At 49.6% G+C, this 55,000-nt stretch overlaps 2 protein-coding genes across 4 annotated transcripts in view; both read left to right on the top strand.

Moving 5' to 3' along the window:
* The first annotated feature begins 2,400 nt into the window (after positions 1 to 2,400).
* LOC146233670 (phospholipid-transporting ATPase IH-like) lies at positions 2,401 to 31,701 on the top strand. Of its 3 annotated transcripts, XM_084688902.1 has the most exons (31): positions 2,401 to 2,896; positions 10,583 to 10,705; positions 10,906 to 10,995; positions 11,133 to 11,213; positions 11,388 to 11,495; positions 13,360 to 13,488; positions 13,913 to 14,016; positions 14,174 to 14,224; positions 14,366 to 14,430; positions 14,600 to 14,681; positions 14,975 to 15,125; positions 15,336 to 15,533; positions 15,753 to 15,926; positions 16,421 to 16,575; positions 17,258 to 17,329; positions 18,323 to 18,396; positions 18,578 to 18,681; positions 18,831 to 19,012; positions 19,432 to 19,665; positions 19,924 to 20,101; positions 20,293 to 20,395; positions 20,525 to 20,670; positions 21,043 to 21,102; positions 21,369 to 21,496; positions 22,409 to 22,544; positions 23,211 to 23,234; positions 24,282 to 24,347; positions 24,665 to 24,768; positions 24,968 to 25,133; positions 25,978 to 26,091; positions 28,254 to 28,357. In XM_084688902.1, the coding sequence occupies exons 1-30, from the start codon at positions 2,858 to 2,860 to the stop codon at positions 26,053 to 26,055; spliced, it is 3,405 nt and encodes a 1,134-aa protein (XP_084545028.1). In that variant the 5' UTR covers positions 2,401 to 2,857; the 3' UTR covers positions 26,056 to 26,091; positions 28,254 to 28,357. The 3 variants fall into 3 exon arrangements, with proteins under 3 accessions (XP_084545028.1, XP_084545026.1, XP_084545027.1); XM_084688900.1 differs by lacking the exon at positions 25,978 to 26,091 and having other exon boundaries at positions 28,254 to 31,701; XM_084688901.1 differs by lacking the exons at positions 23,211 to 23,234; positions 25,978 to 26,091 and having other exon boundaries at positions 28,254 to 31,701.
* A 14,568-nt stretch (positions 31,702 to 46,269) lies between these two features.
* mcf2lb (mcf.2 cell line derived transforming sequence-like b) overlaps positions 46,270 to 55,000 on the top strand; it is a 24,784-nt gene continuing 16,053 nt past the window's right edge. Inside the window, exons 1-4 of the mRNA XM_084688455.1 lie at positions 46,270 to 46,322; positions 46,533 to 47,482; positions 49,051 to 49,134; positions 50,738 to 50,852. Coding sequence (XP_084544581.1) covers positions 46,270 to 46,322; positions 46,533 to 47,482; positions 49,051 to 49,134; positions 50,738 to 50,852 — 1,202 coding nt within the window. The remainder of the gene's footprint in view (positions 46,323 to 46,532; positions 47,483 to 49,050; positions 49,135 to 50,737; positions 50,853 to 55,000) is intronic.

Here is a 55,000-nt window from a genome sequence, read left to right as displayed (position 1 = left end):
ACTTAAACGTGATGCTGTGGCACACACCATGTAGCGTTAAGATCCAGCAGTTACATAAGTTGCGAGCAAGAAAGAGAGTGAAAAACAGAGAGAGCAAGAGAGACATAAATATAGAAAGAATAGGGATGTAGAGAAAGAGAGGGATAGAGCAAAGCAATGAGAAAAAATATTGTTGTCTTTACATACATGAACGATTCCCCCTTCAGTAACGGGCTTAGTACAGAATGCGGCATGTTCACAGTTGAACACTAGATGGCAGCATAGACCAACTTTTAATTCTGAGTGGCCGTAAATTTTAGACTGATAGAATAAGGACAAATGACCCCCGACTACAGACTTACAACGGGACTAATTTATTTCACAAATGTCTACCTTTGGCTGGGGGTACTATTGCACACAGTGATTTTCTTCACCGCCTTTCGTTGAAATGAAAAGGGAACATGAGCCATAATTGCATCAGTTCTCTGTCTGTAATCAGCTGGTGATAATGCCCCTACATTAGTGGTTCCACTGTGAACTGAAATCTCTCTGGGGGGAAAACAACTACTTTTATAATGTCTATCACCCAGCACTGGCCTTAAGCCTCTTGAGAGCATTTCAAATAGCTATAAATTGCAGTGAAGGGAGATGGACCACTCTACACGTGGTCTGGAGGTCTGATGCAAATTCAAGAGAAGAAAAATTATTCTAAATCCAACACTTCCTGAGTAACCCAGAGCCCCGATTTCATCTACCCTCCCTCCCTCCCTCCCTCCCTCCCTCCCTCCCTCCCTCCCTCCCTCCCTCCCTCCCTCCCTCCCTCCCTCCCTCCCTCCCTCCCTCCCTCCCTCCCTCCCTCCCTCCTTCCTTCCTTCTTTCCTTCCTTCCTTCCTTCCTTCCCTCCCTCCCTCCCTCCCTCCCTCCCTCCCTCCCTCCCTCTCTCTCTCTCTCTCTCTCTCTCTCTCTCTCACCCATGCAATTAGGCAGAGGAGAGGAATTAGCTACGACCCATTTCCTCCAGTCAGCCGAGGCCCTGATGGTCAGTCAGCTATGAGATAACCAGGAACATATCAGAGAACAAACACAGCTGAAGCTCACAGGCCATGCAGGAGGCCTGGCCATTAAGTCCTGGTTATCCTGCTAAGGCCCCGGCTCCATCTATAACCCCAGAATGCACCATCCTCTCCTCCATTGTGGTAGAGAAACCACTGATTGGAAAGCTGAATGGCATGAACATACTGTGTGCAGCTGAGAAGAATATGATTTCTAAGGGGCAGTGTGTTAGCTACCACAGTTAGCCAGTTGACAAACATGGTGGAGATTATGGTCTTGAGTCTCCATATGAGACTAGGTTTATATGAAACAAGTTTTCAACACCATCCGATTTAAATGTTTTAGTTGTTCAATCATTTTCTTGCAGGCTACCAGGTTTTTTTTGCCTTGCCATTTTGCTAACTGAAGAATTAACTGGGTCCAAAAGTTTCGAAATCCCTGTAGATTACTTTATAAGTTCCCTTGGTGAATAATTATATTGTAAGCCTGGTGCCTTGTGCTTTGTTAGTGATATAGTACAGGTTACAGTAGGTTGTTCATCATTACTCTGGGGTTTTTAAACCGTCAGTTAGAAAAGATAGGCCTACGTATTTGGTTATGCTGCTTGTATTGGTTTACCTAGCGCTATGGTGACACTAGCGCTCATCACCACACTGGTTAGAATTTGAAGTGGAGAAGACCATAAAGGCTTGCGAAGCTCAATGTGGACAAAGTCTAACCGTTCATTATCAAACATCAGTAGAAGGGGTGGGCAAGGCAAGTAAACTGCTGCTGTTAGTAAGCCTATTACTATTAGCACGTTAGCACTCTGAGTGGTAGCTCTCTATGCATTATTGATGCCGCCAGGATAAATAGACGCTGTAAATCAGCTAATGAAATGTCTGGGACAGGCGAGACGACACGCCCTTGAGATTCAGCTGTCTGAAACAATAGCCCACGACCTGTTCAGATTTGGGGGGTTGGGGGTGCATGCATAGATTGTGCGGTAGTTTTAATCTACTTATGTCGTTTGAAATGGTTTAAAAACCAAACATTTTCATAGTTTTCCTACCCGTGATTTGGAAGATTTGTAGGCTAATTTGTGAGGTGTGAGGCCAACTTATAACAGATGCTGCAATATTTGAAATGTGCCTTTTTTTATTGTGCAGGGCACCATAATCATGGCCTGGCTATTATAGAGAACAATATACTGTTTGGTCTAAATAACACGTCTGTTAAAAATTGGCGGTCTCGCAATAAAACAAAACCTTTACTAACAACAACCGTTGTATTATCACTGGGCTTTCAAATCTTTTTCTTTTTTTTCTGGTCGGTTACTGTAAATTCTAAACGGGTGAGAAAATTGGATGGCGCGTGCGCAGTGTTCTATCTGACGTACCCAGGCACCGAGCCTTTCGCATTGCCGGATTCTTGATTTCAAGACATAACGGGACCAGGAAGGCACGCTATGCGAAAGAACCGAAGATTTTACAGCAGACGGTAACGAGTTTGTTTCAAAAGTCAAACTACAGGGCGCAAGAAGACGAACGCTGCCAGAAAATAACCAAAAAATCATATCTAAACACGTTTATGCGGCGGGACTATGAAGCGAAGGATAGCCTATCCCGCTCAGTTGTATGGCTGCTTTACAAACCGTTAAAAATGCCGTGAAAATAAGAACAGACGACTGAAAGTCCGCTACTTCTCACGCTGGTAAACATACATGCATCGGCCGTGAGTGATGTATGCAGCAACAGTGATGAACATTAGGTAGCGTCGGTTAAGGTGCAAGGAGACATTAGTAGCCTATACAGTGACAAATAGTCGACGGAGAGCTGTCAAAAGGATGGATTTCAGCGTGCTACGGAATCTCATCAGCAGATACGTAAGTGGAGCCCAACGGTGACATTGTTGCAATCGTCCTTGCGACTCCAACTCTATTTGCGTAACATTTCATGCTACATTAGTGATCAGGCAGGCAGACCGCTTGTTGACTTGTTGAAATACGGTCGAGGGACTGCCAGTGTAGGCCGTGGGAGTGTGTACGTTTGTTCCAGGATAATTAGGTCTTTATCTGTGCTGATAGAACAATTGATGGGTGGGTTTTTTACAGTGGAATGGGAAGCCATTTGCGCTCTCCAACACTTTGTTTTCAATCTGAATAGCGAATGTGCCAGTGCATCCAAACGCATGTGGGTGTGTTTAAGAGAGAAACAGCCCGTGTGTGCTTGAGCGAGAGAGATTAACTTGACTGGCCCATGAAGGTTTGAGTAGTAACACACATTCCCTTGCAAAGGTTCTATGTGGTTTTCAGAAACACACGTGATGAGGTGGTGTGTGTGTGTTGGGGGAGGGGAGGGGGGGGGGCATCAGGTAGAAAGAGAGACCAGAGGCATCCGATGAGTTGGGGCAGTGGGGAGATGGGGTGGTGGGAGGGGGTGGGGGTAACAGGCAGATGAAAATGGCAACAGACAGACAAGTTATGGGCAGATACATTTTAACTGGACAGAAACTCAGTACCCAACCTCCCCCACAGAGATCAAACACAGTGAGAATCGTTTACAAAAAAGCAGCAGTAATCACAGTCAGGAAACGGCTGTGAAAATGATGATAATGATAGCGCTGTTAGTTACAATCCTATTACCGGTCAGCTTGTGTGTGGGTGTGTGTGAGGGGAGTTGTATTTGGGTGTGTGCATGCAGAGTGTATATTTGTAGTTGTGTGTGTGTGTGTGTGTGTGTGTGTGTGTGTGTGAGTGCGTAGTTGTGTGCATGTGTACTGTATCTGTGTAGATGTCTGTGTAGAGATGTGTGAAAGTTAATCACAGGTCTGGTAATCAGTCAGGGAGCAGGAAACAGTTGTAACAAACAGGCAGTCGGACGCCAAGGAGGAAGGCTGACAGGAAACAGACCAATAAAGACTAACTGTCTAACCAAGAAAAACTGTCTTCCGGTGGGCGGAAACAAGTCAGGTCTTCATCAGACCAACAACCAGGCCTTTACTGATGCTCTGAGACCAGCTCAGCTGTGATGCTCTGAGTCCAGCTCAGCTGTGATGCTCTGAGACCAGCTCAACTGTGATGTTCTGAGTCCAGCTCAGCTGTGATGCTCTGAGACCAGCTCAGCTGTGATGTTCTGAGACCAGCTCAACTGTGATGCTCTGAAACCAACAAGCTGGTGAATATATTATCTCTGGGACCAATAGATGGTTAGATCATATGGATGTTATCGTCTCTCATGATTACAGTGAACAGAGAGGATATTGGTGACTTACAGTCAACACAGAAACAGCGTGAAACTGTGCGTGTGCGAGATATGGCTGCTGCTATGTATGACAGATGCCCCCCTCACTCTAGCGGCAGGGGAAATCAGATTCTCTAGTGAGGTGGAAGAGGAGGAGGAAAAGGAAGGGGATAGGTTCATTGACCTCTCCTCATCCCTCACACTCCTATCTCCACCCATCTCCCCCTCTCTATCCCTGCATAGCTATGGGAGGGGGCACAGTCAGGATTGTATTTAGAAACATCAAAGAAAAAAGACAGCAACTACTTTTTTTAATCGCTTAGTATTCAAAACTAAGTACTTGCACAATTATACAACAGGAGTGTTCATTTTACTTGTTGTGTGATTATATAGTTCTTTTTCCTTAACTTTTAAGCTGTTGAGTCGGTGGTGTGTGTGTGTGTGTGCGTTGCTTGAGTGTGTTTGTGTGTGTGTTCCACCTAGTCCACTGAAAGGCTGTCATAATCTTACCACAGAACAAGAAGAGTTCTATGACAAAACTTTGAGTTGAACAACCCCTAATGGTTCTCACTAGAACTGTGTGTGCATGTTTGTGTGTAAGTGTGTGTGTGTCCCTTGCAGCTCCCCCTGTTGAGTGCCCTTTGTCAGCTGGTAATAATAGCAGTACATGTTCCTGTATCCTGGCTCTGGGCAGAAGAGCCCGGAGAGACACACGATGTCATGGCCAATAACCCTGTCTGTAGAAGAGTGTGTGTGTGAGGAAAAATGAGGGTGATTTCCCATGTTTTCACGCATTCTTTGTGGCCCCCTGTCAACCCTCATCCTCCTTGACCGCTTCCTCTTGCTTCACTGCGGTGGTACCTGTACCCCCTCTCCGACCTGACTGCCCTCCAGGTTGCCCCCCCCAGGATGTGAGGGCCCAGGGGGCCAGCTGGAGGGCTTTAAAGGGGCTCCTGTTAAGTTTACAGCTCTGTCGGCCTGCTGAAGGCCTGGAGTTGGCACCAGCTAGCGCTGAGAGGCAGAGCTTGTGTCAGTGCATCTGTGTTACCGCGTGGACATTCTAGCGCTAACATGGCCAAGGGCAGGCTATTCCTGTCTGAGACTGCAGGCTGTGGACTGGAGGTGGGTGTAGGAGGGAGGGGGAGGGGGAGGGGGAGGGAGACCATGTGTTCACCCGGAACAAAGTTCATTGTTTCAGCTCGTCAAATATAAACTCTTCTTTATATTCTGCTGTTCTGAACAGCAGGTTTAGTTCTGGCTTTAAGGAGATTGTCTCTGTGTGTGTGTGTGAGGATGGGAGTGACTGGGTAGAAAAGAGGGAAGAAGTGCAGCTGGATTATAGAGTTATGTAACAGCTAGATCCCATCGGGGCAGGGATGGAGGCATGGAGGGAGCACAATGTAGAAGGAGCAGATATTTTTGTCTTTTTTTTCGTGTTTTTTTTTTTTACGTAAAGGAGAGTCATCACTGCTAGTGACCTGACTGTCTCCCTGAAGAGGGTCAGCCAGTGGCCATTATGATGAACACACACACACACACACACACACACCTTGGGCCTTGGGTGGTCTGTTAACCTTTAGTCTTGCTGTCACAAACAGGTCCTCGTCTCCTCTCTGCGATTCCACACTGTTGCCATGGTGATTAATGACAGATCACTGGCTGGAGGAGCAGGATGAGCATGATGGTGTGTGTGTGTGTGTACATGTATGTGTGTGTGTGTGTGTGTGAGAGAGACACAGAGATCATAATTATGAGCTCTGTCTGACCTGACCACCTGTGTGTGTCCTCATTAACCCAGGCTCCTGTATTTACCATGGTAGTACACAGCACTCCCTGCCCTCACTCTGCATGTATGGATGGCATAAATGTATTTGGAATGTGGATGGAGTGTGTGTGTGTGTGTTTGTGTGTGGATGGAATACATATGTGTGTATTTTTTATGTGGTTGTGGATTTTGGTGTTTCTGTATGTTGTGTGTTTGTCTGCGTGTGTCAGAGAAAGAGAGAGCACTGCCAGGTTAATTGGAGTACTTCATTAAGAATCCTCCCAGTAAAGAGGATGTCGTCTCCGAGGTAACAAGCGATGCCTGCTCTACACGGCCCACATCACCGCAATGCAGCGTGGGATAGCGAGGAGGACAGCGCTGGAGGACTGGGGCGGCTACATCTTTGTTACATCTCGTGTGTGTGCGTTCCTACCTTCAAAAAATGAGTTTTCCCTTACACAGTATAGTCCGTGGAATTAAAGCTAGGTAGCTCATCCCAAGTATAAGTGAGATGGATGTGTGTGTGTGTGTGTGTGTGTGTGTGTGTGTGTGTGTGTGTGTGTGTGTGTGTGTGTGTGTGTGTGTGCATACTCACGTGCAAGTGTGTGCGCTGTCCAGGGTCTTATCTTTGTCACCCAGCACACCGCGCTGCGATAGCCAACCCACCAACCTGCTCCCTGCTCTTTCTCTGTGGTGATGTAACATCATCTTTATATAGAAACCATTTTAGGTTGATTAATCAGCAACGTAAGTCCAACATGTCCTACACAGAGCCAGGGAGAGAGAGAGAGGGAGAGAGGGGGAGAGAGAGAACGGAGGAGAGAGAGAGAGAGAACGGAGGAGAAAGAGGGAGAGGAAGAGAGAGAGAGAGAGAGACAGAACGGAGGAGAGGGAGAGGGGGAGAAAGAGACAGAACAGAGGAGAGAAAGAGAGAGAGAGGGAATGGTGGGATGGGGTTCGATATGGATCAGAGGGGATTAGTGATCTGACTGCAAATCCCTCTCTCTCTCTCTCTCTCTCTCTCTCTCTCTCTCTGTCTCTCTCTCTCTCCCTCTATCCCTCTCTCCTCCTAACCGTCACATTTTCAGAACGTGACAGTATTTCAGGAGAGTGGAAAAGGCAGAGGGGGGAGTGGTGAAAAGAAGAGAGAAGGAAGACCTGATCTCGTGGAGAGGAAGTAAGAGAGGGATGTGGAGGTGAAAACCCAGAGAAGATAACAGAAACCCAGAGTAGATAACACACAAAGACACACTGGAAAGGTGATATACACTACACACTGACGTTGACATATCTCCGATAACTAGAGGGATACACACACACACACACTCTGTGACTGGAGTGGTGGTATAGGGTGTTATTTTGGCTCGGCTCTTGTAACTTTGGAAACGCACACACACACTGTGGAGCGTTATCAACTGCCGCTGGCCAAAATGCCCCTGAATGCAATAAGATAGAATTGGATAGACACAACCAGCCGGAGCAACAGATCTTGATCTTGGTTGTTTACAAAAATGCTGACACGGCACTCCTGTCAGCGTATCAAACCATCCCCGTATCAGATATACAGTTGTGATTGGCCGACCACATTCAGGTTGGAGGGAAATCATCGTGAATGAGAGGGTGGCCAGATCCATCTGTCAGAGCAGGTAAACCATGAGTTCTGAATATCATTCCTCTGCTATGCCTGAATTGCAAATTGCTGCATCTCTCTCTGTCTCTCTCTCTCTCTCTCTCCTTCTCTCTCTCTCTCTCTCTCTCTCTCTCTCTCTCTCTCTCTCTCTCTCTCTCTCTCTCTCTCTCTCTCTCTCTCTCTGTGTCTCTCTGTGTCTCTCTCTCTCTCTCTGTCTCTCTCTCTCTCTCTCTCTCTCTCTCTCTCTCTCTGTGTGTGTGTCTCTCTCTCTCTCTCTCTCTGTCTCTCTCTCTCTCTCTCTGTGGGGGTCAGTCTGTTGCTCTGGTGTGTTGGAGGGGGTCCAGGTCAGCTGACGCCTGCTGAGCGTTGAGTCTATTTTTACTCTCCGACCATAAACCTGTTGATCATCAGGGAGACTTTGTCCTGCCCACAGAGGGGCACGCGATCGGACCGTCTCTCTCTCTCACACACACACACAGCCCCCCCCCCCTCCACACACACACACAGCCCCCCCCCCCCTCCACACACACACACAGCCCCCCCCCCCTCCACACACACACACAGCCCCCCCCCCTCCACACACACACACAGCCCCCCCCCCTCCACACACACACACAGCCCCCCTCCACACACACACACAGCCCCCCCCCCTCCACACACACACACAGCCCCCCCCCCCCTCCACACACACACACAGCCCCCCCCCCTCCACACACACACACAGCCCCCCCCCCCCCCTCCACACACACACACACCCTCCATGACACACCCCTCTCTTTAGAACTCTGCCCTCACATGGTTGGACTGCCTGTATTCTGCAGCCATGCCGTCAGGCCAGGCTGATTTCTCATTTGGCTGAGATGAGTCAAGAGAATCCAGCTCTAATTGTATCCAGTGAGATGGTGTGGTATTTTTCTATTGTTATCTGCACTAGCAGTACAGTGCCTACCAACTCAAAGTATTACTCGAACACCGTCTCCAGGACGAGAGATGGTCACCGACCATTAGGATGGTTTTTGGACCAGTTCGATCATTTCAAACTTTCACTATTGTGTGCGAGTGTTCTAGAACCGATTATAGTTCCATTCAACTGCAGTGTGAACTGGGCAGGGTGGGGAATTCTAGAACATTCCAGCGTTCTTGGCAGATGCACAGAGCTTTGTTGGTGGCAAAATATCACAGGACTGACTCTCTCTCTCTGTCGCTCGCTCTCTCTGTCTCTCTCCCTCTGTCTCTCTCTCTTTCTCTCTCTGTCTCTTTCTCTGTGTCTCTCCCTCTGTCTCTCTCTCTCTCTGTCCAGGTATCTCTGTCCAGGTCTCTCTGTCTCTCTAATTGTGTAAATTTGATAAACTAGTATGTCATGTCCTCCCACACACACAAACACACACACAAACACACACAGCACCTACCCCACAATGCATCAAATGACTCTTCAAGGATGACAGCACCATAGAAGACTCAGACACACGTTTACCTGGGTGAAAGATCCCTCTGGTGGAGGGTTGATGGTGGTTAGAGATCCCTCTGAGAGGAGGGTTGATGGTGGTTAGAGATCCCTCTGAGAGGAGGGTTGATGGTGGTTAGAGATCCCTCTGAGAGGAGGGTTGATGGTGGTTAGAGATCCCTCTGAGAGGAGGGTTGATGGTGGTTAGAGATCCCTCTGAGAGGAGGGTTGATGGTGGTTAGAGATCCCTCTGAGAGGAGGGTTGATGGTGGTTAGAGATCCCTCTGAGAGGAGGGTTGATGGTGGTTAGAGATCCCTCTGAGAGGAGGGTTGATGGTGGTTAGAGATCCCTCTGAGAGGAGGGTTGATGGTGGTTAGAGATCCCTCTGAGAGGAGGGTTGATGGTGGTTAGAGATCCCTCTGAGAGGAGGGTTGATGGTGGTTAGAGATCCCTCTGAGAGGAGGGTTGATGGTGGTTAGAGATCCCTCTGAGAGGAGGGTTGATGGTGGTTAGAGATCCCTCTGAGAGGAGGGTTGATGGTGGTTAGAGATCCCTCTGAGAGGAGGGTTGATGGTGGTTAGAGATCCCTCTGAGAGGAGGGTTGATGGTGGTTAGAGATCCCTCTGAGAGGAGGGTTGATGGTGGTTAGAGATCCCTCTGAGAGGAGGGTTGATGGTGGTTAGAGATCCCTCTGAGAGGAGGGTTGATGGTGGTTAGAGATCCCTCTGAGAGGAGGGTTGATGGTGGTTAGAGATCCCTCTGAGAGGAGGGTTGATGGTGGTTAGAGATCCCTCTGAGAGGAGGGTTGATGGTGGTTAGAGATCCCTCTGAGAGGAGGGTTGATGGTGGTTAGAGATCCCTCTGAGAGGAGGGTTGATGGTGGTTAGAGATCCCTCTGAGAGGAGGGTTGATGGTGGTTAGAGATCCCTCTGAGAGGAGGGTTGATGGTGGTTAGAGATCCCTCTGAGAGGAGGGTTGATGGTGGTTAGAGATCCCTCTGAGAGGAGGGTTGATGGTGGTTAGAGATCCCTCTGAGAGGAGGGTTGATGGTGGTTAGAGATCCCTCTGAGAGGAGGGTTGATGGTGGTTAGAGATCCCTCTGAGAGGAGGGTTGATGGTGGTTAGAGATCCCTCTGAGAGGAGGGTTGATGGTGGTTAGAGATCCCTCTGAGAGGAGGGTTGATGGTGGTTAGAGATCCCTCTGAGAGGAGGGTTGATGGTGGTTAGAGATCCCTCTGAGAGGAGGGTTGATGGTGGTTAGAGATCCCTCTGAGAGGAGGGTTGATGGTGGTTAGAGATCCCTCTGAGAGGAGGGTTGATGGTGGTTAGAGATCCCTCTGAGAGGAGGGTTGATGGTGGTTAGAGATCCCTCTGAGAGGAGGGTTGATGGTGGTTAGAGATCCCTCTGAGAGGAGGGTTGATGGTGGTTAGAGATCCCTCTGAGAGGAGGGTTGATGGTGGCGTTCCTCACGTGAGCTGTGCTCCTCAGTGTGCCGGTGAGGAGAACTGGGTGGACAGCAGGACCGTCTACATCGCCCGCAAGGAGCCCCCGCCCGGAGCCGAGGCCTACATCCCCCAGCGTTACCCCGACAACCGCATCGTATCCTCCAAGGTGAGCCAGCGTCTGCTGAGGGGACGGTAACCGTGACAACCGCATCCCGGGTGGACGAGGTGGTTGTCAACAGGGATTGTCCACCGTGGCTGAACTAGGATCTCTTTCCTGGTTGTGTGTGTGTGCGTGTGGTTGTGTGTGTGTTTGTGTATGTGTTGTGTGTTCTGTTCCTCTTATGATGTTGTTGCTCTGTACATCAGTACACCTTCTGGAACTTCATACCCAAGAACCTGTTTGAACAGTTCAGAAGAATCGCCAACTTCTACTTCCTGGTTATATTCCTGGTCCAGGTGAGAGCTGTTCTATCCAACTAAACTTTGATCCATGTAATCAGTCGAAGTCCTTGATCTTTTATAGATCCTCAACACTTACTGAAATGCATAATTATACTTCATTGTCTCTCTCCCCCCCTCTCTCTCTTTGCCAGCTTATCATCGACACGCCCACCAGTCCAGTCACCAGCGGTCTGCCTCTCTTCTTTGTCATCACTGTAACCGCCATAAAACAGGTACAGGGCCCTTGTTTTGCATGCAAGGGATGGCCACAGACACACACACAGTCTCTAATATCTCTCTGTACCTTATCTCTCCCGCCCTCCCTCTCTCTCTCTCTTTCCCTCTCTCTCTTTCCCTCTCTCCTACCTGTCTCTTCCTCCCTCTCTCCCCCGTCCCCCTCCCTCCAGGGCTATGAGGACTGGCTGAGACACAAGGCCGACTGCTCCATCAACAAGTGCGGTGTGGACGTGGTGGAGCAGGGCAGGGTGGTCCGGACGCAGAGCCACAAGCTGAGGGTGAGTCTTCCCCCCTCCGGCCCTCCTCTGTCCTCCTCCTGTCCTCCTCCTGGCCTCTTCCTGCCCCCCTCCTGCCCCCCTCGCCCCTCTGGGTGTTGGGCAGGACACACAGCACAGCCCCCAGGCTCTTTCAGCACCATATTTGGGTCGTTCATCTGCATTAACGCAGCACAGGGTAGGCCGGCTGCTGTCCCTCAGAGCCCTCCTGAGAGCCGGGTTGTGGCAGAGCTGCTGTGGAGCGTTTCAAACAGTCAAGGACATGTTCGGGTTTCATATCCAGGTCTACCTCCACAAGCTGCTTCAGTAGTCTGTGTAGCTGAGTACACTGTGTGTGGGCGTGTGTGTGTGGGTGTGCGTGTGTGCGTGTGTGTGTGCGTGTGTGTGTGTGAGACCATCCTAGACGCAAATAAAAATTATAACCATCAGATCCAGGCCTTCTTCCAGGGCTCCTCTAAGTCTCCATGGGAACCAGACACTGCAGGTGTTTACTGAGCCATCTCCACTGTCTCGCACCGCACAGCCCTCGAACAAACACACAAACACGGCTTGCAGCACACACGCACACACGTACACACAACACACACAGATTAGACATCAATGCTTTGAATGTTGATGCGCAGGCCAGTTCTCTTGTGTCGGAGACGTCCAAGGTCATAACAATGTTCTGAGGGATGGTCAGGAGAGAATTGTTATCCCATGGTCACACACACACACACACACACACACAGAGAGCTATGGCCTTGCATACAAAGGAAGTTAAGGTTTGATTCCCCAGCACAGCTCCACCTGACGCTGTCGTCCAGTTCTATGACTACATGTTCCTGGCTGGGCTGCTGGGTGCACAGTGAGTGGAGCTACGTGGAGACACTCACATGCTGCTTCTCTTCACTAACACTACTGATTTCATCGACTGATATACATTTCAAAGGGAGAAAAAAGAAGAAGATATACAGCCCTTAATTATCCGACTTCTTTATTTAATCACCATGTCCCCTGAGTCCACACACACGTGCACACACACACACGTGCACACACACGTGCACACACTCTGCACATCCCCATATGCACACACATATACATACACTCCACACACACACATTTGTAAGCAGAGTATACTGTATATGTATATAATTTATACTGCATACATATATGCACATCCATATACCCACACCTCCTGCTCTGTTGGTGTGGGGCTCTGAATCACCACACCTCCTGCTCTGCTGGTGTGGGGTTCTGAATCACCACACCTCCTGCTCTGCTGGTGTGGGGTTCTGAATCACCACACCTCCTGCTCTGTTGGTGTGGGGCTCTGAATCACCACACCTGCTCTGTTGGTGTGGGGTTCTGAATCACCACACCTCCTGCTCTGCTGGTGTGGGGTTCTGAATCACCACACCTCCTGCTCTGCTGGTGTGGGGTTCTGAATCACCACACCTCCTGCTCTGCTGGTGTGGGGTTCTGAATCACCACACCTCCTGCTCTGCTGGTGTGGGGTTCTGAATCACCACACCTCCTGCTCTGCTGGTGTGGGGTTGTGGATCAGGCATGGAGGATTAGAGTGGCAGTCAGACTGATGAATATATTAATCATGAGAAATGTGTGTGTCGAGACTTACTACTGGTTAAGCTGTTCCGCTCTCATAATCCGTTACGTAACATCTCAATTCCGAGGAAAAAGATGAGTTTGTTTATGTGTGTGTGTGTGTGTGAGTGTGTCTGCTTGTCTGCACATATTGAACAATCGGGTGGCTAAAAAACCTGTGTTTAAGCAATAACATCCTGTAAACTGAGTGTAACTTCTTACTTCCTGGTTCATGATGTCGTTACGGAGGATGTCACCGCCCAGTCTCGTCTCGCCCTATCAGGTGGGGGACGTCGTCATGGTGAGGGAGGATGAGACCTTCCCTTGTGACCTCATCCTTCTCTCGTCCAGCCGCGAGGACGGAACCTGCTATGTCACCACCGCCAGCCTGGACGGAGAGTCCAGCCACAAGGTAACGTGTACACACAACACACACACACACACACACTCATATACACAGCCTGGACTGAGAGTCCAGCCACAGGGTAACGTGTACACACAACACACACACGCTGAGCCCCGGGCCTTGCCTCCTATCTGAGTTCCTCCTCTGACTCATCCCAGACAGACCCTGCCTGAACCCTGAATACACCCAGAGCTGAGGACTCATTAATAACCATGACATCGCTCTCTCTCCCCTCCTCTCTCCTTTCCTCTCCTCTACCTTTATTAACTCATCACCGCCTCCTCTCACCCCTCTCTGCTCCTCTCACCCCTCTCTCCTGCTCTCACCCCTCTCTTCCCCTCATCCCTCTCTCCTGCTCTCACCCCTCTCTCCTCCCCTCACCCCTCTCTCCTCCTCTCATCCCTCTCTCCTCCCCTCACCCCTCTCTCAGACGTACTATGCAGTACCAGACACCATGGCCTTCAGGACAGAGCAGGAGTTGGACTCGCTACACGCCACCATTGAATGTGAACAACCCCAGCCTGACCTTTACAAGTGAGTCACACATACACACATGTGCATACACCAACACACACACATATGTGTACACGCACACACACACACACACACACAAACACAAACAAACACACCTGTACACACACAAACAAATGTGTGTACTCACAAAAACAAACACTGACTCTCTGTCTCTCAGATATGTGGGACGGATGAATATCTATAAGGACGGAGAGGAGCCTATAGCCAGGTGAGACTGTCCTTCTGTACCCCCTCCCTCCCTCCCCCTCCATCCAGAGTGATCCTTTGTGTAGAGGCCTTCTTTGGTCTGGTTTCCTGAGCACTTCAGATGAGTCACCTTGTGTGTCTCCTGCTGGTCGCTGTGTTGCAGATCCCTGGGAGCTGAGAACCTGCTCCTCAGAGGAGCGACCCTGAAGAACACACAGCACATTTATGGTAACACACACTCTCTCTCTCTCTCTCTCTCTCTCTCTCTCTCTCTCTATCTCTCTCTCTCTCACACTCACATTCACACATACAAATTATTTTGTTTGTTTGGATGGTAAATGGTGATTACATAGCAGAATATCTAATGACACGTGAATGTCGTTGTCCCCTCCTTCAGCTGTTGCCATCTACACGGGTATGGAGACCAAGATGGCGCTCAACTACCAGTCCAAGTCCCAGAAACGCTCTGCCGTCGAGAAGTAAGCCCTCCTTCATCCCCTCTGACAGGAGGGCATGTGTGTTTCCAGCTGTTTCCATCCCATCTCTCTTTCCATACATACATTTGTTTACATGATTTTGTTGATGCTGGTGACATCAATCCATACCCTCCCTCCCTCCCTCCCTCCCTCCCTCCCTCCCTCCCTCCCTCCCTCCCTCCCTCCCTCCCTCCCTCCCTCCCTCCCTCCCTCCCTCCCTCCCTCCCTCCCTCCCTCCCTCCCTCCCTCCCTCCCTCCCTCCCTCCCTCCCTCCCTCCCTCCCTCCCTCCCTGCAGGAAGATGAATGCCTTCCTCATAGTCTACCTGTGCATCCTGATCAGCAAGGCCGTCATCAACACGGTCCTCAAGTACGCGTGGCAGTGGTCACCTGACCGCGACGAGCCCTGGTACAACCACCGCACCGAGAGCGAGCGTCAGCGCCACATGGTCAGTCCCGCTAGACACTACACTACCCAGCATGCACTGCTGCTGGGGAACAGTCTTGTGTCTCTCTGCGTCTGAGAGGTGTTCCAGCTGTGGTGGTCAAGGGGATGGGTACCTGACTTCTCATCAAAGAATCCCTTTTTTTTTTTCGTTCTCTCTCTTTACCTTCTCTTCCCTCTCCCTCTCCTCCCCCTCTCCTCCCCCTCTCCCCAGCTTATCCGGGCCTTCACAGACTTCCTGGCCTTCATGGTGCTGTTCAACTACATCATCCCCGTCTCCATGTATGTTACGGTGGAGATGCAGAAGTTCCTGGGCTCCTACTTCATAGCGTGGGACGAGGAGATGTTCGACCAGGAGCTGGGGGAGGGGGCCCAGGTCAACACCTCCGACCTCAACGAGGAGCTGGGACAGGTGTGTGTCGGGGGCTGGGGGGGGGACAGGTGTGTGGTGGGGGAGGACAGGTGTGTGGTGGGGGGGTGACCTCCTTTTTTCACCCTACAAACACAGTTGTTAACACTATGAAGACTATCTCTAGTAGTGTTATTTTCAAATGGTGCCTAGCTAAACATTTTCCCCTTCTTCTTTCTTTATCCTCTCCACCTCTCTCCCTCCCTCCCTCCCCCCCCCCAGGTGGAGTATGTGTTCACTGATAAGACAGGCACGCTGACAGAGAACAACATGGAGTTCATCGAGTGCTGCGTGGACGGTAACGTGTACGTGCCTCACGCCATCTGTAACGGGCAGATCCTCAGCGCGGCCTCCAGCATCGACATGATCGACTCCTCCCCCGGGGGCTACAGGAGGGTGAGCGCTCGTCTGTGTGTGTGACTGTGTGTGTCTGTGACGGTGAGTGTATGTGTGATTGTGTGTGACTGTGTGTGTCTGTGACGGTGAGTGTATGTGTGATTGTGTGTGTGTGTGTGACGTTGTGTGACGCTGTGTTATAGTGTGTGACGGTGTGTGTGTCTGTGACGGTGAGTGTATGTGTGATTGTGTGTGTGTGTGTGACGTTGTGAGTGACGCTGTGTGTGATAGTGTGTGTGAGTGATGGTGTGTGTGTGTGAGTGACGGCGTGTGTGATGGTGTGTGTGTGTGACGTTGTGAGTGACGCTGTGTGTGATAGTGTGTGTGTGTGTGACGCTGTGTGTGACAGTGTGTGTGTGTGACGCTGTGTGTGACGGTGTGTGTGTGTGTGTGTCTGTGACGGTGTGTGTGATGGTGTGTGTGTGTGACGCTGTGTGTGACGGTGTGTGTGTGTGTGTGTGTGTGTGACGGTGTGTGTTCCGCCCCCTGTGCAGGAGCATGAGGAGCTGTTCTTCCGGGCTCTGTGTCTGTGCCACACGGTCCAGGTGAAGGAGGCGGAGACTGTGGACGGCATCAAGCAGGGCAAGACCGCCTCCTTCTACATCTCCTCCTCCCCCGACGAGGTGGCCCTGGTGGAGGGCATGAAGAGGTGACACACACCTCTACACACACCTCTACACACACACACACACACACACACACACACGTGTCTCTGCATGTCACACACGCATGTCCTCTCCAGTTCACATGTCCTAGATGATCACATGACCTAGTCTGTTTTGGGAGCTGATCAGGTGACTGGAATAACTATCCTGTCACTGTCACTCATGCTACCCCACATGTACATAAACACCAGCTGCCAGATTGACAACTGTAAATGATTGGAGACTGTATGTATGTTTAACTGTACATAGTTAGAGACTATGTATGTTTAACTGTACATAGTTAGAGACTGTATGTATGTTTAACTGTACATAGTTAGAGACTATGTATGTTTAACTGTACATAGTTAGAGACTGTATGTATGTTTAACTGTACATAGTTAGAGACTATGTATGTTTAACTGTACATAGTTAGAGACTGTATGTATGTTTAACTGTACATAGTTAGAGACTATGTATGTTTAACTGTACATAGTTAGAGACTGTATGTATGTTTAACTGTACATAGTTAGAGACTGTATGTATGTTTAACTGGTTCATGTATCACTCCCTCACAGACACGCTTCACTTTCTATGCCCTTTCATCTCTCATCTCATCCCTTTGTCTAAATCTCTCTCTCTGTCTCTCTCTCTGTTTTGTCTATCTCTCCCTCTGTCTGTCTCTCTCAGATTGGGGTACACCTACCTGAGATTGAAGGACAGTCACATGGAGATCCTTAACAAAGATGACGAGATTGAGAGGTAGATCTCTTTCTCTCTCTCCCATCTCCTCTCTCTCCCCTCTCTCCCCTCCCCCTCCTCTCTGTCTCCCCTCTCTTTCCCCCTCCCCCCCCCTCCTCTCTCTCTCCCCTCTCTTTCCCCCTCTCCCCTCCCCCTCCTCTCTCTCTCCCCTCTCTCCCCTCCCCCTCCTCTCTCTCTCTCCCCTCTCTTTCCCCCTCTCCCCTCCCCCTCCTCTCTCTCTCCCCCTCTCCCCCCCCTCCCTCTCTCTCTCCCTCTCTCTTCCCCTCTCCCCCCCCCCTCCTCTCTCTCTCCCCTCTCTTTCCCCTCTCCCCCACGTGTCCATGTTTACTGGACCCCACCAGTACAGGGGAAGAGCAGAGGGAAGGCAGGGGCAGGGGATCAGAGGGAGCCCTCGTGTCTTTAAGAGGCACCCTGGCGCTCCTGGTTTCCGGCGCCGCATCGATAGCGTGTTTGGATCCATAGGATCCACTTATGTAACAGCGGTCTGCTCATCACTCGCACGGCTCCCTGTCAATACTGCAGCTACTTACAGAGGAGGGAGGGAAGGAGGGAAAGGTCATTGAGGAAGGGGGAGGGAACGGCGAGGAGGAAGTGGGGGAGAGCGCTCAACAAACGCAGGAGGGAGAGATTACGGAGGTGGGGGGGGGGGGGTGGCATTATGGATTTGTAGGGATGTTGGGGAGATGTAGTGTGTGGGGGAAGGGGAGGGAACAGAGATATGTAATCATTGTGGTTGTCTGGGTGGATTATTCCATGCTGCTCTGTGTCGCGGAGGCTGTGTGATGAACAGCCAGAGCTGTGTTCACAATGCAGTAGCAGAGCCATGGCACTTTGCCTTAAGTCACCATGTGTGACACAGAGCATAGCTCAGCAGTGGGGATAGCTCAGTGGTTAGAGCACTTGAATGTAGATCAAGAGCTAGACGGTTTGAATCCCGCTGTGGGTTACTTTGAATAAAGGTGTCTGCTTAACGATGATTGTTGTGTCTCTCAGGTTTGAACTGCTGCACGTGCTCAACTTTGACTCTATCAGGAGGAGAATGAGTGTCATCGTCAAGTCCAGCACAGGTAACACACACACATACACAGGTAACACACACACACATATACACAGGTCACACACACATGTACATAGGTAACATACACACAGGTAACACACACACACACACACAGGTTACACACGCGGTAAATGCACAAAGAACATCATATGTGGTTTTACATTTCTTTTTGTGTGTGTGTGTGTCTCCAGGCGAGTACCTGTTGTTTTGTAAGGGGGCAGACTCCTCCATCTTCCCCAGGGTGGTCTCAGGGAAGGTGGAGCAGGTGAAGGCTCGCGTGGAACAGAATGCTGTGGTGAGTCCCAAAGAGCTTTCACATCAACCCCTGGTTCTGCAGTTGATACGCTTTAAAGCACACAAAATAAACCTCTCTTACCTCCCCCTTCTCTGTCTTTCTGTCTTTCTGCTCCTTCTCTCTCTGTGCCCCCCCCCCCCCCCCGTCAGGAGGGCTTGAGGACTCTGTGCGTCGCCTACCGCAGACTGTCTCCGGCCGAGTACGAGGAGGCGTGTCATCGCCTGAGCAACGCCAAGCTGGCCCTGCAGGACAGGGAGCAGCGCCTGGCGCAGGCTTATGACATCATCGAGAGGGACTTTGTGCTCCTGGGGGCCACAGCAGTGGAGGACAGGTGGGTCGTTACGGTGGAAGGGGGGGGGGGATCGGTAGACTGGGGGGGCTTGTACGTGGGAGATGGGCATACCAATCGACAGAGAAAGGACAATGAAGGGTCGACAGATGATCACATAAATATCCATGGTATGTGCACTGTAATGAGTCATGCAGCCCAGACTGTGCCCGCTGTGCCAGCTGGCTGACTGGCAGTTACGTTGGCACACAGGGAACTCTAATTCCACACCAACTAGGTCACAGTGTTGATCTGTCTAAGCGGCCAATCAGTCACCTATCAGGCCTAACCAATCAGCTCTGGGGCATGTACTGTTGTGATCTGCGAAAACCCATCGTGATAATCCGACCGGTGAAATTGACAAAGCAATTGGTTAATTGCTGGACTGTGAGTGAGAGCGGGTTGGTGCGTTGGGCCTCCAGGCTGCAGGAGAAAGCGGCGGACACCATCGAGGCGCTCCACAAGGCGGGCATGAAGGTGTGGGTCCTGACCGGGGACAAGATGGAGACGGCGGCGGCCACCTGCTACGCCAGCAAGCTGTTCCGCCGCAGCACGCAGATCCTGGAGCTGACCAAGAAACGCACGGAGGAGCAGAGCCTGCACGACGTGCTGTTTGAGCTAAACAGGACCGTGCTGCGTCAGCGCTCTCTCTCAGGGTGAGCAGGCGGCACGCACACACACACACACACCCTCAAACACACGCACACACATACACACACACCCTCACACACACGCACACCGTCCCACACACGCACACAATGCAAATACAACCATACCAAATAATACAGGCGGTTCAGCGTAAACACTTGTGTTCAGTCACTCTGACTGTCATGACCTCCAACTTCATGCAGTATATGGAGTCCTTTTGGGTAGATAAAGTACTCATATATCCATGACCCCGTGGTGTGGCCCAGGTTGTCTGTCGACTGTCTGGACTTTGGCCTGATCATCGACGGCGCCACCCTATCAGCGGTCCTGAAGCACAGTCCGGAAGGTTCCGGCTCGGGCAGATACAGGGACGTCTTCCTGGACATCTGCCGAAACTGCTCCGCCGTGCTCTGCTGTCGCATGGCGCCCCTGCAGAAGGCTCAGGTACCCTACCTCACTTCCTGTCTCACTTCCTGTCGAAACACCTAGGTCATGTGACGGAAGGGTATACCCCAGCCCCTGTGATAGGCTATAGAGTGCATAGATACATCATAGGTCTACCTTGCAAATCCCAGGTCTCCCTCTGGCGGTCTTGTTGGCGTTGAGGGTGTGCTGGTTTTGTTTCTCCTCGTCAGATTGTGAAGCTCATCAAGGCTTCTAAGGAGCACCCCATCACGCTCGCCGTGGGAGACGGGGCCAATGACGTCAGCATGATCCTGGAGGCCCACGTCGGCATCGGTGAGCCCGGGTCTCGAATCTAACCGACCCCTCCCCACCGAATCGCTCATCTCTCTCTAGCGAAGTCGTGAAACGTTGTCAAGCTTCCCATCACAGCCGCTAACTCCCGAATCTTTCTCTGGCCGCTAGGCATCATGGGTAAGGAGGGCAGGCAGGCGGCGAGAAACAGCGACTACGCCATCCCCAAGTTCAAACACCTGAAGAAGATGCTGCTGGTGCACGGACACTATTACTACATCCGCATTGCCGAACTGGTGCAGTACTTCTTCTACAAGGTATTGCCAGCTGCACCAACTGTACACCCTCCCCTGCCTTTGTCTGAACACCGGCAGTCTGACCTCACGCTGTCTGGATAGTTTCCCCCAGCTCTGGGGGACATGTTTGTTTTGCCCGGATCCACAGGTCACAGCTAACTTATGTCATTGTCTGTTGAAAGTGTGGTTAGCGTGGCGGGTGTGGGTTGGTTTGACAGTGATGCAGCAGCAGCTTTTGTTGTCTGGGATCCACAGCGCGCACACATCTCCGGGTGCCACTGTATGAGATGCTTGTTTACTTGTCAGATGTTTATCTTTCACTTACTTTCATTTCCTCTCTTTCTCCTTTTCCTTCCTCTTGTCACATTCTCGTCATTCTCCTTTTCTCTCCAGAATGTGTGTTTCATCTTCCCTCAGTTCCTCTATCAGTTCTTCTGTGGGTTCTCACAGCAGGTGTGTATCACTCCCTACACACACACACACAGAGACACACACACACACACACAGACCAATACGTTTGTCTTGTTCTGTAGAGCCTCACCGAGGTCTTCTTCTGTCTTCTGTGTTATGAGCTGTACAACCCAACAATTCAATTGTAATTCAATAGTTCTTTAACAGGCCTTCGAAGACCTCCATGCTCTAGTGCGTTTGTGATCATTGTCTATGTGACCACTTGGTGACTTTGCGTTCTGTTGACGGTTGTGTTTGTCCCTGTGCAGCCCCTGTACGACACGGCCTACCTGACACTGTACAACATCAGCTTCACCTCTCTCCCCATCCTCCTCTACAGCCTGGTGGAGCAACATGTCACCATGGACACGCTCAAGAAGGACCCCTCCCTCTACAGGTGAGATGGGGGGCAGGGGCAGGGCTGGGGCAGTGGCTGGGGCTGGGGCTGGGGCTGTGGCTGGGGCTGGGGCAGGGCTACGGCAGGGCTGGGGCTGGGGCAGGGCTGGGGCTGTGGCTGGGGCTGGGGCAGGGCTACGGCAGGGCTGGGGCTGGGGCTGGGGCTGGGGCTGGGGCTGGGGCAGGGGCAGGGGCAGGGGCAGGGCTGGGGCTGGGGCTGGGGCAGGGCTACGGCAGGGCTGGGGCTGGGGCAGGGGCAGGGGCTGGGGCAGGGGCTGGGGCTGGGGCTAGGTCTTGTCTCGCCCATCCTTCTCGACCGTCCTCAAACAGTTAAAGCTCTTCCCAAAGCAGCATGTACGAGATATATTGCACTGTACACATCTTCACTGTCATCTGTCATGTCCTGTCAGATCTGACAAGCTGGGTCAGAAAGGTTCTGTTAATCCTGGTTCTGAATGTGGCTCCCTCACACACACACACACACACACACCTCCTGTGGTGACGGCTCTGTCAGGTTGTGTGGGGCCCAGCTGAGCCTGCTCTCAGGTCATGAGCGCCGGGTTACAAGACACAGATACTGGAAGTGAAACAAAGCTAGATATAACCAGTTGTATTTTTAGATGGAACATAAGTCTAAAAAAGTTTTTACTTGGTGAGTTTTGTGAAAGTAAAAAGACATTCAAAGAGATGTTTTTTCCCCAAATCACTCAGCTATTTCACCTGTTACAGCTGGTTATGAAATATCTTGTAATCACCACTAGACAAGTTGCCAAGGATCAAAAAATAAATTAAAAAAAATCTCTGTCTAAGTTTAATTTGGGACTATGGAATTCTGCTTAGTTGTTTGCCAAAGGAAAGTCATGATTTTGACAGAGGTTTTCCCTGTGTTTGTTTCTCTCCGTGTGTTTCTCAGGGATATAGCTAAGAACTCCCTGCTTCGCTGGCCTGTCTTCCTGTACTGGACGTGTCTGGGCGTGTTCGACGCCGTCGTCTTCTTCTTTGGTGCCTACTTCCTGTTCGACAACACCACTTTCACCAGCAACGGACAGGTGAGCCTGCGTCGCCCTGGCAACAGAGTTCCATGCCATGTGTTGGTGTCATGGAGTCAGCCATATGTGTCAAACTAGCAAGTTGGATGGTTTCATTTACAGGTTATGTAGGGTTCTTTTGAGTGTGCTTAAGGTTTGTTAGATTTCTGTCGTGACATGCTGGAGGAGATGAAATTCATACATTGAGAACACTCATCCATCTCAGTTGGGTTTACCTGAGGGAGGAGAAGACAGACAGGCAGACAGACAGACAGCTAGACAGGAAGGCTGGAAGACAGACAGACAGACAGACAGACAGACAGACAGGGTAACAGACAGGAAGAGAGACAGGAAGAGAGATGGTGAAAGAGACGAACGGAGAGACAGACAGGCAGACAAACTCCTGTTGTAGTCAGACTGGGTTAAGGTGAAGGGTGAAGGGTCAGTCCTGGTCAGAAGGTAGACTACAGTCACATGACTCTCCATTCATAATGACAACACTGTGACATCTCTCTGTATCGTTGATTTGTATCATACCAACTGTTTTTGATCGGTCCTGTTTTTTACGTTTGGAACATCCTGGGATTCATTTACCGTTTGTCCTGATTTCTTCTTCTTCTTCCTCCTTCCTTCTCTTCTTCCGCTTCTCCTCCTTTCTTTATTTTGCGGTTTCTTCCTCTCCTTCAGCTAATGACCACCAACACACAGATGGTAAGGCTTTCTCTCTCTCTCTCTCTCTCTCTCTCTCTCTCTCTCTCTCTCTCTCTCTCTCTCTCCAGCTGTCTCTCTCTCTCTCCAGCTGTCTCTCTCTCTCTCCAGCTGTCTCTCTCTCTTTCTCTCTCTCTCCAGCTGTCTCTCTCTCTCGTTCATGCACTTTTAGTTCCTTTCATACTGTTTTAGCTTTCAGTTTAACCTCTATCCATTTTCACTTCCACCCACTAAGCATCCATCCATCCATTTGGCCACACACACGCCCATCCACCCACAGACCCATCACCGTGTTGCTGTGTAGTGCCATCGCTCCACCTCCCCTGGTGTCTCTCTGTGCCCCCCCCCCCCCCCCTCCTACACAGCACCCCTGACCTCTCCACACCTACTAACGTAGAGATACCAGCTTCCTCCACCCTCACCCTAGCTCTCGGTTCTTGTGGTAGCACTGTTTGTAGTGTAACCTGTAGGACTCCCATCTGTGTTTGTACTGCATAACATTGTTATTGTTTTGTGTGCGGGCGGGCGGGCGGGCGGGCGTGCGAGCAATACATAGTGTGGGCTCTCTGAAATGTCAACCCAGAATGGGTGTTTTTCCTATCTTGTGGTTGAGGGGTTTTGAATGTTGACTGAATGACTGTGTTTAAGTCCCACACACAGAGGAGCCTTTGGAGATGATACAGCAACAAGAACAGAACGCTAATAATACTTCATATAATCATATAAACACACACGTAGTGTAAGCTTTCAGCATAAATTGCTCTCGCTGTCTCTCTCTCGCTGTCTCTCTCTCTCTCTCTGTCTCTCTCTCTCTCTCTCTCTCTCTCTCTCTCTCTGTCTCTCTCTCTCTCTCTCTCTCGCTCCCGCTCATCCCCCATCTGTTCCTTCATGATGATATATTATATAACCTACAGTATGCATCATGGCTTATTGCAGATACTATAGTATAGATATACACTGTCTGTCTGTCTGTGTGTGTGTGTGTGTGTGTGCGTGCGAGAGAGAGAGAGAGAGAGAGAGACCTTGCTGACCTTTCTTCCTCCTCCTCAGATGTTTGGAAACTGGACCTTCGGAACTCTTGTCTTTACTGTGCTAGTCTTCACCGTCACTCTCAAGGTGAGATGGAAGAGTGTGTGTGTGTGTGTGTGTGAGAGAGAGAGAGAGAGAGAGAGTCAATTATTGGATGTTGTTGGATTGTGCAACCTTTACGTGTTTGTGTGTGTCTCATGTAGCAAAATCGATGGGCTGTGTCCAGTCATCAGATAGTACAGCAGATCGCCTGGTTCCAGTGTCTGTGGACTTATTGATTGACAAAACGTGTGTGTGTTTGTGCCTTCATTTGCTGCTGTGCTCTCTATATGTGCTGTGTGTATTATAGCTTTGGACAAAAGCTGAATGAATGAATCTAATGTAAATGTGTCCTGTTGTTGCAGCTTGCCTTGGACACACATCACTGGACGTGGATCAACCATTTTGTGATCTGGGGCTCTTTGCTGTTCTACGTCATCTTCTCTCTGCTGTGGGGGGGCATCATCTGGTGAGAGCCCTAACCTGGTGGGCTGGTGGAGGGGGTGGAGGTGTGGAGACGGGGTGGAGGAGGGGGTGGAGGGGATGGAGGAAGGGATGGTGAAGGGGGTGGAGGAGGGGGTGGAGGGGGTAGAGGTGGCACTAAAGTACTTAGGATGACAGAGACCTTTGACTAATCTGAGCCCCTCCTCGACCCCCCCCCCCTCCAGGCCCTTCCTGAACTACCAGAGGATGTACTACGTGTTCATGCAGATGCTGTCCAGCGGCCCGGCCTGGCTCAGCATCATCCTGCTCATCACCCTCAGCCTGCTGCCTGACGTGCTCAACAAGGTGCTCTGCAGGGCCCTGTGGCCCAGCGCCACCGAGCACGCCCAGGTAAGACCCCCCGCGCCACGCCCCCGCAAACACACCTCCTAAACACACACAAGCGTAGACACACCTCCGTAAACACACGCAAGCATACCCACACCGTAAACACACACAAGCGTACCCACACCGTAAACACACGCAAGCGTAGACACACCTCTGTAGACAACACCTTGCAAACATACCTCTGCAAACTTAACACCTCCCTCCCCCCCCCACCAGCAAACACATCTGATTTGTAACACCGTTACAACACTGTTACCTGTGTTTGCCTGTGGTGCATTAAACAATGCAAACAATATGTTAATTGTAAGAGGCCAAACCTGCACTTATATGTCCCCCTACTATCTTTCATATTATGCAACCTCTTCTGACACGGCCTCGTAGTTTTTCCTCACTATGTGGCCGTACCTTGAAAAGTGACTGGGTTAGTCACATGGGGAGGAAAACCTCCTGGTTCTAGCTGTGACCTAGCAAGAACTGCTTCCTGTCTCTGGCTTGACTGACTTCCTACTTCCTGTGTGTGACCTGGTATAAGAAGTGGGAACGTGTGACAGTTTTCTTACTTATTTTTCCTCTTCCTCTTTTCTCTCTGCACCGCTTCCTGATGGACCACCCCAATCAAACCTGCCACTGAAACCCTGCCTTGCTCTTGCTCTCGCTCTCTCACTCTCTCTCTCTGTGTCTCTCTTTCTCCCCTCCTCCACTACTGGTTTCTCTCTCTCCCTCCTTCTCTTGCACTTTCTCTTTTGTTCCCCCCCCCCCTCCACCTGGTCTTAACCACTCCCTCACTTCCTATTTGCCTGTAACTCCGCCCACCCCCACTGCCCTTCGTCTCCCGGGGTAACGGCAGTCCAATCGCCCGTGCCTTACCGTGGAGCCGTCCTCCATCTACGTGCTCTCCCAGTCCTCCAGCAGAATCAGTTTCTGATTGGCCCCCAGACGGCGACCGAAGGAGGAAGTGGAGGTGACTGTCTAAGCCCTGTCTCTGTGTGCATGGTGGCATGTCCGCACGCAGACTTGGGCTCATACACAGAGCTAACCAACGGAGGTGTATCTGAGAATATTTGAGGTGCCTTTGATTTGCCTCTGGGGGTCACACTGATTTTAGAGGGGCAAGCTAAATCAAGGACACCCCGTGTATTTGACTCGGATCTGGTTTGTGCAAATACCTTTCCACCAAATGACATCCTTCCACCAATCCAATCCACTCTCTCTCATCACTCCATCCCAGAACCAATTGCTCTGATGTCCAGTAAATACTGTCACAATGTGTTGACAGGTCACTTGAATGCATAAGCTCTCCTCTCCCTAGCCCCTCACATCCCATCCTGACCATGCATGCACGTGTTCTGGTTCTTGTATCGTGGTTACAGTTGGCTGTTGAAAATTTGTATGTGCTTGTTTATGTTTCGTTGTTCTGTAAGTGAATGTGTGCACTGCAGTGATGTTGAATGTTTTCTAACGTTAAGGGGCTGGTTTGAGTTTCCGTGGCAGGGGTTAGGTTATCGTGCTTCTGGAAACAGGTCAGGCCTTATAGAACAAGATCCATTGAAAGGCTTCTTAGACCTGTTCAGCCCTGAGACTTCCATCATGACCCCCCCCTCCACCTCGTGTCCCGTCCGTCCACAGAGAGTGAGCTCTGCTGGGGGTGCGGAGGGCTGTGAGGGCCCCGGAGGAGGAGCGACAGGAGCCAGAGGCAGTGAGAGGGAGGCGCTGCGGCCCACCTGTGTGGGGGGCGGAGGAGGAGGGGCGGGGCGTGCGGCTGGGACCTACGACTCCATGATGTCACGCAGCCAGGACGCCCTGCTCGGCAGGACCTAGGACCACGCCCCCCCTGTTACCCTACCTCCTCCTCCTCCTCCCAGGACCGGGGGTTGCCATGGTAACGGAACCGCTGGGGCTGGGGGGAGAGCGCTCCGCATGTGATGGAGGGAGGGGAGAGCGACTGGTGCTGTCTGAGCTGTCTGCCCACTGCTTAGCCTGGGGGCCGGGGGTGGGGTCTGGGAGTGGGGTCTGGGAGTGGGGTCTGGGAGTGGGGCCGGGGGTGGGGTCTGGGAGTGGGGTCTGGGAGTGGGGCCGGGGGGTGGGGTCTGGGAGTGGGGCCGGGGGGTGGGGTCTGGGAGTGGGGCCGGGGGGTGGGGTCTGGGAGTGGGGCCGGGGGGTGGGGTCTGGGAGTGGGGCCGGGGGGTGGGGTCTGGGAGTGGGGCCGGGGGGTGGGGTCTGGGGCTGGTGCTGGGGTCTGGGGCAGGGGGGTGGGGTCTGGGAGTGGGGCCGGGGGTGGGGTCTGGGAGTGGGGCCGGGGGTGGGGTCTGGGAGTGGGGCCGGGGGTGGGGTCTGGGAGTGGAGCCGGGGGGTGGGGCTGTCAGGGGAGACATCAGAGACCTTATTTGTCTTTTTCTTCGCTCCGCATGTCGATCAGACATATCTGCATACTCCTGAAATCACATCTAATCCTTAAACAACTTATTGATTAACTATGAATTCTTCCTCCCTCATGTGATGTGGCTTGGGGTGGTTTTCCAGCTGTGTTTGCGGTGCGCTTAATTCAGCTCTCTGGAGGTCTATGGAGATTGACCGACACTTGGCGGTGGCTGTAGCTGTTTCACCACCACAGCAGAGATCTAGACGCTGGTTGGCCTAGAGGAGCTCTGCTTTCCAACTATTGAGCGTCTGGAGGCCTGGCTCTCTCTGAGGAGAGCCATTAACATCCTTGATCCCCATAACGCTGTCCATCAGCTCCAACACAGACGTCCGGGCGTTAGCACCACCTAGCAATCACTCCATCATGTTATTGATCGCTAACTCTATAACAGTAGCTGGGTGTAATGCGAAGCCTTTGATATGGACATTAATTCTAGTACAAAGTCAATGCTTGATAACGACTCTTCAGATTATTTAATACAGAGTCCAAAGGCTTGTGCTCTTTGACATAATAGGTGCTGGTGACCTCTGCTGTTGGAAGATGGTACTGCATGCATCAATGTTTTCTCCCTCCCCTTCAGTGCATGTTGAGTGGGAGAGCTAATAATGAAACTAATCATCTGAGCTATGCATGAGTTTGATCTTAGACCTGAGATCATAGTTCTAACAACAATAACAATCTCTCTCTTTCCCTCCCTCCTCTAGGACCTTGACAAGCTGTCTCAGACTGGCGTGTTAGAGGCGACTCCCCCATCCTCTCGCCACCTCTCCCCCAAATCCAGGCTTGCTGACTCTTCCCATTCGCCGCCCAGGGTTCCAGAGCCCCTCCCACTCGGCCGGTCTGAGCCCCTCACCCAGAAACTGCTGCTGGCCCACTGGGGTGAAGGGGGAGGGGCCGACTACTGCTCCCTCGGAACCTACATGCTCCGCCTCTCAGGGGCCGGATATGCCTACTGCGCTCCCGGTCCAGAGACCTCCGTGTGAACACACACACACACACAAACCAGCACCAGACTTTTGTGTGGAAAAATCACCCACTGGTCGCAAAAAAAACAAGTTGTGTGTGTAAAACACCTGTGAAGGTATATCAGATATCTCCAAGGATTTAGTATGTGTGAAACTAACAAACATTCTCCTGGAAAGAAGCATGGAATTCTCATATACACACATTTTTCACCATGTGCATTTTGTAACTGCCGTGAAGGCAGTTCATCTGATTGGCCAAAACCCTTTAGAATTGAAATTTTCAACCCACCATGTGACCTCCAAACCGGATTGTCATTGGTCCCATTTGGCCCTTATTCTCAAGCCCAGTTCAGTCCATGTCCTGAACGCCTGTCTCCATGTGAAAATACTTGAAACAGTCTGCTGTTTAACTCGCTCACAAGATAACCATTTATGAATGTGTGACCAGTCATGCACTAAGAAACTGTTGAGAGAGTTAATGAGTGAATGTGTCTCAGAATCTGCCTTTTCTGTTCATCCAACATGTTTATATTTGAGCATTCTCAGTGTTGCATATCGATCTCTGTTCATATCCTCCTGTCGGTCACTCAACCTGCCATGTCTTCTGCTTATCGTTTCGAGTGGTCTGGCTAGGTTATTGTACCACTCTGGTGTGTGTTTGTGTGTGTTCTAGTGACACCTCTGCCTTACAGCAACCATACAGCAGACTAGGCACCAAAGGGGAGGGGGGGGGGGGGGGGCATGGATGAAGGGAGGGAATCGTTTGAGAATATATTCTACATTGTAACACACATCTGAAGCCTTACACACACACACACACACACACTTGTTAGAGGATGCTGGGAACAGAGATGGTTGAGGGATGTAAGACTTTCCAGCCATCCTGTTTTAACTCCTCACTGTCATCCAACTTGTTGGACTCATTCATTCCTTCACTCGTTCATTTATTCAAGGGCAGACACCTACTGTACTGAAGGCCAGAATCCACAGCCCTTACACAGGACCCTTGAGCAAAGTTTTTAAGAGCTGAATGCCTCTTGTTTCTCACAGCCTCTGCCCTCATCCACCCATCTTCAACTCTATCCTGACCCCCTGGCAGGAGTAGCTATCCTTGGAGAGCTCAGTCTACACATGCCTGTCTCTCGATATTCCCTGCCTTCCATAAACACACTCACCTACTCACTCACTCCACCTTGTGGCCAAGCTGGTCGACTGCAGTGTGTTTGTCAGGGACAGATGAGTAGCCACAGGACATCTGTATACCTGCAGAACTCCCGGAACTCCCCAGGGGACAGAATGTTCTTCATTGATGGATGTTCTAATCTATAATGATTTACACGTTGTTGTGGCTTAATTTTTTCTCCAGATTGTGTATGTTGTGTGTCATGCGTTTCACATCCGGATATGGAATGTCTCTGTTCTACATTTACTGGTGTTGACCTTATGTTGGCTTACGTGTTGAAAATAATATATGCGATATGTTATGCGGATATGATTATAAAGTGCAGTTGTTAAGATATGTGGATGTAACTTAAACTAGGAGAGGTGTTATTTTGGTATTGGGGATTTGAGGGGGGGGGGGGGGGGTCAAAGTCTATTGAAAACAGAGGAGACTTGAATCTTACAGCGATGTCACAATCAAATCCATGTTTCTAGAATGTTCTTCTGACGCATGTCTGACGTGTCCTCTCTAGCTGAAGATTGTAGATTGTTTATGAATGATAAATCTATTTTCTACATTTCTAACAAGTGAAGGTGAAGCAAACTTTTTGCCTTTGTCCAACGCTCATCAGTTGCATTTGTTTAATATCGGCTCTGAAAGCGTCCTGTTTTCCCTCTCGCTTTCATGCACTGATACCAGACCTGGATTGAGTTAACCATTTTAAAATGATTAAATACTTTGCCATAAAACATTTTATAAGAGACATGGGTGGGATTTGAATGTTTGGTTCCACTGTGCTAAACAAGACCTACTACACCCAGATAGATATGAGATGTTTTGAGCTAGTGCTTTGGCCCAGGTCTGGTATTAATGTGAAGAGGGTATAACGTGTTCCTTCAGAAGCTTAAGAGGTTTGGTCTGCACTGTCTTTGTAGCAAACAAACCTGAGTCAAATACAGTTCAGATACTTGACACATCACACATGTCTTAAGTCCCTGGGGTGAATTTGATTTGGTTTAAAAAGTTTTCCTCTTGGTTTTTTCTGTACTGGGTGAAGAAAATCAAACATATGTCAAGGATCTACAGTTTGTATGTGACCCAGGTTTTGTTAACCACAAGTCACAAATGTCATTTCATGCAATGTCATAATTACAGCCCGCAGTCTTTCAAAAACCACAGCAACAAAAAAACACCATTCTGTGACTAACCATAACACACAAAGAATTGTATATTTGTTATTGGCAGACAGAAGTATTTTTGTGTATCTTGTGTCAAATTATTAGAAATGGGGAAACATATCTTTGTCTCACATTCTATCTTATCATGTCACTAATGTATTTGTTTATCAATTGGAAAACTTTGTTTTGCTACTTTTGTATCCTGGACAAAAACATATACTATTTTAACTCTATTTATTTAGGATTTTGTTGTTTTGTAACAACCAAAATGAGTAGGCTTAGTCAAAACCATACACTGAACCAATCGACCACCCTGCACTTTGCCATCACCTGACTAGTTTATCCCTTGAAACTAAGGTCTATAATGTCGGCTGCGTGCACTGAGTTTTATATAATAGGCTAACCACTCACCAGATTATATATTTATCTTATTTTTTTCGAAAGAATATAGTGGGCGAAACGTGTGACCAAATAACTATATCTAAACTGAAATATCAGAGATGTCAGTCACGGTTGTTCATCAGTAAACTGCACTACCAGCCTTTACCGCTAATCGAGAATGTTCAACGGCTTGGATGAAACCATCATCAGCACAAGCTCGTCGCTCCTTATGAGCGCGGCAACAGGCCAACGTCGACTCGTCCTCTCTGGGCTACTTGGATACTGGGCTAAACTACAAAACAGTATGCTGCATCTCTCACTCACAATACTGTTTTCAACTGTCATTTTTGTATGGAGATTTTAAAAAGATGTTAACCGTGTCGACATTTTTGCAAGCCTACCTGTAGCGAATGAGGGCAAAGCACTGTATTGTCATTCTGCTTGTAATAAATCAATTTGAAAAACACTCTGATCGTCATAAATATTTTATATAGGCTAGGCTATACCAAATTAATTATGAAACCACACTAATGCTAGGGATGTACCAATCTATAGACCGTACATCGTTATCGGCCCATATTTTACCTTGTTGACAGCCATGTTAACGGCAAATAAAATAGTGGCAATTGTAAACAAATAAATCTCACCAGAAATCGCATTCTGAAAAGTTGCTAGATTTACGTGATAACGTAAATCCACCCAAAACACTTGTTTTCATATTCCAAAAGTTCAGCTTTTAAGTCACTCAATAAACACATGTTTTAGGTTCACTGAATTGTCATAATTTGTCAGCAAAGTATGCTAGGCTATGTTTTATAGTCGAGTGCCATCAACAAAGTGTCGATGCTGGCAGGACAATGGAAATCGAATAGACTCGTTTGTCGAGTACCCTAGTAGTGCTAGATAGATGAAGGACGGACAAGAAGCAAGGGTTGACAACACCGCCGTCGGCCGTGAAACGTTCAGTTTTGTTCTGAACGAAGTTTAAATGTCATGTTCAGGGACTGTTTTATCATAGCTGTAGGCAAGCATGTTCATGTTTTTTCTTCTTCTGCAGTGTGCTAAACATGCAGATAATCCACAGTCATGTATTTGTTCTTCCTTACCCAAACAATTAGCCTAGCTACATTTGCTAGCTTCAGGAGTTGGAATCCCCATGTCCAAATGGTTGGGGGTGGAGTTAATTGTACCCACCCCTCGACTGTAAAACAATGTTCCCATTCCCACCCCTTACCTGCCTGTAGGAAGCGTGAAAAAGTTGGAGATATTTGAAGATTTTCTCTGCTAGTTGATTTATGGGGTACTACCAATGTTCAAGTAAGCATTTCTTCTAATATACGATCCACTATTTAAATACGGAAAAAGGACCATGACATAGCTAGGCTACATGTAGACTAAGATACCAGCACTTTTAAAGCACAACGAGCAGCCTCAAGAAAATGTACAGCCTATGGAGTGAACCATAAGTATCGGCATCTTCAGAAGCATTGTTGGTGTAAACCTCGGCTCTAAATTTTGGGGTCTCAATTTCACCCTTCGAATTTGAGTAGGCTGAACTTGTTCTATTTGAATTTTTGAAGCTTGAATTTTTGTAATTGAATTTTTGGGATCTGAATTTTACTGTTTGAATTTCAGCAACCTGAATTTCTGAACCTTGAATTTTTGGATCAGTTTTCTTCCATTGAATTAAATGTATGTTCAAATTGTTCACAGCAGCTGCTTAATGAGTTGTAGTAACACATACTTGCCACATGATGGCAACAGAGACCTAATTATTCTACTAGCCCATTCTAAAAACAAAACGGCAGTGAATACCATGACAACCATTACTGCGATTAAGTATTTTACTTTAATTTTACTTTCATTGTTTCTTGCTTCCCTCAACTTTTCTTTTCCTGTCCTGTCTCTACATTCCCTGTCCTCTGCAGGTGCTCAGAATCAGAATTTGCTTTATTCACCACGTAAGTTCACGCAAGCAGGGAATTTACTGTGACAGGAAGGGCACTGAATCAAACTGACATCCTGCATTGACCCTGTTGCTGAAGCTGCTCTGCACTCCTATCTGTCAGCTGTGGATGAATCTTCAAAATGGAAATGCCTGCAGTCCCCTTCCTCTCTCACTCTTTTCCTCACTCTCTCTTCTTCTCTCTGTTTCTCGCTCGCTCGCTCTCTCTCTCAGGTCTCAGGTACGCATGTGCGCGCATGCTGAGAGTGAAGTGAGCAGAAATGAGTGTTTGCCAGCCCCCTCCTTATTCTCTTCACTCTCTCCCCCCTCCTCTGTCTCTCTCCCTCCCTGCCCCCTCTCTCTCCCTGATGCTGGCATCCCTCGTTCTGCATCTCTCGTCACTGCAGCCAGGGACGTCTGCAGCGAACCATCACAGCCTGCAGCAATATCCCCATCCCTCTCTACAAAAACCTCCTCTGCTGTTTGGAAACGTCCTTCATCTCCTCTCCTTATCTACAGCATTCCTCTGTCTCTCTCTCTGTCTCCCTCTTTCTCTCTCTCTTTTACCTCATTCCAGCATCTCCCAAACACTCCTCCTCTTTCTCCTCTCTCCACGCACCTCCCTGCAGACCATCTGCAGTGGCAAACAGCAGACAGGCAGACGATCCTCCCTCCGCCACCTCCACATCCTGGGCTGGTTATCGTCCATCCTCCCTCCATCTACGCTCCTCTCTTTTGGGCTAGCGGCCGGGCTGCGTCCCCCTCCCCCTTCCAGACCCCCACACTATCCTCTGATTGGAGCTCCAGACAGGCAGGCAGGCTGTCTCTCTATCCCCGCTACGGTGCACCTTGGCTGGGCAGCTGGACTCTGCCGCCCCGCCTGTGGAGGATGATCCTGTGGATGAAGACGGAGGAGATGGCCCTGGGAGAGCTGTTGCAGAGGCTGAGACAAGTGGCCCAGAACATAGGTGGGTCTCCGTAGCATGTTCGCTCCCTTTAGTCACCCAGAATTCCAGTGATTAACAACAGCAGGTTTATGAAACGTAACGTTAACCAGCTCTACCAACTGGTTTGGTAAACCCACTGCCAGATCTGTAAGTATATGTCACTGTGTACTTGGTAATTGCGTGCCGACGCGAATAATGGTGGAAAGAGGCACTAAAGCCAGGCATGTGTAACATCAGTAAGAGGACCGTGTCTATGTCAAGCTGTAGCCTACATTATGATGGTACTGAAAGGAAGCTTCTAGCTGCGAGGATGTGCATGAACTGAACTGCGTTTTACAGGCCTTGGTAGCATAGCTGAGGCTACGCAGCTTACATGTACGCAAACACAAACAGTGATGCGACATTCCTCTCTGCACACACCTGACATTGTGTGTGGTCGATTGTTTTTGTTGCTAAGCTATTTGCCTGTGTGCGTGCGTGATGACATGTGATATTGACATGTATATTCTGATCCTGAGGAGAAATGGAGTTTAACAATGCTGAAGTGGCCTGTTTCCCAGCTGTTTTACACCCAGTAATGATTGTCAGATCCTTACACACACACAGTCACACACAAACACAGAGAGATTAATTTACCATTGACTATTACTTCCCCTGGTAATATTTCCGCCCAGCAGTTCAGATGATGTGAATGGATTGCATAAGTGGATATTTAGATCCGTAGATACTTGCATAGATGCCTATAGTGGAGGGTGTGGAGCTGTGCTTCTGATATTCTGTTACCTGACTGTCCTGTTGACACCCCTCACAGGCCCCAGCAGATACAACACTGAAGATGTCCTGATTAACACCAGCACGTAAGGGTGGAACATGAGAGAACCCACTGTACACTGTACCGTATGTTGAATCTCTCAGTTATGCTACATGGCTGGGTGGTATCCTCCCAATACTGACTGTTCAGACTCCACGGTGCAAAAAGTCCAAAGTATTGTAATCCTTTAGTGCTGGTGGTCACCAGGGGATGGTGAGCCAGGCAGCCAGTTTGACCAGGGGATGGTCAGCCAGGCAGCCAGTTTGACCAGGGGATGGTCAGCCAGGCAGCCAGTTTGACCAGGGGATGGTGAGCCAGGCAGCCAGTTTGACCAGGGGATGGTCAGCCAGGCAGCCAGTTTGACCAGGGGATGGTAAGCCAGGCAGCCAGTTTGACCAGGGGATGGTCAGCCAGGCAGCCAGTTTGACCAGGGGATGGTAAGCCAGGCAGCCAGTTTGACCAGGGGATGGTCAGCCAGGCAGCCAGTTTGACCAGGGGATGGTAAGCCAGGCAGCCAGTTTGACCAGCCAGTCAGGAGAGATCAGCCTCACCACTCCATCCAGCTGGTTGTCTGAAAAGAGAAAAATTAAACAGTAACCATGACAACACTGCATTTTATAGCACAACTCTCTTGTAGAATATGGTCGTAACCATCCTTGACGGTGTTTACAACCATGGGTATTCTATGGAGCTGCCTTACTGTAAAGCACAAACCACAAACACAGTGGTCAGGTGTAGTTGGAGACAACAATGACTTGCCCATGGCCACAGTGCAGGGCAGACTAAAGTAACTCTGCCATCAGGGAGATTCCATGGGCATTTTGCCCTTTCAGGGAAGATTAAAACAAGTCCTACATGGAGGCCAGAGTGGAGGCCAGAGTGGAGGCCAGAGTGGAGGCCAGAGTGGAGGCCAGAGTGGAGGCCAGAGTGGAGGCCAGAGTGGAGGCCAGAGTGGAGGCCAGAGTGGAGGCCAGAGTGGAGGCTAGCTTTGGTTGTTCAGGAAAGGGTGAGGGCACTCCTCAGGCCATGATAGAAATAACTGATCAGAAGAGACAAGAGAGAGAGAGGAAGGGAGGGAGGAGACACTGAGGAAATGAGGAAGACAGATAAAGTCTCCATCAGTCTCATTTAGTCACCATCTTTTTATAGCTTATGTGTTCTGCACAACTGATTGCTTCACAACACACACACACACATACACCTACATGAGCCTCCCTCAGATTGATAAGGGTCAGTCTGATCTGGCAGCTCACAGAAAAACCTCTCTTTCTGTCTGTCTGTCTGTCTGTCTGTCTGTCTGTCTGTCTGTCTGTCTGTCTGTCTGTCTGTCTGTCTGTCTGTCTGTCTGTCTGTCTGTCTCTCTCTCTCTCTCTCTCTCTCTCTCTCTCTCTCTCTCTCTCTCTCTCTCCAGAGTGTGTGTGTGTGTGTCTTGCTTGTCAGGGGCTAAATGTTTCCCTCAGCAGAGAGCGTGAGGAGAGCCAGGGCTGGTTGGTTGGTATCACGCTTCCCCCGTCCCTTCCTAGCCAGGCAGTTTGACCTACTTCCAGTCAATCCAAAGTGACACATTGAGACCACAGAAACACCAGGCTGGCCTTTCAGTGACATATACACGACACTGATTTGTACTGCTTGCTTTACATGGTAAAAAAAAAAAATAGAATTGTGTTTGTGTTTTCCAGTCGGCTAACCAGCCGCAGAGACAGGCTGGTGAGGTGCAGGCTGGTGAGGTGCAGGCTGGTGAGGTGCAGGCTGGTGAGGTACAGGCTGTCTGTTGATGTGCAGGCTGTCTGTTGATGTGCAGGCTGTGTGTTGATGTGCAGGCTGGTGATGTGCAAGGTGACACAGAGCTACTTCAGGGTTCAACACAGTTTCCCAGATTACCCAAAGAAGAACCAGCTGGCTTCACCACAGGGAGGACAGACACAAGCCCTGATCTGGGACCAGTGATGCTTTTACAAGATACGTTTATAGGTTGAGAATGGTCTGTGTTAGCTGGTCCTAGATCTGTCTTAGAGCTCTACCCAGAAACAAGCTAAATCCTCCAGCTCTGAGGAGTCCTGGGGCGGAGGCTCAGGTGAGCTGCCCTTCCTCTAAAGGAAGGCAGGTGAGCATCCAGGTGGTGGCAGTAGGTGGCCTTAGCTTCCAGCTGGCCTTTACCTTACAGCTAGCCAGTCACCTCACTAGACACCCAGTGTCTAGTTTGTCATTAGCTTCCAAAAAAAGATTTGTCTTCATCGAACAAACTTGCATTTCATGTTGGATACTAGCCACAGTTTTGGTTCATTAAGGCCGTAAGGTTGCATTTAACATATGGTATTTCTGTACAGCAATTTACTGTGATCTCTCTGATATATTGTGTGTTTCAGAATCTGCCCAGTTTTCTGGTTGCGCAACTTGGACCCTCAGGGCTGGAAACCGCTCTTCTGTGAAAGGATGATACCTTGAACCCTGTATTTCTACTTTATGGTTGTCGAGGATTGCTGAGACGCATGCTATCCATCATACACGCATTATAGTTACATTTCTGATGATCATGGAAGACCAGCATATGTTTTCCTGAGGTGATGAAGAGGTGTGGATGAAGAGGTGTGGAGTGTTCAGGAGGCAGCAGAGGTGTAAGGAAGAACTTGCAACCACCTCTTTGACAAAGGAGAACAGAAACTAGTGTGAGGTAGGAAGAGAGAGAAAAAGAGGTAGAGAGGCAGGGAGAGAGCGTGTGGAGGTGATAAATAGGGAATGGAGGTGTGTGTGTGTGTTTTGTGTGTCTTCCTGGCTGTGTGTGTGTGTGTGTGTTTGTGGCTGTGTGTGTGTCTCCCCGCCTCTGCAGTCCTCTCATCAGTATGTGAGAGAGAGCTCCTCTCCACATCAGCACCAGTCTGCTCGGTTCTGCCGTGCAGCAACATTCTGCTCTGGTGGGATTTGTGAGGCACCTCCATCCTCTGCATGCTAACTCCTGTTCCCCATGTCCTCCTTCCTAACCTCCCAACATACACCAGCCAAGAGGCTGACGCAAAGCAGACGATTCCTTTTGTCAGACCCGAGCTCTCCCAAGTGCATCACAAAATACACCCAAGCACAAGGTTTTTTCTGCAGGATGTTTCTGTTCTGTGTGTGTTTGTTGGTGTGTATGTTTGCATTCTCGTCCTGTGCACCAAGAGGCAGAGCAAAGGGACTGGAAGAGAAGAAGAAAACAGGGAATGAAAAGGCAGATTAGTTGAGGAGATAGGATGGCGGGTATAATTAGCCCAGAGCAGAAGGGGATTTGCACTTTAACTGCTGCCCCCTCTTTTTACTCCTCCTCCTCTTTCGACTCTCTCTAGCCTCTCTCTCTCTTGCCTCTCTCTCTCTAGCCTCTCTCTCTCTCCAGTCTCCTCCTATGTCTCTCCTCCTCAAGGGTTGCTCCCTGCGCTATCGACCGGTCCGTGATGATGAGTAGGGTTTGTGTTTAGGAAGCAGTGCGGGGTACCGAGCCCTGCACAGCACAAGAGATCAGTCAGTCTCCGCTCAAGCGAGACAGAGAGTGTGATCAGTGTTCAGTGTAGTTCGAGCCAGTACTGAATCAGACTGTTTCTCCTTAAACGGTGTGACTGGATGGGACCAGGACCAGCAACATTTGGACCAGACCTGTTAACGTGTGGAGCGTGCTCAGAACTTCTATGTAACAGTTCATCAGCGTGGTTCTGAGTGACTGGACCTCCCGAAAGAGAGCAGAAAATTCTTATGTAATTCTCCTGGACCTCTGCCTGCTCTCTGCCCTGGTGCTTCTTGGGAGAGCGAGTCTGTCAGTGCGGCCCTGATCCGGGGTTTGGGTCTCTGGATGAGAGCGTGTGTGTGGGCCGGGGGTGGGACTAGTGCACTGTCCCCATGTCGCTGCATGATTTTCTGCGGGAGGGCGGCGAGACGCCGTATCGGATCATGAACCGGCTCAGTCATCTGGTCCAGAACCTGGACCTGTCCGGTCTGGCCTCCCCGTTCATCCCGGCCAGCCGCAAAAACTCCTGGGGGGACTGGAGCGGTAAGTGTGTGTGTGTGTGTGTGTGTGGGGGGGGAAGAGAGAGACAGTTTGAGGTTCCGGACTTTTGGCTGGAGTTCCAATAGGCAGCGAGCCCAGAGCATCGCATGCAGGGTTTCCTGTGGGCTTCCCCTGCTCCCCACTTATGTTTGTGTGTGCGCATGTGTAACCAGAGCCAACAGTTACCAAGGGTCTCATTGAAAGTCCAAAAGGAAGGATCAGACCAGTAGCAGTGTCAGACGAGATATAGATGCTGACTTGGCAGAAGGCTACCGTTTTCTAGCATTTTACCAGCTTTAGCATTAGCAATTCGCTAACTGTAGCATATTAACAGACCCACTGTAGCAGAGAGAGAGTGGCAGTGGAAGCAAGCCAAAGAGCAGCTGTTGTCCTCAGCTAATTGGAGCTTGCAGCGCTACATTAGCTAGTGTCTGGTGTTGTAGTCATCGTACTGCTGTTGGATTTTCACAAGTGGGGGACCTCCAGAAGCAGGGCTCCAGGCAGGGGGAAAGGGATGCTGAAGTGGCCCAGAACAAGCCTTCACAGGCGGGGTAGCAGTCTGGGACATCTGGCCATGGTACCACTTAGAACCCTGGTGTCGGACAGTGAGTGTGCTGTGGTTTTACTTGTGTCTCTGCGTGTTCACGTGTCATCTGTATTTTCAGCATGCGTGGTATTCCGTACCTAACCTTGAGCCTCTGGAACTGGATGGAACTGGATCCAGTGTCTTCAGCCAAGGCCAGGGCTGTGTGGAGCAGGGTGACTGTCACAGCATACTGTATAGCACGCTGGCTATGTTGCTCGCTAACGTCTCCTTGAGATGGATTTGGTTGATGTATGGTTGTTACCGCGTGTGTGTGTGTGTGTGTGTGTGGTATTGTGTGTGCGGTACAGGCAATGCAGCAATTCTGAATGACTTTGCAGTGGCGCTGTCCAGTTCTTGTGACGCTTCACTGGCTCTGCAGCACACAGTACAAACTGCCAGCTTGTTTTATGAGCTCATATCTGCAGACTTTCCATGAGGATGTGGACCATGTTCTCAGATGATATTCTGCTCTCTAAGCTGTGGTTTTGGCTGCTGCCGTCTCCACTGCCCTGCTCTGTTAAAGTCATTAACCAGAAGGACATGTCAGAACTACTGCAACCTTGCTGCTAGAAACATTTGTCTTAGCTGCGCGTTTTTTTGCTAACTCACAATGAGGCTGTTTTTTCTAAGAGGTGTCTCTCAGGGTGCATGTATCAGTCTGTCTGTCTCTGTCTGACAAGGAGGTCAGAAGAAAGGCCCTCTGTGAGCATGTCTCTCCCTGGGCTCTGGCTCCGTCCTAGTATGAAGAAACAGACCTAGTGAAAGACACAGTGAGTCTGAGTGTTTACACATACATGACTGCAGTGTTCTTCAGTGATCCAGTCGGTTTCTCATTGTACCAGTTCAACACGGCCTGTCAGTGTGGACCAGTTCAACACGAGCTGTCAGTGTGGACCAGTTCAACACTGGCTGTCAGTGTTTACTATGAACTGGCAGTGCTTGTTCTTCATTGTAGTGAATGCAAACATCCAAAGCTGTGCAGTACGTTGAATTTAGCTCCTCGTCTCCCTCTCTCGATACTGGCATGGGCTGAAGAAGAGAGTGTGTGAGGGAGAGGTGTGAAAGCTGAGATAGTTGTTTCAGTATCTATATGTCCTCTTATATCTGTTTAGCTCTTCATTTAGTCATGAAGCGATACTGCCCTTTAATGAACAGTTAAACCACCACAAACCCAGACAGTTCCTCATTTGAATAGAGTGGCATAGTCCAAAGACCGCAGTGCAGAATAGAACTGCCTCTCTCGTCCAGCTGAAATTGAATCCCTGTTCAAGAACACCATCTCTCTCTCTCTGGGGCTCTCTGTTGAAAACACAGGCCTTGTCAGGGCTGCTTAAGAACACATTCTTAGATTCCTAGAAAAAATGGGTGCTTTATATAGCTGTCCTATCAGATACAATACTGTGACTGGTAGTCAACCATGGCCAGTGGTGTGTGAGAAGGGGCGGGGGGCTGGCCTGAAGTGTGTGTGTGCCAGGGTCAGATCCCTGAGATAAGCCAGAGCAGAGGGCTTAAGACTCTGCTGATCCAGGTGAACGAGCTGCTCATCACCCTGCTGGATGGATGACAGGCCATGAAGCTGGGTGTGTGATGTTGTGTGGATATGTGGGTGTGAATATGTGTGTGTCATGTTGTGTGCATGTGGGTGATAAATACTGCTTCTACTCTTTCGATAACAAGACAAATTAAGAAGATATGTTGCAGACTTTAAATCAAGCAGAAAAAAGCGAAACATGTACTCCCTATTAATAAATAAAAGAAGGTTACCGGGTTCACGGAGTGGGGGATTTCCCCATGCGTGTGCGTGTGCGTGTGTGAGTGTGCGTGTGCATGTGTGCGTGTGCGTGTGTGAGTGTGAGAGAGAGCGTGCGTTTGAGAGAGAGAGTAATAGCAGGATCATATTCACACCGAAACAGACTGGAATAAGAACACACACATATTGAACAGGAAGGGGTCGTGCAATTGTCCTATTTTTGGGAGGGGTGGCAGAAAGGAGGGAGGGAGAAAAGTAAGGAGGAAGGGAGGGGCAACTGCACTCGACCTTTTGTCTGGTGTGTGTGTGTGTGTGGGGGGGGGGGGGGTAACCTGATGTGGAAGGAGGAAGTACCAGCAGTCACTGGATGACAACCTGCTGACGAGAGAGAGAGAGAGAGAGAGAGAGAGAGAGAGAGAGAGAGAGAGAGAGAGAGAGAGAGAGAGGGTGGGTGGGAGGGAAACAGGGAGTGAGGGAGTGTTTAGGAGAGAGAGGAGGTATAGTCAGAATGACGGAGAGAGAGCAGCGGCCACACCTGGAGCGAGCTGCATGGAACCAGACTGGCTGGAGGGGAGAGAGGGAGAGGAGGATGATCGGGAGGGGAGAGGAGGAGGAGGAGACGGCTACTGGCACAACAGCATGGGAGGAGATGAGACGCTTGACTCGGGCTTAGGGTTTGTGATGGAAGACGTGGAGTTAGACTCTGGCTTCTTTGTTGAGGGGGCGGACTGTGAGGTGAGCGCGTGGGGGCAGACCGGAACAGACTGGGGTGGAGAGAGGGGAGAGGGAGAGGAGGAGACGACGATGATGAAAGTGGAGGAAGAGTGGTTGCCCATGAGGACAAGGAGGGGACAGCCAGACTGTCCGTCCGAAAGCAAGGAACTGCGGATGGAGGAGGAGAAGGGAAAGATGAAGGGAGCGACGGAAGAGGTCGGGGCGGAAGAGACGGAGGAGGAACCGGTTCAGAACGGAAAGATGGAGGTAGATTTAGAGGTATTGGTGGATGGACAAGGAGAGGAAGGAGGCGGTGCAGGGATGGATGGCGAGGCGGCTAGAGGCATAGAGGCGGTGTTGGAGGTGCGTCTGTGTCCGGTCGAGGAGGGTGGAGGCCTGATGAGGATCTCTCTGGAGGAGGTGGAGAGATACTACCACTTCTGTCGATGTTGCCATTGGCTACACAGTGAGTCACACACCCCTCCAACTGCTTTGGCACGGTCTCTCTTTTGGGGTTTGTCTTCTCCTTCAGACTTTTGTCTCTCGTCTTAATTCAGTTCAATTCGTAAGTGCTTAGTTGGTATAAATGAGTGAGCAGTAATACTTAAGCCAGACAAGATTGAACAAAAAATAGCCTTAGTGTGTGTCTGTATGTGTGTGTGACCCACTAATGTTTGACTCTTTACCTACAAACGTGAGCTGGACTGGTCGCTAATCCCTCTTTAGCCTTTAGGCACCATAAGTTCTTCTTCACCAGCTGGCATCGTGTGTGTGTGTGTGTGTGTGTGTGTGTGTGTGTGTGTGTGTGTGTGTGTGTGTTTGTGTGTGTGTGTGTATCAAAGCAAATGAAGTCTGTTTCTATTGAGGGGAGAGCTGGAAGAGCAGTCTTAGCAGTGGGACGGCTCGAATAACAGGCCACTTCATTTGCATCAACTATCTGATGGAAGCAATCACATACTGGACACACTATGTTTTATTCAGGCACACATTCTTGTACAAAAAAAGTTTTTGCGGTTTGCAGACAAAAACATACTAAACAATCATACAAAGAAATGTCTACGCACTCTCCTTTCCTCCCACATACAACTTAGTATTCACACAGTGGGTCAGTTAGTCTGGATGAGTGACTGATCCGTGGATGTTACAGTTTGTTTTTGTCCGCTGTGAGGATTCTCTATGTTTCTCTTTCTGTCTGTCTCTCTCTCTCTTCCTCTCTCTGTCTCTCCGACATCATCGATACTCGTGTGGGCTTAAAGAGGAGTGAGTGAGAAGTTGAAGTTACCAGTTTCAGTATCTGTATCCATGGCTTCTCTATCTCTCTCACTCTCTCTATCCTGTCGTGGGAACCAGTACCTGATACTGCTGCTCTCTCCACACCCTCTCTGTGGACCACTGCCCTGGGGTCTTAATGGCTGTATTGTCCTGTGAGAGGGAGGAGGAGGAAGAGGGGGAGGGAGGATGACATTTCTTATGGAAGAGGAAGTGGCAGAAGAAGTTAGGATAAGGAGGAGAGGAGAAAAGAGGCAGATGAAGGCAGGCATTCAGGGTGAGGGTCGGAGGAAGAGGGAGATAGAATGAGGGAGGGGGGGAAACGGCTAGAAGCACCTTAGCTTGAATGCATGAGACTTTGTCAATCCAGGTGAGCTGTGTGTGTGTGTGTGTGTGTGTGTGTGTGTGTGTGTGTGTGTGTGTGTGTGTGTGTGTGTGTGTGTGTGTGTGTGTGTGTGTGTGTGTGTGTGTGTGTGTGTGTGTGTGTGTGTGTGTGTGTGTGTGGGGGGGGGGGGGGGGAATTCATGCATATGATACGTGTGGGAGCCAGGGGAAGGGGGCTGGTGGGGGCTAGTGGTGGGGGGGGGGGGGGACAGTTCTGTGCTTACTGAATGCCAGGAGGAGCGTGTGAGTGCCCCTGGGCAGTATGCAGGTGGGGGGTGAAATGAGTTCCTCTTTAACCACTTAACCAAGGAGCCAACATGAACCAAGCAGGCCGTGTCAGTCAGGTGTCAGTCCCAGACATCCTGAAACAGGTGCTCTCCCTGAGCAGGGCTATAAGACAGACGCCTAACCCATCAGGGGTTTACAGTTTCCAATGTGGTGTCCACCTATCTAAACATGGACACGTACACAAACGCATGCACAGTCTCACACACACTCTCTCACACACTCTCTCACACAAACACACATGCTTGCTTGTAGTTGTCCATTGAGGCCGATGATGACGTCCACTTCTGACTTCAACTGTGAATTCTCTGATGACTGGTGACACACGCTCAACCACACACACACACACACACACACACACACACACTCACCCTTACTGCATAGGCTCCAATTTCATCTTTGAAGTCTTAGCATGAAAGGAAGCTTTGTCTCAGAGGAAACGGATCAATCCATCAATAGACCAATCACTCTTAATCAATATCTTCTTTCTTTTATTGTGGATAGAGTGTCCTCTATGGACAGGACACAGGGAGAAATACAATCTCTCCTTTCTCCGGAAGGAAATCTAGTTATTGATCCCTTGTAGGTAACCCTCATAACCGAATGTCACCTCCACTGAAAGTGTGTGTGACAGTGTTTATATAATGTGTGTGTGTGTGTGTGTGTCTGTCTGTCTTGGTTCGACTGTCTCAACCTGTGTTACAGTATGGTAGTTTCTCTGTAATCTCCAGTTTTTCCTCTGCTGTAGGTTTGTCAGTGTGTGAGGCAGTGACAGGCAAGTGACAATAGTGTCCGTGTGTGATCTTTACTGTTCCATACTAGTGCGTGTGTGTGTGTGTGTATGTGTGTGTGTGTGGATAGGACTGTGTGTTATAGATTAGTGTAATCTAGGACTACCTATCTACCTGGAGGTCACCTGCTGTCACTGCAGCTCTGCTCACCTGCCACCTGCCTCCCTCCCTCCCTCTCTCTTCACTGGCATACACCAAGCCACCTGCCTGTGATGCCATCAGTCAGGCAAGGGCCATATGTCACGTTCTTTTTGATGTCATAAACGAGGAAAGGGCAAAAGGAAAGTCAGAGCCGTGTCCTGATGTCATCATCGTGATGTCATTAGCGTGATGGCTTGATTGTGATGTCAGAGGCAGGGACGTTCTGCTGACTTTCTGTGATATATATATATATATGTATATATGTATATATATATATGTATATGTGTGTGTATTTATTGGCTACTATTACTTGGCTACTTCTATACATTTCTCTTGTCATTGTGATGTCACACTGTTGACCTCAATATTGACATTCCCAAGTGTGATTATGTGTACAATGTTGCGTAACCTGTTTCGTAATGTCACACAATACCCCCCTTCTTTTTTGGGGGGAGGACAATACCTTTCAATGCAAATTGTTGAGTGGATTACAAACTGACACAACATTTTGTATGCTGGATGTGTACACATTCAGAGCCATGTCAAAACAAACTATGTTATAATCCTTGGGTATATAGAACCAAAAATATAGTCCTTCAACATTCAGTGCCCCACTCTACTCCTTTCCTAAAATGTTACATTCTCCTGATTGGTTAATATGGTTCTCTGTGTTGACGTGCTGCTAAGCTCAGGCTACCATCTGATGGGCTGCTCATAGTCAAACAAACGGATCCACTCTGGGGTTGCATAGTCCTTCCTTCCTGTGTGTTTGCTTTTTACTCTTTCTGTTTGTACAGGTGTTTTGTGCATGCATGCATCTGTGAGTGAGTGTGTGAGTGTTTTTAACTAGTCGTATGGGGTCCTGAAGTAAAGGAGATGAGAAACTAAGAGAGAGAGACAGAGAGAGACACTAAGAGAGAGAGACAGAGAGAGACACTAAGAGAGAGAGACAGAGAGAGACACTAAGAGAGAGAGACAGAGAGAGACACTAAGAGAGAGAGACAGAGAGAGACACTAAGAGAGAGAGACAGAGAGAGACACTAAGAGAGAGAGACAGAGAGAGACACTAAGAGAGAGAGACAGAGAGAGACACTAAGAGAGAGAGACAGAGAGAGACATTAAGAGAGAGAGACAGAGAGAGATGGAATGACAGATCCAAGCGGGTGAGTGAAACAGACACCTTTTTAAGACGACCAATTTCCCCAGAACCTGTGTAGTGAGAGTTTCATCTGTGCAAAGTCAAAACAGCCTTTAAAGTACTTTCCGATACTTTACTGTACTTTGCCTGTGAAGTCAAGTACCCCGTTAAAGGTAGCATTTAGAACCAGGCTGTGAGAGGGAGCTTGGTAGGAGGGTACCCAGGAAAGGTGAGCCCTGGCTGGGGAGGGCTTTCAGCCACATGCCCCTACTCTGCCAGGAGTTCACCACACTGGGGTTGGAGTTTCAACACAGGTACTGTACTGCGTCTGAACTGGACAGGCATAATCAGGGTTTCAACTGTGTTTGCGTGTGTTTGTACGTGCATGTGTGTTTGCATATCTGCATACGCACACTTTCCAGTATCTGTTTGTTTTTTGTCTGTGTGCGCGTTTTGATCATCCTGTATTGTCAGTGCCATGGACGTGTGTTGACTGGAGGTTATGAGTCTCCTGTGTTCACCAGAGCAGCTGTGTTTGGTGCTGTGTGCAGCATGACAGCTGTGTTTGGTGCTGTGTGCAGCATGACAGCTGTGTTTGGTGCTGTGTGCAGCATGACAGCTGTGTTTGGTGCTGTGTGCAGCATGACAGCTGTGTTTGGTGCTGTGTGCAGCATGACAGCTGTGTTTGGTGCTGTGTGCAGCATGGCAGCTGTGTTTGGTGCTGTGTGCAGCATGACAGCTGTGTTTGGTGCTGTGTGCAGCATGACAGCTGTGTTTGGTGCTGTGTGCAGCATGGCAGCTGTGTTTGGTGTGGTGTACAGCATGACAGCTGTGTTTGGGGCTGTGTACAGCATGACAGCTGTGTTTGGGGCTGTGTGCAGCATGACAGCTGTGTTTGGTGCTGTGTACAGCATGGCAGCTGTGTTTGGTGCTGTGTACAGCATGGCAGCTGTGTTTGGTGCTGTGTACAGCATGACAGCTGTGTTTGGTGCTGTGTGCAGCATGGCAGCTGTGTTTGGGGCTGTGTACAGCATGGCAGCTGTGTTTGGTGCTGTGTACAGCATGGCAGCTGTGTTTGGTGCTGTGTACAGCATGGCAGCTGTGTTTGGTGCTGTGTACAGCATGACAGCTGTGTTTGGTGCTGTGTACAGCATGGCAGCTGTGTTTGGTGCTGTGTACAGCATGACAGCTGTGTTTGGGGCTGTGTGCAGCATGACAGCTGTGTTTGGTGCTGTGTACAGCATGACAGCTGTGTTTGGGGCTGTGTGCAGCATGACAGCTGTGTTTGGTGTGGTGTACAGCATGGCAGCTGTGTTTGGTGCTGTGTGCAGCATGGCAGCTGTGTTTGGTGCTGTGTACAGCATGACAGCTGTGTTTGGGGCTGTGTGCAGAATGGCAGCTGTGTTTGGTGCTGTGTACAGCATGGCAGCTGTGTGCAGCATGACAGCTGTGTACAGCATGACAGCTGTGTTTGGTGCTGTGTACAGCATGGCAGCTGTGTGCAGCATGACAGCTGTGTGCAGCATGGAAGCGTTCCAGTGTTTACTCAGTGTTGAGTGACATGGAGCCAAACATCAATAAGCACTGAAGTCTCGGTAATAATCTGTTGATTTGAGCTCTCAAGTATGTAAGCCTCCCTGCCTGGAGCTTGAGTGAACCTCTGAAGACACTCTGGCTTTGCATCCCCCCCAGCTCAGGCTGAGCCCGCCTGCGTTGATCTGGCTCTGTTTTAGACAAAGCAAAAGACATGGAGTGGATGTCCGTTCTCCAGTTCATCCATCGTCTCAGACGATCATCTATCACAAGCTGCTCTAGCACGGGGGTGGCCGGGGGGGGGGGGGTGGCCGGGGGGGGCACCGTCTGACAGAGCAGATCCTCTGTCCTCACCTCTCGCTCCCTGCCAGAGAGCTCTGCCAGCGCTCGCCCATCAGTTATATACACTGGAGGAGATGAGCTTTCCTTCACGACCACTCTTCTCTCTCCCATCCCATCTTCTGATGGGTCCCAGGGCACCCATCAGAAGTGTGTGTGTGTAGGATCGTGCCAAGTTAGTGTGTGTTTTGTAAGTAATAGTGATGAATGACACTCTGTGGAGGACACTTATTGATCTGTTTTGCTCTGCGCTGTCAAGCTCTCTGTTTCAGCTCTGGTAAGACCAGGGGTTCATTTGATGTGTCTCCAGGACCTCTGCTTTACTGGGTAGGGGCGGGATGGTTGGACTGTTGGTCTGACTGCTGAATGTGATATCAGATCATGGATGTTGACATTTTGATGTTTAATATCAATGATTTACTAGTATACTGCTGTGGTCCCAGACTGTGGGATAGAGAGAGATAGTGTGTGCGTGTGCCATTTTGACTGGCTTCAGCAAAGGTTAATCCACCTCACACTATTGCAGCTTTATGTCTGTTTGTGTCTCCTGGTTGGTGTCTTAGGTTTCCCCTATCTAAAGACCAAACATGAATGGAAGCACGATTATACCTAGATCTTCTGTTTGACCTAATTCCAGTTGACCTAAAGTTTAGTCCAGTCAACCTGATCCATGATCCAATTTACCACTATTCACCCCAAATAGGCCCCTTAGAAGCCTGGGCCCACGGTTCTATTCTCCCCCCCATCCTCACCCTCCTTACCTGGGCTTAGCCACTATCCACTGCCTCCCGCTGGGGGTCTACCCCAAATCTGATTATTGTAATCCCTCTATGGGGTACGGTGTTGGGGGTTGGAGAACTGGGGCAGGTGGCTCCTGATGGGGGGGTCTTAAGTAGCTGGCCATGCTGGTGGATGCTGAGGAATCTCTCTTTACTTGGGAAGACAACAAGGGAAGCTTGGTTAGAAAAATATTTGCATGACCATTTAAAGAACATTACCAGACTGTCCTGTGGCAGTCTGTAGTTGCCTGAGAGTTTATGGTTGATGTTTGTGTACTTCCAGTCCAGTCTGTCTGTTGGGAAGTGTTTTTGACGATGATGATTATTTTGTTGTTGTTGTTGTTGTTGTTGTTGTTGTGGTCAGCCTAATGTTGTTTGTGTCCTCCTCTAGATGAGATCATGCAGCAGGAGAGCAGTCCTCTATGTGCCGCTGACATCACTCCTGACCTCAGGAAGCAGTTTGCCTTCCTCTCAGGTTAGACTTCCTGTCTGTCTGAACACTGTCTGTCTGTCTGTCTGAACTCTGTCTGTCTGTCTGAACACTGTCTGAACACTGAAGCAGTTTGCCTTCCTCTCAGGTTAGACTTCCTGTCTGTCTGAACACTGTCTGTCTGTCTGTCTGAACTCTGTCTGTCTGTCTGAAATCTGTCTGAAGACTGAAGCAGTTTGCCTTCCTCTCAGGTTAGACTTCCTGTCTGTCTGAACACTGTCTGTCTGTCTGTCTGAACTCTGTCTGTCTGTCTGAAATCTGTCTGAAGACTGAAGCAGTTTGCCTTCCTCTCAGGTTAGACTTCCTGTCTGTCTGAACACTGTCTGTCTGTCTGAACACTTTCTGTCTGTGTCTCAGTTATGTGCAGCGTGACGTCTCCTACCATGCTAAACAGCCAGTGAACCAGAAGAATTTGCTATTCAAATATTTCCATCCTCTACCTGCCTTCCTCCTCATCATTTGTTTATGACGGGGTTAGTCGGGGCCAAACACACCAATCTCCTTTCTGTTAGTGTGTGTGTGTGTGGTGTGTGGTGTGGGAGGGGTAAATACAGTGCCAATCAACCCTTCTTTTCTGTTCAATAACAACCATAAGTCTCCTGCTGTGAGTCCACCACGTGGACACACACTGTTCTGCAGTAGGTGGTGTGTCGTCTTGTCAAGCGCCCACTGCATTCACCTCATCATGTAGAGAGCCCCTGACACACACACACACACACCTGTGCACACACACACCTGTGCATACACACATCCACGCCCACAAACACAGACTGCCCCCTGTCTCTTAGTCTCTGTTTTGGCATGCTAGGTGACCTTGGTCTTTCAGAGATACTGGATGTATTCTGCCTCTTGGCGTCCATTTTGCAGCCTCTCCCCTCATGAGCTGAATAAAACACACACAACCAAACGATGACTGCACAGTTCCTGTTGCTATAGCGACAATGAGAAAGGGAAAAGCAGACAGATTGATATTCTGATCACATGGGCTGACAGAGCAGCTGCTACCCCCAGAGAGAGAGAGAGAGAGAGAGAGAGAGAGAGAGAGAGAGAGAGAGAGACAGAGAGGGAGAGACAGAGAGGGAGAGACGGAGAGGGAGAGACGGAGAGGGAGAGACGGAGAGGGAGAGACGGAGACGGAGAGGGAGAGACGGAGAGGGAGAGGGAGAGAGGGGGAGAGAGAGGGAGAGAGGGGGAGAGAGAGGGAGAGAGAGGGAGAGAGAGGGAGAGAGAGGGAGAGAGAGGGAGAGAGAGGGAGAGAGAGGGAAACGCCATTGAATGGGTAAGAGGTCATTGGATAGAGCATATGACTGCAGACCAATACCTACCATAGGTTCAAATCCCCCCTATGTACATTGATTTGGATGAAATAGAACAGTTCATATATATTTGTGAGACCACTGCAGGAAGTACAGTATTTCCTGCTCTGTGTTTATCCCAGACTGTCTCTCTGGCGCCCCTGTGTGGCGTGTAGCTGGATCAAAACATTGTCACAACACTAACCGCATAGCTTTGCATCCTGAGACCATGAACATGGAGTGAAGTACCAGCCCTTTAAATGGCTGCCTTCTGTCTGAACCCTATTTCCCAGGGGGCCGAGGACAGAACGGCAGCCCCATCATCGTGTTCCCAGAGTTCCCTGCTTTCGGTGAGATCCAGGAGAGAGAGTTCCACAACGTGCTCACCTACCTGACCAGCGTCCCCAGGTGAGATTCCACCCCAGACACACTCACCCCCCCCCCCTCCCGCCACACACTCCTCTCCTTCTCTGGCCTCCTGTGTTCTTCTGCACCCCTCTCTTTCTACCCCTCTCTTTCTACCCCTCTCTTTCTACCCCTCTCTTTCTACCCCTCTCTTTCTACCCCTCTCTTTCTACCCCTCTCTTTCTACCCCTCTCTTTCTACATCCCTCACAAAACCACCCCCCCCTGTGTCTCCAAGCAGTGTGCATGTATTATTCACAGCTTACTATAAACTGTGAGGACCGCAGTCTGTTCTATTTAAAGCCAGAGAGATAGAGGGAGGGAAGCGGGGATACAGGTTCCTCATAGAAGCAAGCAAAAATCCATATTGTATCCTGCTTCTCTGACGAATATGGAATGTATTACAAATGATTCGCTGAAAGTGTTTGCAGTTAGTATTCCCATTCACAGTGTTCACCCTCTGAAATCGACTCATTGAGGAGCACACTTTTCATGGTATCCTTCAGGTTTCTACCTCTCTGTCACAGTCGTTAACTAGTCTGTATGTTTACTCAGTTCCTTTGTGCAGGGTCCACATCTCACCTGTAGGGGGCAATAGACCCCTACTTCATTCTGTCTAGCAATCCTTAGTTGAAGGGATAATGGCTGTTCTGCGTGATTTCATCTAATGTCATATTTTCACAATGCCTACGTGTGAGTCCTGTGTGTGTGTGTATCCTTTGTGTGTGTGTGTTATGACTAATGATTAAATGAATGTAATGTGTGTGTTCTAAACTTGTGTGTGTGTGGTGCTTCATAGAGAGGCTGTAGACGAAAGGGGGGCAGGGTTTGTCGTAATGCTGCTCTGCTAATTAGCTGGCCGAGGCTGTAACAAGGGCTTTATCAGGCCCCTGCACAGTGCCTTTGTGTGGGAGAGAAGAGGGGGGAGGGTAAACCTGGAGAGGACAAACCCCCGAACCCTCTCCTCAGACTCCCCCTTTTCTCTCTCTTTGATCTCCTTGAACTTCCCGTCTGACAGTTTTTATTTTGATTTTTGATGATGTCTCGTCTTGCAGTCTTTCTCACCACTGTCCTACTTCTCTTTCATTCCTTTTTTCATCCTCTCTCTCTTTCCATCACTCCTCTCTCTCCATCCCTGCTCTCTCTATCCCTCCTCTCTCCATCCCTCCTCTCTCTCCATCCCTCCTCTCTCCCGATCCCTCCTCCTCTCTTCATCCCTCCTCTCTCTCCATCCCTCCTCTCTCTCTATCCCTCCTCTCTCTCCATCCCTCCTCTCTCTCCATCCCTCCTCTCTCTCCATCCCTCCTCTCTCCATCCCTCCTCTCTCTCCATCCCTCCTCTCTCCATCCCTCCTCTCTCCATCCCTCCTCTCTCTCCATCCCTCCTCTCTCCATCCCTCCTCTCTCTCCATCCCTCCTCTCTCTCCATCCCTCCTCTCTCCATCCCTCCTCTCTCCATCCCTCCTCTCTCCATCCCTCCTCTCTCCATCCCTCCTCTCTCCATCCCTCCTCTCTCCATCCCTCCTCTCTCCATCCCTCCTCTCTCTCCATCCCTCCTCTCTCCATCCCTCCTCTCTCCATCCCTCCTCTCTCCATCCCTCCTCTCTCCATCCCTCCTCTCTCTCCATCCCTCCTCTCTCCATCCCTCCTCTCTCCATCCCTCCTCTCTCTCCATCCCTCCTCTCTCCATCCCTCCTCTCTCTCCATCCCTCCTCTCTCCATCCCTCCTCTCTCCATCCCTCCTCTCTCTCCATCCCTCCTCTCTCTCCATCCCTCCTCTCTCTCCATCCCTCCTTCTGGTCGCGTCTGTCTGGATCACTCTTCGTACTTCTAAAATAGAAACAGCAAAGTGTTGGCTGTTTAGGTTTGAATAATGCATGCAGACAGCTGAGATGTGTGTGTGTGTGTGTGTGTGTGTGCGCCCGCTAATGCATGCCTGCATTTGTGTGCCACTACTCTGCATTTACATAAATGACAATGGATAAATGACTATCTGTTACATTAAGTCCTTACCTTTAGGACTTTTAAATGTCTTCTTAGCTTGGGTTCAACATGGTGTGTGTGTGTTGCTCACCTTATGGAGGGTGGAACAGACAGGCCCTGAGGGGGAATCTGCTCTCAAAACCTCTACAGTTGGTCAGGTGCTACCGCAAGGACACACACACACACACACTCCACCAGAAAGAGCATGTGAGGATGTGTGTGTCAGTGTCTGTGTGTACGCGCACCAACGTGATCTTGAATAATAAATAATTAAATGGTTTTCCCAGATCCAAACTTCAAAATATCACAAACTTCTATGCATATTGGCCATTTTTCTTTTATCACCACAACTGAGTTTTGAAAGTATTAAATTTGTATTCTGTCCTCAGTGATTCAAAGCTTTAAAAGGGGGACTGTGGGGTTGTTGAATTTTCCAGTTCCAAATGCCTTAGAAGGTATTCCCAAAGTGCAATCAATTTCCCCTCTCCCAGTCTTCTAACGAGGCGTGGAATCTGTCTCTCCTAATCCTGTTTCCCCTCTGCTGGGAGAAGCCTGCCCAGCCTCTGGAACACAACACACACTCACTAAATGAATTAGCCACGTCCTTTGGTGGACTGTGTGTGTTCGGGTGTGTTCTCTGCCTCCCTTCATTTATGAATAAATGTGTTGGTTTAACCCAGACTGAGTTGTTGGGGCATCACTAGAATATATGACCCGAGTCTTGAGAGCTTTCCTTTTGTTGTTGATTTAAATGTCATTTAGCCTCTACCTCCAGGCTGTTATTATAGCGGTCGTCATAGCAGCGGTATGAGTGAACTCCTCTAAGACAGAGCCCAGGGCTCAACGCAGTAGAAAAACCAATTATTTAGACTCCCCTCTGGTATCTTACTTGCTCACTAATCAAGCAGCACCTCCATGAATATGTAGATTGATTCAATTTCACACTGTTGTTCCTAAGAAGGCGAGACTGACTGTATCCATTTACCTGAGCCAATCGCGTAATGTACGCAGATTTGAAACATTTGGTTAACTAATTCTAGTGATTCGCTTGATTTGGTTTTCCTTTGACAGTCATTTTAAATGTCCCTTTATTACACTATATGATATCACACTGTTTCATTAGAAACAGTGACATTTTGTTCTGTATTATTTTCATTCATACAGACTCTAAACCAGGGCTGTGTGTTAGTGTAAAACACTATGAGAAAACAGCAGTAGCCAATCATCTTCCGGGCATGTGGTCTTTGTGTTTGATGCTTCAATTTATGTGTGTGTGTGTGTGTGTCCTGATCTGGTTCCCTCCTTTCAGCAGCTCTCAGAAAGGCCATCAGTACTGAAACCCATCCCTCCTTCTCTCTCCTCTTTTCATATCCATGTCCTCTCTCTCTCTCTCTCTCTCTCTCTCTCTCTCTCTCTCTCTCTCTCTCTCTCTCAGGTCTATGTAAGGTCTGAATGCTTGAACGGTTAGAAGAGACTAAATGAGGGAGAGAGAGAAGGAGAGAGAGAGAAACAAACATTCTGATATGGTAACATGGGAGGATGACAGATGGATGGGTATAGGAGATGGCTGACAAAGCTTGGGTGATGAAGCACCTCTATTACACAATGCTGTAGAGAGAGAGGGAATAAGAGAGAATGAAAGAGACAGGATGACACAGCTAATTAGAGGAATACAGAGACAGACAGACATATAAAACTTGCATGATAGAGGAAAGGATGGATGGAGAAAGAGAGAGAGATAGAGAGAGAGAGCGGGCAGTGGACTGTGCCATCCATCCACGTTCACCAAACCTCCTAGCCTGCTGACTGGCCACCAGAGCCGTCCGTCACGTCACAGCTGTGCTCTGATAGGCCGGTGGTACAGCAGCACCCGGTGTGCGATTGGTGGAGGGGTGAGCGTGGTGCTGAGACTGAGAGTGGATGCTGTGGGGATCCATTCAGTTTGCTCCCCTCCTGCAGAGCACAGGGATAGTGTCTGCTCTGGGACAACTCCTCCCCTCCTCTTATTTACAAGAGGCTGCATGTGACTGTGCTTGGGTCTGGGTTTGTGTGGAGTAGCACAGCTGTTTGGATTAACTAGCGAAGGGAGACAATCTACAACGTCCGTCTGCTATTGTGGAGGGTGTATATATGTGTAAGTGTATACGTGTGTGTCTGTGTGTTGAGCCTG

This window comes from Hypomesus nipponensis, chromosome 23, assembly GCF_054491055.1.
Source record: "Hypomesus nipponensis isolate SF chromosome 23, ASM5449105v1, whole genome shotgun sequence".
Lineage (NCBI taxonomy): Eukaryota > Metazoa > Chordata > Actinopteri > Osmeriformes > Osmeridae > Hypomesus > Hypomesus nipponensis.
Note: the sequence above shows the minus strand (reverse complement) of the source record. Positions and strands in the feature narration are given on the sequence as shown.

What these genes read in the sequence shown, in the direction of transcription:
- LOC146233670 (XM_084688900.1), top strand. Translation starts at nt 2,858, where the DNA reads ATGGATTTCAGCGTGCTACGGAATCTCATCAGCAGATAC. An exon ending in GCGTGGAACAGAATGCTGTG is followed by an intron (nt 18,682 to 18,830) that starts GTGAGTCCCAAA and finishes CCCCCCCGTCAG; the next exon opens with GAGGGCTTGAGGACTCTGTG. An exon ending in GGAGGCCCACGTCGGCATCG is followed by an intron (nt 20,396 to 20,524) that starts GTGAGCCCGGGT and finishes TCTGGCCGCTAG; the next exon opens with GCATCATGGGTAAGGAGGGC.